The sequence below is a fragment of the Hyla sarda genome, chromosome 7, assembly GCF_029499605.1.
Source record: "Hyla sarda isolate aHylSar1 chromosome 7, aHylSar1.hap1, whole genome shotgun sequence".
NCBI lineage: Eukaryota > Metazoa > Chordata > Amphibia > Anura > Hylidae > Hyla > Hyla sarda.
Genome location: NC_079195.1, coordinates 7,360,502 through 7,432,590, shown reverse-complemented (window position 1 = coordinate 7,432,590; position 72,089 = coordinate 7,360,502). Strand labels below are relative to the sequence as shown.

Sequence of the window (72,089 nt, the reverse complement as noted above, 5' to 3'; positions counted from 1 at the left end):
ATATCAGAGCAAACACCAAGACATGAGGGGACAGAACTGCCTGTGGAGCTCAGACACAGCCCTGTCTATATAAGGTCTCACAGCTGACAATGTATATCAGAGCAAACACCAAGACATGAGGAGGACAGAACTGCCTGTAGAGCTCAGACACAGCCCTGTCTATATAAGGTCTCACAGCTGACAATGTATATCAGAGCAAACACCAAGCCATGAGGGGTAAAGAACTGCCTGTAGAGCTCAGACACAGCCATGTCTATATAAGGTCTCACAGCTGACAATGTATATCAGAGCAAACACCAAGCCATGAGGAGGAAAGAACTGCCTGTAGAGATCAGACACAGCCCTGTCTATATAAGGTCTCACAGCTGACAATGTATATCAGAGCAAACACTAAGACATGAGGGGGAAAGAACTGCCTGTAGAGCTCAGACACAGCCCTGTCTATATAAGGTCTCACAGCTGACAATGTATATCAGAGCAAACACCAAGCCATGAGGGGTAAAGAACTGCCTGTAGAGCTCAGACACAGCCCTGTCTATATAAGGTCTCACAGCTGACAATGTATATCAGAGCAAACACCAAGCCATGAGGGGGGAAAGAACTGCCTGTAGAGCTCATACACAGCCCTGTCTATATAAGGTCTCACAGCTGACAATGTATATCAGAGCAGAACCAAGCCACGAGGGGAAAGAACTGCCTGTAGAGCTCAGACACAGCCCTGTCTATATAAGGTCTCACAGCTGACAATGTATATCAGAGCAAACACTAAGACATGAGGGGGAAAGAACTGCCTGTAGAGCTCAGTCACAGCCCTGTCTATATAAGGTATCACAGCTGACAATGCATATCAGAGCAAACACCAAGACATGAGGGGGAAAGAACTGCCTGTAGAGATCAGACACAGCCCTGTCTATATAAGGTCTCACAGCTGACAATGTATATCAGAGCAAACACTAAGACATGAGGGGGAAAGAACTGCCTGTAGAGCTCAGTCACAGCCCTGTCTATATAAAGGTATCACAGCTGACAATGCATATCAGAGCAAACACCAAGACATGAGGGGGAAAGAACTGCCTGTAGAGATCAGACACAGCCCTGTCTATATAAGGTCTCACAGCTGACAATGTATATCAGAGCAAACACCAAGACATGAGGAGGACAGAACTGCCTGTAGAGCTCAGACACAGCCCTGTGTATATAAGGTCTCACAGCTGACAATGTATATCAGAGCAAACACCAAGCCATGAGGGGGAAAAAGCTGCCTGTAGAGCTCAGACACAGCCCTGTCTATATAAGGTCTCACAGCTGACAATGTATATCAGAGCAAACACCAAGACACGAGGGGGAAAGAACTGCCTGTAGAGCTCATACACAGCCCTGTCTATGTAAGGTCTCACAGCTGACAATGTATATCAGAGCAAACACTAAGACATGAGGGGGAAAGAACTGCCTGTAGAGCTCAGACACAGCCCTGTCTATATAAGGTCTCACAGCTGACAATGTATATCAGAGCAAACACCAAGACATGAGGAGGAAAGAACTGCCTGTAGAGCTCAGACACAGCCCTGTCTATATAAGGTCTCACAGCTGACAATGTATATCAGAGCAAACACCAAGACATGAGGAGGAAAGAACTGCCTGTAGAGCTCAGACACAGCCCTGTCTATATAAGGTCTCACAGCTGACAATGTATATCAGAGCAAACACCAAGACATGAGGGGGAAAGAACTGCCTGTAGAGCTCAGACACAGCCCTGTCTATATAATGTCTCACAGCTGACAATGTATATCAGAGCAAACACCAAGACATGAGGAGGAAAGAACTGCCTGTAGAGCTCAGACACAGCCATGTCTATACAAGGTCTCACAGCTGACAATGTATATCAGAGCAAACACCAAGACACGAGAGGGAAAGAACTGCCTGTAGAGCTCAGACACAGCCCTGTCTATATAAGGTCTCACAGCTGACAATGTATATCAGAGCAAACACCAAGCCATGAGGGGGAAAGAACTGCCTGTAGAGCTCAGACACAGCCCTGTCTATATAAGGTCTCACAGCTGACAATGTATATCAGAGCAAACACCAAGCCATGAGGAGGAAAGAACTGCCTGTAGAGATCAGACATAGCCCTGTCTATATAAGGTCTCACAGCTGACAATGTATATCAGAGCAAACACCAAGGCATGAGGGGGAAAGAACTGCCTGTAGAGCTCAGACACAGCCCTGTCTATATAAGGTCTCACAGCTGACAATGTATATCAGAGCAAACACCAAGACATGAGAGGGAAAGAACTGCCTGTAGAGATCAGACACAGCCCTGTCTATATAAGGTCTCACAGCTGACAATGTATATCAGAGCAAACACCAAGACATGAGAGGGAAAGAACTGCCTGTAGAGATCAGACACAGCCCTGTCTATATAAGATCTCACAGCTGACAATGTATATCAGAGCAAACACCAAGCCATGAGGAGGACAGAACTGCCTGTAGAGCTCAGACACAGCCCTGTCTATATAAGATCTCACAGCTGACAATGTATATCAGAGCAAACACCAAGAGGATGGAAAGAACTGCCTGTAGAGCTCAGACACAGCCCTGTCTATATAAGGTCTCACAGCTGACAATGTATATCAGAGCAAACACCAAGACATGAGGAGAAAAGAACTGCCTGTAGAGATCAACACAGCCCTGTCTATATAAGGTCTCACAGCTGACAATGTATATCAGAGCAAACACCAAGACATGAGGGGTAAAGAACTGCCTGTAGAGCTCAGACACAGCCCTGTCTATATAAGGTCTCACAGTTGACAATGTATATCAGAGCAAACACCAAGACATGAGAGGGAAAGAACTGCCTGTAGAGCTCAGACACAGCCCTGTCTATATAAGGTCTCACAGCTGACAATGTATATCAGAGCAAACACCAAACCATGAGGGGGAAAGAATTGCCTGTAGAGCTCAGACACAGCCCTGTCTATATAAGGTCTCACAGCTGACAGTGTATATCAGAGCAAACACCAAGACATGAGGGGACAGAACTGCCTGTAGAGATCAGACACAGCCCTGTCTATATAAGGTCTCACAGCTGACAATGTATATCAGAGCAAACACCAAGACATGAGGGGACAGAACTGCCTGTAGAGCTCAGACACAGCCCTGTCTATATAAGGTCTCACAGCTGACAGTGTATATCAGAGCAAACACCAAGACATGAGGGGACAGAACTGCCTGTGGAGCTCAGACACAGCCCTGTCTATATAAGGTCTCACAGCTGACAATGTATATCAGAGCAAACACCAAGACATGAGGAGGACAGAACTGCCTGTAGAGCTCAGACACAGCCCTGTCTATATAAGGTCTCACAGCTGACAATGTATATCAGAGCAAACACCAAGCCATGAGGGGTAAAGAACTGCCTGTAGAGCTCAGACACAGCCATGTCTATATAAGGTCTCACAGCTGACAATGTATATCAGAGCAAACACCAAGCCATGAGGAGGAAAGAACTGCCTGTAGAGATCAGACACAGCCCTGTCTATATAAGGTCTCACAGCTGACAATGTATATCAGAGCAAACACTAAGACATGAGGGGGAAAGAACTGCCTGTAGAGCTCAGACACAGCCCTGTCTATATAAGGTCTCACAGCTGACAATGTATATCAGAGCAAACACCAAGCCATGAGGGGTAAAGAACTGCCTGTAGAGCTCAGACACAGCCCTGTCTATATAAGGTCTCACAGCTGACAATGTATATCAGAGCAAACACCAAGCCATGAGGGGGGAAAGAACTGCCTGTAGAGCTCATACACAGCCCTGTCTATATAAGGTCTCACAGCTGACAATGTATATCAGAGCAAACACCAAACCATGAGGGGAAAGAACTGCCTGTAGAGATCAGACACAGCCCTGTCTATATAAGATCTCACAGCTGACAATGTATATCAGAGCAGAACCAAGCCACGAGGGGAAAGAACTGCCTGTAGAGCTCAGACACAGCCCTGTCTATATAAGGTCTCACAGCTGACAATGTATATCAGAGCAAACACTAAGACATGAGGGGGAAAGAACTGCCTGTAGAGCTCAGTCACAGCCCTGTCTATATAAGGTATCACAGCTGACAATGCATATCAGAGCAAACACCAAGACATGAGGGGGAAAGAACTGCCTGTAGAGATCAGACACAGCCCTGTCTATATAAGGTCTCACAGCTGACAATGTATATCAGAGCAAACACTAAGACATGAGGGGGAAAGAACTGCCTGTAGAGCTCAGTCACAGCCCTGTCTATATAAAGGTATCACAGCTGACAATGCATATCAGAGCAAACACCAAGACATGAGGGGGAAAGAACTGCCTGTAGAGATCAGACACAGCCCTGTCTATATAAGGTCTCACAGCTGACAATGTATATCAGAGCAAACACCAAGACATGAGGAGGACAGAACTGCCTGTAGAGCTCAGACACAGCCCTGTGTATATAAGGTCTCACAGCTGACAATGTATATCAGAGCAAACACCAAGCCATGAGGGGGAAAAAGCTGCCTGTAGAGCTCAGACACAGCCCTGTCTATATAAGGTCTCACAGCTGACAATGTATATCAGAGCAAACACCAAGCCATGAGGGGTAAAGAACTGCCTGTAGAGCTCAGACACAGCCCTGTCTATATAAGGTCTCACAGCTGACAATGTATATCAGAGCAAACACCAAGTCATGAGGGGGAAAGAACTGCTTGTGTGGAGGCGCAGATCTGGTGAAGATGACAAAGACATTTCTGCTGCACTGAATGGGTATGAATACTTATGTCACAGCGAGATTATAGTTTTACCTTTTTTTTTTTTTTGATAATTTAGCAAAGATTTATAACATTCGGTTATCACTTAGTTAAAAAAGTATAAGGGTGTAAAAACTTTGTGAATGCATTGTATTTTTGAGGATTTTTGGATGAGCTTTTAGAAAGCCGCGCCCCAGGTGACTATAGATCCGCGGAGCCCTATTAGACTCTAAATAGACTTGGCCTCTCTCACAAACAGATGTTGCCTTTGGCTTTCTGATCTTCTGGACTGAATGGAGTCACTAGAGACGTCTTTTGTGGGGATGGGATCAGGTCTGTTTTTTAAGTATCCAACCCAGATGTCCCAGCACTAATACGTGGATGATCAGTAAATATCTCTGTACAATCACTTAGGATCTGCGGATCGGCACAATCACTGCAACAACCTAGAAGTATTCCTGGAACTGGAAAGCTGTGACCAATGAGATTCTGTGCAGGTATTTTTGATGCTTTATCAGCAGGAGGAATTGCTATAGTGCCCTGGATAGGTAATAGCTTTCCAAACTTTTTTGCACCTTTGGCAGGATATTTAAAAGGGCACTCTGCTGGAAAACAACTATTTATTTATTTATATTTTTTTCCAAATCAACTGGTGCCAGAAAGTTAAAACAGATTTGTAAATTACTTCTATTAAAATATCTTAATCCTTTCAGTACTTATCAGCTGCTGCATGCTCCCCAGGAAGTTGTATTTCTTTCCGGAGTTCTTTTCTGTCTGACCACAGTGCTCTCTGCTGACACCTCTGTCCATGTCAGGAACTGTCCAGAGCAGGAGAGGTTTGCTGTGGGGATTTGTTATGGGGATGTCAGCAGAGGATTAAGAATTTTTTATAGAAGTAATTTGCAAATCTGGAAATAAATACAGTGACACCCCCCACCCCCCCCCCCGGACCTACGATGGCCCCGACATACGATCACTTCAACATAAGATCACTCTCAGAGGCCATCACATGGTGAAGGAATAAAAGGCTTCAGGGGGAACCCGGCTCAATGGCGCTGAACGACCATAACAGGTGAAGGATTAAAAGGATTTATTTGTCCAGAATGCAACGCGTTTCGCTGCGCATGCACAGCTTCATCAGGCAGCATCAACATACAATGCTTTTGTATGTCGGGGCCATCGCATAAACAGCTATCCGGCAGCGCAGACTGCTTCAGCAGTTTACGGATAGCAGTTTACGGTGCCCCGTGTGGTCCGCTGACGACATCCAGGGCAGCGGTGACGGGTCCGGAGCGGCGGGGACAGGTGAGTACAACTTCCTATACCAGTGGTCTTCAACCTGCAGACCTCCAGATGTTGCAAAACTACAACTCCCAGCATGCCCGGACAGCCGTTGGCTGTCCAGGCATGCTGGGTGTTGTAGTTTTGCAACATCTGGAGGTCCGCAGGTTGTAGACCACTGTCCTATACTTTACATTGCACGGATCCCTTAACATTAATATGTTGAGGGATCACTGTATAAAGTAGGGGTGCGCTCTGAGTAAAAATGGATATAGAATTGAAGGTACAAGGTAGCTGGTTAGTAGGTATATAGACCTACCTTGTCCATGCTGTATATTGATGGTTCTGAATGGTATTGATATATGGTTGGTATACTGCAACAATAATAAAATAACTATGAGTAAAAAGGAAACTCATTAAAGCATCCAAAATGAAAAGTAGCAAAAGGATTATTTATATATATATATATATATATATATATATATATATATATATATATATATATAGTGGTAATTTATAGCTATCACATATATAGTACCTGGGAAGTAGGGTGTAAAAAATGATAGAATTTATTTGCTGGTTCACTAAGTGGTAACACGCTGCACGTGCGGTGGATCAGTCCGTCCCTGGTTTAGTGGGCTGATTTTTGGGGTACTCCAGCGCTGCAACTAGCAGTAGAAAGTACTACTGTAAAATCTGTTTAACTTTCTGGCACCAGTTCATTAAAAAAAATAAAAAATAAAAGTTTTCCACCGGAGTACCCCTTTAAGGAAAAGATTAACATACTTGACCCAGATTTATCAAACTGTGTGAGAGAAACTGGAGAGATTTTCCCACAGCGGCCAATCACAGCTGGGGGAAAATCCCTTTATTTTCTCTCCGCTGTCTCCAGAAAGTATTGCATGTAACTTAGTTTTTGAAATGGTGTCACTGCGGCCGCCATACTTGGTAACCAAAATCCTCTGCCCAACTTATGAATATGGGTGAAGCCTATAATTTAGTCACAAGGCAATCAGATTGTCTGGGGATAAAAAATAAAATAAAAATTAGAGATAGAGATATATCTATAATATATATCTCTATATATATATATCTCTATATTATATATATATATATATATCTCTATATATATCTATATTATATATCTATATATATTCTGAAGGTGGTATAAAATACCGATCCCCACAGCTGCTGTCCGGACGACTCTGGTCCCTGCTTCTTCCTGTGATGTCATCCCCTCAGGAATGGCCGCCAAACCAATACATTCCTGAGCTTCTGTAGGGAAGATGCATTATTGGAGGAAGAAGAAGCAGACGTGAAGAGTGGGGACCAGAGCCGTCCGAATGGCAGCGGCGCAGAATTGGAGGTAGGTAGTGACTTTTTTAATTAATTTAATTTTTTTTATTATCTCAAACAAACACACGTAACAGATCCGAAGCATATTTTACGCTGTGGATCCGACGGTGACCTGAACCTATAGTGTGAGCAGCACACAGGGTGGAGGTGGGGAAACAGCTGGAGGCACACTATAGGTGTGTGACCCTTACCTCGAAGGTTTTCTGTCCATAGTTCCTCTGGGTCAGGTTCTGAAATGGCAGGCTCCAGTCTCTTAACATATAGTCGCCTATTCTTTATGTCTCTGCAACCGTGGCGTTCTGAGTCCGTCCTTGACAGCAGGAGCGCTCTACGCAAATTCCCCACTTTTTATCTACACACTCTCCGTGGATTATTCCGTACCCTAAGGGACCCGGATAGGGGAGATAAAGCTGCGTACTGCACCCATTGACCTCCACCCACACCTTCCACACTGTTGCACCCTACCCGCAGGTCAGTACAGCACATAGGTGAGGTGGTAGGTCCCTTCCTTCTACCGCACCTCAGCATACGAGCGAGCGCCCCTCTATTTGTCTTTCTTATGTCTCTAAGGACTCATTTCCGTTTAGAATGTTGCTCCTGTTCTAAATACATTGTTTTGTGAATGGATTAAAAATCCAATTTTTCATTTTAGACCCCCGGACAGTGAATTCTGAGCAGAACTGGGTCCTTTAATGTTCTGAATATCAGAGAGCTGGGATGTAATACTCAATTTCCATAATCAACATTCGCCGTGCCTTCTCCTCTCATGGCTCATCCTTCCTTAAAGGATTCCAGTATCAGAAAATTGTATTTAAACAAATCACCCTAAGATATATATAGTTTACTACATAGTATTATCACAAATTGCACTTGTTTCAGCATGATTTTGCATAATTCACCCGACAGGAAGTTGTGTAGTCCTCATTGTCCATGTGGTGTTATCTCAGCAGCTTCCTGGCTCCTCCCTCTCCTGAAAGGAAGGAGTTATAGTTGTCGTATTGCCTATGTGGTATTGTCTCGACAACTCCTCCTTCTCATAAGACAACATATCATCTTCTGCTTTCACAGGAGGCGTGTCTAAATTTCGTCTCTAAGATCTAGCCCCACCCCCTAACTGATGTCATCACCTCTGATCAGACCCTACAGCTACATCACCATCTCCCTGTCATGTACATCTTTATTGACATTTAGGAAGACTGATGAGTGGTTACAACATCCTGTGTTGTGCTGAGCAATGCCACAGGCAGAGGAGCAGACAGAGAATGAATACAACAGGTCCTGATTTTACCAACTGCAAAGCAACAGGTGGAAAACTGGGAGAAGAGTAGGCATGGTGGGCAAACTGTGATGAAGAGCTAAGGGGGAGCAATGCATTCTGGGAATTGTAGAATTGTGCAGCTGCTCAATGAGGAGGTAGGTAGGGAGAGGATTACATACCCACCAATACAAATGTATTTTTTTTTGATGGTTTCAGAACTGGTGAGATCCACTGTAGAGGCAGTCAGAGGGCACACCTTAGGGTACTTTCACAAGCGCGGATTTTTTTTTAGCAGGTTTTCCGCTGCGTATTTGAAAGTGGGCGGGCTCTTCTCGGCTGTCCGCAGCAGATTTTCCACGGCGGAATGTACACTGCGGAAAATCCGCCGCAAGCCCCATTGAAGTCAGTAGGGACTGTGGCGGATTTTCCGCAGCGTAAATTCCACCACGGGAAATCTGCTGCGGACAGCCGAGAAGAGCCCGCCCACTTTCAAATACGCAGCGGAAAACCCGCTAAAAAAAAATCCGCGCGTGTGAACCTCCATGGCTGTAGATCCTCTGCCATTAATAGAACCTGTCTGGAGCAGACTGAACCAATAGAGCGCAGAGCACATAAATTAATGCAGTTTAATAGTGTTTTTTTAATCACATCATATCCCAGAAAAAAGTAAAAAGCTAAATAAAAAAAATAAAAAAGTCTTATCAATACCAAAGTGGTACCAATAAAAATGACAGATTATGGTGCAAATAAGCCCTCATACAAAAAAACAAAACAAAAAATAAGTTAAAGAGGCAGAAAATGTCAAGTTCTAAAAAAATAAATAAATATATATATATATATATATATATATATATATATATATATATAAAAAGTTTTGACTTTTTATAAATCAGTAAAACATGACGAAAACTGTACAAACTGGACATTGTTGTAATGGAACCAACCAAAACATTAGTTTGACATCACTGTGCAAAGGAGCAACTGTATAGAGCAGTGGTCTCCAATCTGCGGACCTCCAGAAAAATAAAAATAAAATAAATAAATAAATAAAAAAAAAAACAGTTTTCCACCAGAGTACCCCTTTAAGCTGTTCCAAAACTACAACTCCCAGCATGTCCGGACAGCCATTTGCCAAGCATACACTATAATCCGCACCATACTGCAAAAGCCAGCCATGTATAAAAGAAAGTGTTTTCCAACCAGGGTGCCTAAAGCTGTTGCAAAACTACAACTCCCAGCATGCCCGGACAGCCGTTGGCTGTCCGGGCATGCTGGGAGTTGTAGTTTTGCAACATCTGGAGGTCCGCAGGTTGGAGACCACTGCTCTATAGAGTATCACAGAGCAAATCAGAGAAATTCCGTTTATAAGGCATTTATAATCGTTAAAAAAATTTATTATGAAACTTTAATATATTTGGCATCGACTACCCAAAAATTGTTGTACCCCTTTAATACGTCAAACATCAATGGTAATTTATTTTTTTAATTTTCCCAATCTGCAGGCCTCCAAATCCTTAAATTTCTGTTCCAATATGTTTCCCTGTATAAGAGAGCGGATATTATTGAGAACCTTATACATTATTAATAGACACTAGAGATGAGCGAACTTACAAGTAAATTCGATTCGGCACGAACTTCTCGGCTCGGCAGTTGATGACTTATCCTGCATAAATTAGTTCAGCTTTCAGGTGCTCCGGTGGGCTGGAAAAGGTGGATACAGACCTCAGCGACCGCTGAGCCGAGAAGTTCGTGACGAATCGAATTTACTGTAAGTTCGCTCATCTCTAGTAGACACCATTGTGTAGAGCAGGAGGAGCTGAACAAATTGATATATAGTATTTTGGGAAGAGTTCCAGGATAACTTGTCATTTATCAATGTAAATCTCTGTACATTTTGGGCTAAGTAATCATGTGGGCGGTCCTACACAGTGATTGACAGCTTGTATGCATACTCATCAATCACTGGGTAGGACCGCCCTCATGACTACTTAGCCCACAATGAGCAGAGTTGCTCCCCCAGCTCTAACATGTGACACTTTCAGATCAGGCTCTATATTCATGGCGACAGGTTCCCCGTCCTCCTGATTCCCTGATGAAGCATAAACCAGGGAAACGTGTTGAGAACAAAAAGGTAGGGATTTTGGAGGGTAAAGCAATGAAATGGAAATCTCAGCTTATTTTATGCCAAAAAGTAGTATGGGTGGTCCTACTCAGTGATTGACAGAGCTTGCATATAAAGCCAAGTAAGACCACCCACTTGACCACTTAGCCCAGAACGAGCAGAGATTTCCATGAATAAATTACTAGTTATCCTGGAACTTTTCCCATAAAACTATATATCAGTCTGCTCAGCTCCTCCTGCTCTATAGAATCCTGCCTGCAGAGCAGACTGTACATTTATGGCAACAGATTCCCTTTAATATCCTCCCGATTCCCCTGATGAAGCATTATTAACCAGGGAAATGTGTTGGGACAAAAAAGGGATTTTGGAGCATAAAACAGAGAAATGAAAATTGTTGCTCATTTTACTCCAAGTAGTCATGTGTGCAGTCCTACCCATGATGGTGATTGACAGCTATGGGAGTTTGCATATACAGCAAGTAAGACCTCCCACTTGACTGCTTATCCCAGAATTTACAGAACGCAGAATTTCTGCTATGTGACTGGGACGACAGAATTCCATTGAACATAATGTGCAGTAAATTACCGCAGAATTTCCGATGTGTGCACATAGCCTTAGGGTATATGTTCACGCGGCCGAATTTCCGTGCGGAAGAATTGCGAAAGAAATTCCGCAGTAATTTACTGTCTTATGATTTAAATGTCCCATTCAGACAGCAGAGTTTCCGCCACGGACGTTCCACTACGGAAATTCTTCCTTCGACAAACCGGTCTTCTATTTTGCGGAATTCAGATGCGGAATCCCATTAAAATCAAAGGAGCTTGAATTGTTGTTCTTAAAGGGGTACTCCGCTGGAAAACATTTTTTTTTTTTTTTTAAATCAACTGGTTCCAGAGAGTTAAACAGATTTGTAAATTACTTCTACATAAAATCTTAATCCTTCCAGTACTTATCAGCTGCTGTATGCTCCACAGGAAGTTCTTTTCTGTCTGACCACAGTGCTCTCTGCTGACACCTCTGTCCATGTCAGGAACTGTCCAGAGCAGGAGCAAATTACCCATAGCAAACCTCTCCTGCTCTGGACAGTTCCCGACATGGACAGAGGTGTCAGCAGAGAGCACTACACAACTTCCTATGGAGCATACAGCAGCTGATAAGCACTGGAAGGATTAAGATTTTTTTTAAACAGAAGTAAATTACAAGTCTAACTTTCTGGCACCAGTTGATTTAAATAAATAATAATAAATAAATAAATGTTTTGCAGCGGAGTACCCCTTTAAGAACAACAGCTATTGCTCACTGGTGTCATCCATTATACAGACTGCATCCGATGAGGTTTATCTTCTACAACGGACATACAAAATGTCTAAAAATTCACTTTTTGTAGATTTTTTTCCATTCGCCTGCCTCTATGGAGGGAGAACAATCACCCCTATCCTCTACCTGAGCCTGAGATCGGAAGAACATCCACCACAGAGGGTTTCTGTCCGCAGAGTCTTGCCAACACAGTAGACTAGTGTGTTTTAAAACTACAACTCCCAGCATGCCCAGACAGCCGAAGGCTGTCTGGGCATGCTGGGAGTTGTAGTTTTGCAACAGCTGGAGACGCACTGTTTGGAAAACGCTGCAGTAGACTTAGGGTTCACAGAAGCCCCGCACTGCATGTGCCGCTCCTCGCGGTCGTCTGTGATCAGGCATACGCACATGCGGCACCGTCACCCCCATCACATGTAGCCCATGTTACTTTTCGTTTCCCATCTCTTCTTGGCCTCAAATCTGAAAAATAAGAAAAAGCGAAAAACGATCAGAACCTGATAGACGACACAATGAGCCGACTCCGTGGTCAACGGTAGAAGCAGAAGACAAAATTTTTTTTTTTTAAATCACAAATAAAGGGGGGGGGGGGGTCTCCTCCATTAGAGGGGGGGGGGGGGGGGGGACCAGGTCACTTATTTAATTTGGACGCGCTCACCCCCAGGCCGGAGGCTTCCTCTTGCTGGCGGCTTCCTGGGAAGATTGCGGCTCTTCTTTGGCTTTCATGTGTTTGTGATAAGCGGCCGCCTTTGTGATCTTCACTGCAATCTGTAAAGAAAGACACTGGATGTGAGCGCAGCTCCGTGAATAGGGGATTACAGGATTAGAGCGGTTGCTGGGGAGGGGAGCGCGCTATTATCACGGCTGGAGATCTCTTCACGTAATTGTCAGGAGCGACGGATGAGAGCGAAAAAATAATAATAATAATATCCCGAAAGAATTGGGAATCACACGAAAAAGATCCGACGGGGAAGTTTTTTGAAAACTTTTGGTCTCCATCATTTTATATATTTACGGAGAACTAAATGCTTAATTTCTCAGCTTTTGCAAGACTACAACTCCCAGCATGCCTGGACTGACTAGAAACAAAACGGATAACAAGGCACTGAGAAACAAGCACAGGACATGCACTATAATCCGCACCGCACTGCAAAAATCAGCAATCTATAAAGCAAGTGTTTACCAACCAAGGTGCCTCCAGCTGTTGCAAAGCTACAACTCCCAGCATGCCCAGACAGCCAGTAGGCCAAACGGCTGAAGGCATCCAGGTTGGTAGGGAAAAACGGACAAGTTTTTTTTTTTTTTATTTATTTATTTATTTATTTTTTAGGGGTATTTTTCCTCTCCAATAATTTTAAAAACTGCAAAATATTTGAATCAGAATTTGTGCGCAGGCTCCAGATGTTGTTTGAATTTGCTGTTTTTGTTAGTGCTCACCAGAAGAGGCGTGGCTTACTGAAAAGGGGGAGGGGACACCGCTCGCCAGATTTATTGCAGTTTACACTTGCAAACCAGCGTAAAAACTGTTGTTGCGCTCTCCGCTAGCTCAGAGATTTCTGCACAGACTTGCTGGATGTAATGGGCGCTGTCATTAAAACTAATTTTTGCTATTGCTCCTTATAGTAAATGAAAAAAAAAAAATTTCTAATGTACTTTGTTTAAAAAAAAAAAAAAATAAATTAGTTTTCTATGTTTTATTTGGGTTTAAAAAAAGCTGCCACTAGGTGTCTCCCTACTTGTCCTGAGCACATTTCCCCCCATCTCTTGCACAGACTTTGGACTCCTGCTGGCCTGGCAGAAGTCCAAAATCAGGAAATGATGAGGGGGGAATGTTCAGCCTTATCCAATCATAGCTCATCTCACACTGAACTGCTCTGGGCTGTGTGTAGCAGAGTGAGGGAGGAAGTTCTCCCCTGTATGGCTTCATATGATGTCACGCCTGCTGGGGAACGCCCCTTCCCAGTCTGAGTAGAAAATGCAGAGTAATATCAAGGTAGAAAACTAAAAAAAATTATAAAAATAAAAGCCAGGTAGTGGTTTATCATGATAAGGGGGGCGGGGGGTTATAAAAATTAACAAGACCATGAGAGGTATCTTTGATGTACAGGTGCGCGCCTCTACATAAATCCAGTGAGACTGTGGTGGGGCTCATTTCAGTCTTGATAAATGCCCCCCACAATCTGTGGGGGTCTGAGTGTTCATGACGGGCACATGAAGGGAGAGAAGCAGGCAGCAGCATGCTTCTTTCCCGTTCTGTGTCTAGCAGACCTGGACGACCCCATAGGCTTACATGACGGGTCCGTCCAGGTCATGAGACACAGTTGGGTGAAAATGCGGTAAGTGTGTAAAACTTTCAATAAGTCTCTTGAACATATGAAAAGCTTACTTTATTTCCTGACCGTGGCCATTTAAACACACCTCATCCATAAGTTTGTAAACCTCGAGCATCCCCTTCAGCGTCGATGAGGCTTCTTGAATTGCACAAGATATATAAACTCTTGGATACGGTTAGTCGTCGCTGCCGCCTTCTTGGTGTTTTAATCATTGACTTCCATAATAGACGGAAGCGGATATCCCAGAGCCTGTGTGTGAAGACGAGCCCCACTGGAGCCCGGCCAGTCTGGATAGAATCATCGGCCCCGAAACCCACCAGTGTAACCAGGACCTTCCCCCCCTTCCCCGGCGCTCACATTACCTCTTCACCGCGAGAGAGGCGCAGACGCCACTTCTATCTGCTCTCATACAGAGCCACAGATATACGAAAACATAATACAAGCAAAAAAAAAAAGTCTTTTGTAGTAAAAATCCTCGGCATTTTTTTCCCTCTCATACGGAACATCCAGTATTTTGCTGCATTTTAATTAAGGTGTCTAAACATTTATCGCGGCAAACTGGAAATTGGTCCGAGGCTGCAGTCAAGAAAAACTAAGCTCTAAAGGCTTTTTATCACTATATTTCAGGAAGCAGGGGTGTAAAATGTTCTAATTTGGGCGATATTAAAAGCCATAAAAAGGTCTTTCAGGAAGATTAATGGTACTTTGCTTGGATAGAAGATAAGGGCTTTAGCTGGTTTCAGAAAAACGGGTCTGGCTGCTCCCTCGAGGCGATCATCTTTACAGCCACTTAGAAGATTTGTAAAGCCGCGGCGTCACCTCCAGCCAATACACAGACGTGTTGGGGATTTTTTTTCTCTCCTCTCTCTCTCGTCTTTTTATTTATTTTTTTCTAAATTCCTTTCAATTTTTACAGGTTTAAAGTGTGTAAATCATCTTCTCGGCCGGACACAATGACTGCGCCTTGTAATGTATCGCACATCCCCCCCCCCCCATGCACCTGCCCGCTGCGGCCTGGAGAATACACAAACGGGCAGACGGGCACCGTATAATGTTTACAAAGCAAACCGAAATATTGTCGCCATTGTAAATGTTTCTATAGATGCGGCAGGTGAATGGACATGGCTGACGAACTCTCGCGCCCGCTCTTTTACCTGGTGTCGTTAGGGGGAGCACCGCGGCTGCTCTCTATCGTCTTTTTCTTTTTCTTTCTTTATTCCTTTAAAATTTTTACAGATTTAAAGTTTGAAAACCATCTTCTCGGCCGGACATAAAGTATCGCACATCCCTCTCCCCCGTGCGAGTGCCCACTGCGGCCCGGAGAATACACACAGAAGCGCAAAATATAATGTTTACAAAGCAACACTAAATATTGTCGCCATCGTAAACATTTTTATACAGATGCGGCAAGTGAATGGGGACGTATGACGGACTCTCGCGCCCGCGCTTTTACATGGAGTCTTTGGGAGATGGCGATTGCCATGGCTCTGCTCTCTCGTCATTTATTTATTTATTTATTTTTTTTTATTACTTTTCAATTTTTATAGGTTTAAATTGTGTAAACCATCTTCTGGGTCCGACACAATGACTGCGCCTTGTAATATATCCTACGTCCCCACCGCGCATCCGCCCGCCGCAGCGGGGAGAATACACACGAACGAAAAGATGGTCACAAAAAGCAACTGAAATATTGTCGCCATCGCAAATGAATCGCAGATGAATAGGGACGGATAGCGTCCGCACTTTTACCTGGTGTCGTTGGGGGGGGTAATTGCTGCGGCTATTCTCTCTAGTCTTTGTATTTTTTAAATAAGTATTCTAATTTTATTTTTAATTCCTTTATTTACCGTAATTCCTTTTAAAATAAAATAAAAAAATTAATTCCTTTTTTTAATTTAATTTAATTTTTTTAATTCCTTTTACATTTTGACAGGCTAAATTACGGGAACAGACGGCCGTGTGAATGAGCCCTTAAATTGTTTAAACCATCTTCTGGGCCGGACACAATGACTTCGCCTTGTAACGTATCCTACATCCCCACCGCGCATCCGCAGCCGGGAGAATACACACACAAACGAAAAGATGGTCACAAAAGCAACTGAAATATTGTTGCCATCGCAAATTTTTTAATTTTGATATAAATGCGGCAGATGAATAGGGACGGATAGCGTCCGCATTTTTACCTGGTATCGTTGGGGGGGGGGGGGGTGATTGCTGCGGCTATTCTCTCTACTCTTTTTTTTTTTTTTTTTTATTAAAGTATTTTATTTTAATTTAGAATTCCTTTTAAATTCCTTTAATTCCTTTTAAATTTTGTAAAAATGTTATTCCTTTTTTTAAATTAAATTTTATTTTTTTTATTCCTTTTACATTTTTACAGGCTTATTTACGAGAACAGACGGCCGTGTGAACGAGCCCTTAAATTGTTTAAACCATCTTCTGGGCCGGACACAATGACTTCGCCTTGTAATGTATCGTACATCCCCACCGCGCATCCGCAGCCGGGAGAATACACACACACACAAACGAAAAGATGGTCACAAAAGCAACTGAAATATTGTCGCCATCGCAAAAATTTTTTTTTTGATATAAATGCGGCAGATTAATAGGGACGGATAGCGTCCGCACTTTTACCTGGTGTCGTTGGGGGGGGTGATTGCTGCGGCTATTCTCTCTAGTCTTTTTATTTTTTTTATTAAGTATTTTATTTTATTTTTAATCCCTTTTAAATTCCTTTAAAATTTTGTAAACATTTTATTCCTTTTTTAAAAAATTTTTTATTTTTTTATTCCTTTTACATTTTTACAGGCTTATTTACAGGGACAGACGGCCGTGTGAACGAGCCCTTTAATTGTGTAAACCATTTTCTGAGCCGGACAGAATGACTTCGCCTTGTAACGTATCGTACATCCCCACCGCGCACCCGCCCGCCGCCGCGACCTGGAGAATATAATATACACACACATTGACAGACGGGAAACGTATAATGGTTTACAAAGCACGTTATATAGGTTTACGAAATATTGTCGCAATCATAATATAGACGAATGGGGACGGTTGACAGGCTTCTCACTGCCTCTCTTTCACCTGGTGTCGTTGGGGGTGATCGCCGCTACCGCGGCGATCACCCCCAACGACACCAGGTGAAAGAGCCTTCGCAAAAATCCGCCATCCGTCCCCATTCACCTGCAGCATCTTTATAAAAAATATTTATGATGGCGACAATTTCCGATTGTCTTAACTGGAGCTCGACATTAGTGTCAAGCGCGTTACCTTGGAGACGGCAAAGATCAAAGCGACAAAGAAGTTAAAAAAAAAAAAAAAAGCCTCAATTGTCTGATTAATCAAGTCAGCAAACAGCTTATTTCTTTCAGGCGGCATGCACGTATGAAAATGAGATTCCGGGCGCGCGGCTTTGTGCAGATTTGTTCATTCTTATCAGAACAAAGCCAGCGGCAGACTATTTCACGGATCATTGGCGCTGTCAGGCCTGATGCACAGAATGGGTGACAGCCCCTTATTCTGAGGCTTGAGGAAAATTAGCAAAAAAGTCGGCACAAATTACCCCCTCATCTTTATAGTAATGTGACATTATTCAGTTTTTTTTATCCAATTTTCAATTTCGGTCACACTTCCTGCTAAATCCCCCCACACACCGGACCAGCTACGAGCAGCGGGGAAAAAACCGAGGGCACCGAGATGGGGGGAGACGGGAACATCGGAGAAGAGAGGAGCACGAGAACCTACTCCCCCCTCAACACACGGCCATATTACAGTATACACCCCCCACTATACAGACCGGGATGGTGCAGAGTACACCCCCACTATACAGACCAGGAGGGCGCAGTATACACCCACTATACAGACCAGGAGGGCGCAGTGTACACCCCCTACTATACAGACCAGGAGGGCACAGTGTACACCCCCTACTATACAGACCAGGAGGGCGCAGTGTACACCCACTATACAGACCAGGAGGGCGCAGTATACACCCACTATACAGACCAGGAGCACATAGTATACACCCCCTACTATACAGACCAGGAGAGCACAGTGTACACCCCCTACTATACAGACCAGGAGAGCACAGTGTACACCCACTATACAGACCAGGAGGGCACAGTGTACACCCCCTACTATACAGACCAGGAGGGCACAGTGTACACCCCCTACTATACAGACCAGGAGGGCACAGTGTACACCCCCTACTATACAGACCAGGAGGGCACAGTGTACACCCCCTACTATACAGACCAGGAGGGCGCAGTGTACACCCCCTACTATACAGACCAGGAGAGCACAGTGTACACCCACTATACAGACCAGGAGGGCGCAGTATACACCCACTATACAGACCAGGAGGGCGCAGTATACACCCCCTACTATACAGACCAGGAGGGCGCAGTGTACACCCCCATAATACAGACCAGGAGGGCGCAGTATACACCCACTATACAGACCAGGAGGGCACAGTGTACACCCCCTAATACAGACCAGGAGGGCGCAGTATACACCCACTATACAGACCAGGAGGGCGCAGTATACACCCCCTACTATACAGACCAGGAGGGCACAGTGTACACCCCCATAATACAGACCAGGAGGGCACAGTGTACACCCCCATAATACAGACCAGGAGGGCACAGTGTACACCCCCATAATACAGACCAGGAGGGGGCAGTATACACCCACTATACAGACCAGGAGTGCGCAGTGTACACCCACTATACAGACCAGGAGGGCGCAGTTTACACCCACTATACAGACCAGGAGGGCGCAGTGTACACCCACTATACAGACCAGGAGGGCGCAGTATACACCCACTATACAGACCAGGAGGGCGCAGTATACACCCACTATACAGACCAGGAGGGCACAGTGTACACCCACTATACAGACCAGGAGGGCGCAGTATACACCCACTATACAGACCAGGAGGGCGCAGTATACACTCACTATACAGACCAGGAGGGCACAGTGTACACCCACTATACAGACAGGAGGGCACAGTGTACACCCACTATACAGACCAGGAGGGCACAGTGTACACCCACTATACAGACAGGAGGGCACAGTGTACACCCACTATACAGACAGGAGGGCACAGTGTACACCCACTATACAGACCAGGAGGGCACAGTGTACACCCACTAGACAGACCAGGAGGGCACAGTGTACACCCACTATACAGACCAGGAGCACATAGTATACACCCCCCCCCCCCCCCCAACACTATACAGACCAGGAGGGCACAGTGTTTCCCCCCCCCCCCAATATATAGACCAGGTGGGAACAGTATACGCCTCCCACTATACAGACCAGGAGCACATAGTATCCCCCCCCCCAACACTATACAGACCAGGAGGTCACAGTGTTCTACCCCCCCCCCTCCCCAACACTATACAGACCAGGAGGGCACAGTGTTCTACCCCCCCCCAACACTATACAGACCAGGAGGGCACAGTATACTACCACCCCCACTATACAGACCAGGAGGGCGCAGTGTACACCCACTATACAGACCAGGAGGGGGCAGTATACACCCACTATACAGACCAGGAGGGCACAGTGTACACCCACTATACAGACAGGAGGGCGCAGTGTACACCCACTATACAGACCAGGAGGGCACAGTGTACACCCACTATACAGACCAGGAGGGCACAGTGTACACCCACTATACAGACAGGAGGGCACAGTGTACACCCACTATACAGACAGGAGGGCACAGTGTACACCCACTATACAGACAGGAGGGCACAGTGTACACCCACTATACAGACCAGGAGCACATAGTATACACCCCCCCCCCCCCCCCAACACTATACAGACCAGGAGGGCACAGTGTTCCCCCCCCCCCCTCCCCCCCAACTATATAGACCAGGTGGGAACAGTATACGCCTCCCACTATACAGACCAGGAGCACATAGTATACACCCCCCAACGCTATACAGACAAGGAGGGCACAGTATACTACCACCCCCACTATATAGGTCAGGAGGGCTCAGTGAACACCCACTATACAGACCAGGAGGGGACAGTGTACACCCACTATAAAGACCAGGAGGGCACAGTATACTACCACCCCCACTATATAGGTCAGGAGGGCACAGTGAACACCCACTATACAGGTCAGCAGGGCACAGTGTACACCCACTATACAGACCAGGAGGGGGCAGTGTACACTCACTATACAGACCAGGAGGGGGCAGTGTACACCCACTATACAGACCAGGAGGGGGCAGTGTACACCCACTATACCAGGGGTCCTCAAACTTTTTAAACGGGGGGCCAGTTCACGGTCCCTCAGACCGTTGGAGGGCCGGACTATAGATAACAAAACATGAATAAATTCCTATGCACACATATATCTTATTAGTGGACTACCACTTTAAGTACACAGCACAGTTCCCCCCACATTAGGTTGTAGTTCCCCCACATTAGGGTTGGCAATACAGTTCCCCCACATTAGGTGCAGTACAATTCCCCCACATTAGGTTGGCAGTATAGTCCCCCACATTAGGTAGTAGTTCACCCACATTAGGTTGTAGTTCCCCCACATTAGGTGCAATATAGTCCCCTACATTAGGCGTGCAGTATGTTCCCCCACATTAGGTGCAATATAGCCCCCCACATTAGGCTGGATGTATAGTCCCCCAAATTAGGCTGGCAGTACAGTCCCCCCACATTAGGCTGGCAGTACAGTCCCCCACATTAGGCTGGCAGTATAGTTCCCCTACATTAGGTGCAATATAGTGCCCCACATTAGGCTGGCAGTATAGTTCCCCCATATTAGGTGCAATATAGTCCCCCACATTAGGCTGGCAGTATAGTTCCCCTACATTAGGTGCAATATAGTGCCCCACATTAGGTGCAATATAGTCCCCCACATTAGGCTGGCAGTATAGTTCCCCCACATTAGGTGCAGTATAGTCCCCCACATTAGGTACAATATAGTCCCCCACATTAGGTACAATATAGTCCCCCACATTAGGCTGGCAGTACAGTCCCCCCACATTAGGCTGGCAGTACAGTCCCCCACATTAGGCTGGCAGTATAGTTCCCCCACATTAGGTGCAATATAGTCCCCCACATTAGGTGCAATATAGTTCTCCCACATTAGGTGCAATATAGTCCCCCACATTACGTTGGCAGTACAGTCCCCCCACATTAGGTGCAATATAATCCCCCACATTTGGCTGGCAGTATAGTTCCCCCACATTAGGTGCAATATAGCCCCCCACATTAGGCTGGATGTATAGTCCCCCACATTAGGCTGGCAGTATAGTTCCCCCACATTAGGTGCAATATAGTCCCCCACATTAGGTGCAGTATAGTCCCCCCACATTACGTTGGCAGTATGTTCCCCCACATTAGGGTCAGTATAGTTCCTCCACATTAGGTGCAGTATAGTTCCCCCACATTAGGTGCAGTATAGTTCCCCCACATTAGGTGCAGTATAGTTCCCCCACATTAGGTGCAGTATAGTTCCCCCACATTAGGTGCAGTATAGTTCCCCCACATTAGGTGCAGTATAGTTCCCCCACATTAGGTGCAGTATAGTTCCCCCACATTAGGTGCAGTATAGTTCCCCCACATTAGGTGCAGTATAGTTCCCCCACATTAGGTGCAGTATAGTTCCCCCACATTAGGTGCAGTATAGTTCCCCCACATTAGGTGCAGTATAGTTCCCCCACATTAGGTGCAGTATAGTTCCCCCACATTAGGTGCAGTATAGTTCCCCCACATTAGGTGCAGTATAGTTCCCCCACATTAGGTGCAGTATAGTTCCCCCACATTAGGTGCAGTATAGTTCCCCCACATTAGGTGCAGTATAGTCCCCCCACATTACGTTGGCAGTATAGTCCCCCACATTACGTTGGCAGTATAGTCCCCCACATAGGTGCAGTATAGTTCCTCCACATTAGGTGCAATATAGTTCTCCCCACATTAAGTGCAATATAGTCCCCCACATTAGGCTGGATGTATAGTCCCCCAAATTACGTTGGCAGTATGTTCCCCCACAGGCATACAGCCTCCAGCCATAAAGTATGGCTGGAGGCTGTATGCCTGTGTACTGCCCCATTTCAGTGTTCCGACCACCGCTCCGGCCATAGCAGGAACGGAGGATCGGTGGTCAGAACAACGAAGGGACGCGCCGCTGGTAAACACTTACCTACTACCAGCGAGCACGTCCTTGCTTCTACTCCTCTCCGCTGGTCCGCGATCGGTTGCCATGGGCGCACGCATGCGACGTCAGTGACGTTGCTGCGTGCGCCTGCTCCCGGCGGTCCCCGCGTTTTTAAAGTAAACGCGGGCCGCAGGGACTTCACAGAGGCATCCTTGTGTTCCGAAAGCATCTTTCGAAACACAGGGATGTCCTAAGGCAAAAACACCCGGCGGGCCGGGTAAATGCGCTCCGCGGGCCGCATGTGGCCCGCGGGCCGTAGTTTGAGGACCCCTGCACTATACAGACCAGGAGGGCGCAGTGTACACCCACTATACAGACCAGGAGGGCGCAGTGTACACCCACTATACAGGCCAGGAGGGCGCAGTGTACACCCACTATACAGGCCAGGAGGGCGCAGTGTACACCCACTATACAGGCCAGGAGGGCGCAGTGTACACCCACTATACAGGCCAGGAGGGCGCAGTGTACACCCACTATACAGGCCAGGAGGGCGCAGTATACACCCCCTATGCAGACCAGGAGGGCGCAGTATACACCCACTATACAGACCAGGAGGGCACAGTGTACACCCACTATACAGACCAGGAGGGCACAGTGTACACCCACTATACAGACCGGAGGGCGCAGTATACACCCCCTATACAGACCAGGAGGGAGCAGTATACACCCAACTATACAGACCAGGAGGGCACAGTGTACACCCACTATACAGACCAGGAGGGCACAGTGTACACCCCCCACTATACAGACCAGGAGGGGGCAATGTACACACACTATACAGACCAGGAGGGGGCAATGTACACACACTATACAGACCAGGAGGGCACAGTGTACACCCCCCACTATACAGACCAGGAGGGACAGACCAGGAGGGGGCAATGTACACACACTATACAGACCAGGAGGGGGCAATGTACACCCACTATACAGACCAGGAGGGCACAGTGTACACCCCCCACTATACAGACCAGGAGGGGGCAATGTACACACACTATACAGACCAGGAGGGCACAGTGTACACCCACTATACAGACCAGGAGGGGGCAATGTACACCCACTATACAGACCAGGAGGGCACAGTGTACACACACTATACGGACCAGGAGGGCACAGTGTACACACACTATACGGACCAGGAGGGGGCAATGTACACCCACTATACAGACTAGGAGGGCACAGTGTACACACACTATACAGACCAGGAGGGGGCAATGTACACACACTATACAGACCAGGAGGGGGCAATGTACACACACTATACAGACCAGGAGGGCACAGTGTACACACACTATACGGACCAGGAGGGCACAGTGTACACACACTATACGGACCAGGAGGGGGCAATGTACACCCACTATACAGACTAGGAGGGCACAGTGTACACACACTATACAGACCAGGAGGGGGCAATGTACACACACACTATACAGAGCAGGAGCACATAGTATACCCCCCCCCCCCCCAACACTATACAGACCAGGAGGGCACAGTGTTCTACACCCCCACACACACTATATAGACCAGGAGGGAACAGTATACGCCCCCCACTATACAGGCGAGGAGGACACAGTATCTATCACCTCGTCATCTATAAATCCAGAAGAGGAGCATAATGATGGACTGAGGATTTCACAAACTGAAATAATTAGGGTGAGTGGCCTAGTAATTGTGTAGTCCGACTATTTTCACAATTTTCTCAGCCCCTACATGTCCCCTCCGTCCCCCCTTACCCTCCGGTGTTTAAGATGCGGCCACATGCGACATTTACGGCCTCCCGCCAGCACTGAGACCGCTGCCTGGTGTACAGTCCGGAAGCCGGCGCAGACTCTTTGTCCTCGGAACCTCCGGAGACAAGAAGCTTAACCCTTCAGGTGCTGTCCCCCCTCTTTTCCCCCTGTTTACACTTCACAATGTGGTCCCCACTTCCTCTAGTTAACCCTTCCTTGGTCCCCTATTGCCATTTTGGATTTTTAGCCAATTAAAAATCGATCATACCAATAATCGGCTAACTAATCGATTTTAGAAATAATCATTAGTTGCAGCCATACTACTTGGATTCTTACTCACAACCATCTCTAAGGTTTACAGAGAATGGTCTGAAAAACAGAAACTATCCAGTGAGCGGCAGCTGTGTGGACAAAAATGTCTTGCTGCCAGAGGAGAATGGGCAGACTGGTTCAAGACGACAAAGGCAACAGTAACTCAACCACTGTTTGCAACCAAGGTCTGCAGAATAACATCTCTGACTACACAACACATCCAACCCTGAAGCAGATGGGCAACAGCAGCAGACCACACCACTGGGTCCAGTCCTGTCAGCTTAGAACAGGAAACTGAGGCTACAATTCACACAGGTCACCAGAACCGGACAATGGAAGATGGAAGAACATTGTCTGGTCTGACGAGTCTCCATTGCAGCTGTGACATTCAGATGGGTCAGAATTTGGTGTAAACAACATAAAGGCCTCCACAGTCACCAGATCTCATCCTATAGATCATCGCTGAGATGTGGTGAAACCGGATTTTCTCATCATGTCCATATGGAGGAACTGTGTGATGTCATCATGTCCATATGGAGGAACTGTGTGATGTCATCATGTCCATATGGAGGAACTGTGTGATGTCATCATGTCCATATGGAGGAACTGTGTGATGTCATCATGTCCATATGGAGGAACTGTGTGATGTCATCATGTCCATATGGAGAACTGTGTGATGTCATCATGTCTATATGGAGAACTGTGTGATGTCATCATGTCCATATGGAGGAACTGTGTGATGTCATCATGAACATATGGGGGAACTGTGTGATGTCATCATGTCCATATGGAAGAACTGTGTGATGTCATCATGTCCATATGGAGGAACTGTGTGATGTCATCATGTCCATATGGAGGAACTGTGTGATGTCATCATGTCCATATGGAGGAACTGTGTGATATCATGTCCATATGAAGGGACTGTGTGATGTCATCATGTCTATATGGAGGAACTGTGCGATGTCATGTCCATATGGGGGAACTTTGTGATGTCATCATGTGCATATGGATGAACTGTGTGATGTCATCATGTCCATATGTAGGAACTGTGTGATGTCATCATGTCCATACAGAGGAACTGTGTGATGTCATCATGTCCATACAGAGGAACTGTGTGATGTCATCATGTCCATATGGAAGAACTGTGTGATGTCATCATGTCTATATGGAGGAGCTGTGTGATGTCATGTCTATATGGAGGAGCTGTGTGATGTCATCATGTCTATATGGAGGAACTGTGTGATGTCATCATGTCTATATGGAGGAACTGTGTGATGTCATCATGTCTATATGGAGGAACTGTGTGATGTCATCAGGTCTATATGGAGGAACTGTGTGATGTCATCATGTCTATATGGAATAACTGTGTGATATCATGTCCATATGAAGGGACTGTGTGATGTCATCATGTCTATATGGAGGAACTGTGCGATGTCATGTCCATATGGGGGAACTTTGTGATGTCATCATGTGCATATGGATGAACTGTGTGATGTCATCATGTCCATATGTAGGAACTGTGTGATGTCATCATGTCCATACAGAGGAACTGTGTGATGTCATCATGTCCATACAGAGGAACTGTGTGATGTCATCATGTCCATATGGAAGAACTGTGTGATGTCATCATGTCTATATGGAGGAGCTGTGTGAGGTCATGTCTATATGGAGGAGCTGTGTGATGTCATCATGTCTATATGGAGGAACTGTGTGATGTCATCATGTCCATTTGGAGGAACTGTGTGATGTCATCATGTCCATATGAAGGAACTGTGTGATGTCATGTCCATTTGGAGGAACTGTGTGATGTCATCATGTCCATATGAAGGAACTGTGTGATGTCATCATGTCCATTTGGAGGAACTGTGTGATGTCATCATGTCTATATGGAGGAACTGTGTGATGTCATCAGGTCTATATGGAGGAACTGTGTGATGTCATCATGTCTATATGGAGGAACTGTGTGATGTCATCAGGTCTATATGGAGGAACTGTGTGATGTCATCATGTCTATATGGAGGAACTGTGTGATGTCATCAGGTCTATATGGAGGAACTGTGTGATGTCATCATGTCTATATGGAATAACTGTGTGATGTCATGTCCATATGGAGGAACTGTGTGATGTCATGTCCATATGGAGGAACTGTGTGATGTCATGTCTATATGGAGGAACTGTGTGATGTCATGTCCATATGGAAGAACTGTGTGATGTCATCATGTCCATATGAAGTGTTATCTCTGAAATGTGTCCAGCACCTTGTAGAAAGTATAAAGTGGGTCTGACCTGGCACTAGAGAGGTGTACCTAATAAAGTGGTCGGTGATTATACGGAACTGATCTTGTGTTATAGGGAGATTAGATTGTGAGCTCCCGGGATGATGGGAATTATACATTGAAGGATCTGACATAATGATCTCCTGTGGAGCAGGGATGCAGGGAGTTGTGTGTCATTCAGTGCTATGTAAATGTAGATGAAGCCGTTCCCGGCCGTGGACATCAGAATTACGGGGAGTTCCTCCTATTCTTGTCCCTGACACAGTGAGGATTCCACCTGCGGAGACGGCGTCACAGATGAGACCATCTCCGGGGTGCGGCATCCCCAGAATCCTCCCTGAGAGTTGGAAACACAATAACTCGTGTTTTCGGCGGCTGCTTTATCTCTCGTCGTGTAGAAAGCTTATTAACACGCTTTGAACTTAAAATCACATTTACAATAATGTGCCATCAACAGTTTTATAAGCTAATTAGAAAAAAAAAAAAAGATTAATTAATGACGAGCCCGCTAATAAAATGGCAATCATCAAGAAAGAATCCGAGGGAGCTAAGCCGCAACTACCAGCAATTAGCAGCTAATTACAAACAAATTATATATGTGTTTTGCTGTGGGCTTTCATTTACTAAAATGGTTTTAATTAAAAGAGAAAACACGCTGATTAATGTGGCGGGAGCAGAAGCCGCCATTGTCTGCAGCAATCAGCCACGCCGCCGCCTGGCCCCTGCGCCTGACGGTAACCTTCCACCGCCACCGTGTCCCCGTGATGTCACACTCCGTGTCAGCGGCCAGGCCCGCCGCGCACCCCCTGAAGCAGCGGCGTGTAATCGGTGTGTAATTATCCGAGCTTTATGCTGATAAATAAACAAACATTCGGCGTCAATCACTGATCCGGCCGCCGTGGTCAGGGGGGAGAGCGGCTTTGTGTGGCAGATTTACCCTTCAGACTCTTAATCAGAGGAGTCTGAAGGGTCTGCTGCTGCGAGAGCTCTGATAACATGGACGCCAAGTCAGCTCACAAGGTTACAGCCATCATGGAGGAGTCCCCCGGGCCCGCCCCATAGTCCCAGGTACCAGTCAATAAAGAGAAGCTGCATCCAAGTTCCCGGGCACAGCGTTTCACTTCCCAGGCTGTGGCGTCGTGCTGAGCCGGGGTTATTTGTTTCGTTGGCGCCCGGCCACCTCCATCAAAGCTGCAGCTTCCAAGATGCTATTTAAGGGCTTAGAAATGTTATACATCAGAAATTAGTTTCACCTATTAGGACAGGAACGGGATTAACGCTCTGCGGGAAGCGCGCCCCGGAGCACAGGGTTTATCTGCCTCTTCCAGCTCCTGCCTCTTATTACTGGGAGAAATGAGGCGCGTCGGTGTCCAGGAGAGGTAGTCACCAGCAGCATATGCGGACCCCAATATAGAGGTTAGATGGTCTGGTCAGAACCAAGCGGAGACTCTCTGGCGCCACCTTAGGGCAAGATTTCTGAAAACATACGCAGCTAAATGGAGAACAGAAGCTCCATAAGTCCCTCTGTATTTGTGTGTATATATTTATTTATACAGTGACCCCTCGACTTACGATGGCCCCGACATACAATAATTTCAACATGCGATGGCCTCTCAGAGGCAGCATCAGCATAAGATGTTTTTGTATGTCGGGGCCATCGCATAAACCGCCATCCGGCAGCGCAGACTGCTTCATCTACCACCGGATAGCTGTTTACTGTGCCCCGTGTGGTCCGCTGACGATCACTTACCTGTTCGTCGCGTCCTCATCGGGATCCCCTGCATAGTCGGCGCTCTCCATCGTTGTCATCACGTTGCTGCACACGCCGTCCCGTCATCCAATAGGAGCAGCGTGCACAGTGACATGATGGCGGCGACGGAGAGCGCAGATGTCGGGGAAGCAGAGGCCTTGCCGGAGCGTCGGGGACACCCCGGGGACGCAGCGACAGCGATGGAAGGCGACATCCAGGGCAGCGGTGACGAGTGGTGACGGTCCGGAGCGGCAGGGACAGGTGAGTATAACCTCCAATACCAGTGGTCTTCAACCTGCAGACCTCTAGATGTTGCAAAACTACAACACCCAGCATGCCCGGACAGCCGTTGGCTGTCCGGGCATGCTGGGTGTTGTAGTTTTGCAACATCTGGAGGTCCGCAGGTTGAAGACCACTGTCGTATACTTTACATTGCACGGATCGCTCAACATACGATGGTTTCAACAAACGATGGGCCATTTGGAACGGATTACCATCGTATGTTGAGGGACCACTGTATATCATATCATACATGGGACATCGTATGCAGCATCAGAGCCTCACCAGCGCCTCTGTGCCATTCATATACAGTCATGGCCGTAAATGTTGTCATCCCTGAAATTTTCCTATAAAATTAAGTATTTCTTACAGAAAAGGATTGCAGTAACACATGTTTTACTATACACATGTTTATTCCCTTTGTGTGTATTGGAACTAAACCAAAAAAGGGAGGAAAAAAAGCAAATTGGACATAATGTCACCAAACTCCAAAAATGGTCTGGACAAAATTATTGGCACCCTTTCAAAATTGTGGAAACATAAGATTGTTTCAAGCATGTGATGCTCCTTTACACTCACCTGTGGCAAGTAACAGGTGTGGGCAATATAAAAATCACACCAGAAAGCAGATAAAAAGGAGAGAAGTTCACTTAGTCTTTGCATTGTGTGTCTGTGTGTGAACAACAGAAAGAGGAGAAGAGAACTGTCAGAGGACTTGAGAACCAAAATTGTGGAAAAATATCAACAATCTCATTTTGCCAAAATGAACTTTAGGAACCAAAATTCTTCTGGGAAAACGTCTTGTGGACAGATGAGACCAAGATAGATCTTTTTGGTAAAGCAAATCATTCTACTGTTTACCGAAAACGGAATCAGGCCTACAAAGAAAAGAACACAGTACCTACAGTGACATATGGTGGAGGTAAATGATGTTTTGGGTTGTTTTGCTGCCTCTGGCACTGGGGGCCTTGAATGTGTACAAGACATCAGGAAATCTGAGGATTACCAATGGATTTTGGGTCGCACTGTACAGCGCAGTGTCAGAAAGCTGGGTCTGGGATACTGGGTCTACCAGCAGGACAATGACCCCAAACATACGTGAAAAAGCCCCAGAAATGGATGACAACAAAGCGCTGGAGAGTTCTGAAGTGTCAGCAATGAGTCCAGATCTAAATCCCATTGATCACCTGTGGAGAGATCCTAAAATTACTGTTGGGAAAAGGCGCCTTCCAATAAGAGACCTGGAGCAGTTTGTAAAGGAAGAGTGGTCCAACATTCCGGCTGAGAGGTGTAAGAAGCTTATTGATGGTTATAGGAAGAGTGGTCCAACATTCCGGCTGAGAGGTGTAAGAAGCTTATTGATGCTTATAGGAAGACACTGATTTCAGTTATTTTTTTCCAAAGGGTGAGCAACCAAATATTAAGTTACGGGTGCCAATAATTTTGTCCAGACCATTTTTGGAGTTTGGTGACATTATGTCCAATTTGCTTTTTTTCCCTCCTTTTTTGGTTTATTCCAATACACACAAAGGGAATAAACATGTGTATAGCAAAACATGTGTTACTGCAATCCTTTCCTGTGAGAAATACTTCATTATCTAGGAAAATTTCAGGGGTGACAACATTTACGGCCATGACTGTGTGTGCTGTATTATGATAATAGACAGCGCCCTTCTTCCATCACACAATCCATACAACAATAGAGAGGTGTACCTAGTTATATTATACAGGAGGTGACATCACCGCTCCCCAGATATATATTATATTATACAGGAGGTGACATCACCGCTCCCCAGATATATATTATATTATACAGGAGGTGACATCACCGCTCCCCAGATATATATTATATTATACAGGAGGTGACATCACCGCTCTCCAGATATATATTATATTATACAGAAGGTGACATCACCGCTCTCCAGATATATATTATATTATACAGGAGGTGACATCACCGCTCCCCAGATATATATTATATTATACAGGAGGTGACATCACCGCTCTCCAGATATATATTATATTATACAGGGGGTGACATCACCGCTCCCCAGATATATATTATATTATACAGGAGGTGACATCACCGCTCCCCAGATATATATTATATTATACAGGAGGTGACATCACTGCTCCCCAGATATATATTATATTATACAGGAGGTGACATCACTGCTCTCCAGATATATATTATATTATACAGGAGGTGGCATCACCGCTCTCCAGATATATATTATATTATACAGGAAGTGACATCACTGCTCCCCAGATATATATTATATTATACAGGAGGTGACATCACCGCTCTCCAGATATATATTATATTATACAGGAGGTGACATCACTGCTCTCCAGATATATATTATATTATACAGGAGGTGACATCACTGCTCTCCAGATATATATTATATTATACAGGAGGTGGCATCACCGCTCTCCAGATATATATTATATTATACAGGAAGTGACATCACTGCTCTCCAGATATATATTATATTATACAGGAGGTGACATCACTGCTCTCCAGATATATATTATATTATACAGGAGGTGACATCACTGCTCTCCAGATATATATTATATTATACAGGAGGTGGCATCACCGCTCTCCAGATATATATTATATTATACAGGAGGTGACATCACTGCTCTCCAGATATATATTATATTATACAGGAGGTGACATCACCGCTCTCCAGATATATATTATATTATACAGGAGGTGACATCACCGCTCTCCAGATATATATTATATTATACAGGAGGTGACATCACCGCTCTCCAGATATATTATATTATACAGGAGGTGACATCACCGCTCTCCAGATATATTATATTATACAGGAGGTGACATCACTGCTCTCCAGATATATATTATGTTATACAGGAGGTGACATCACTGCTCTCCAGATATATATTATATTATACAGGAGGTGACATCACTGCTCTCCAGATATATATTATGTTATACAGGAGGTGACATCACTGCTCTCCAGATATATATTATATTATACAGGAGGTGACATCACCGCTCTCCAGATATATATTATATTATACAGGAGGTGACATCACTGCTCTCCAGATATATATTATATTATACAGGAGGTGACATCACCGCTCTCCAGATATATATTATATTATACAGGAAGTGACATCACTGCTCCCCAGATATATATTATATTATACATGAGGTGACATCACTGCTCTCCAGATATATATTATATTATACAGGAGGTGACATCACCATTTCAGTGGATTTCTAATCACATGGTGTGTAGTAGGTTCCTGGAATCTGCCCCGCACTTTCCTTCCTTCTATTTTCTGTGGCTGATTCTCTCATTTTATCTTAAGGGACTGTCCATGGATGGTGGGAATTGTAGTCCTGGACACCCCACAGATATGAGAAGGGCTCTGCAGCCTCTGATTATCTCCCCTGCACTATACGGAGCACAGGTATTGGTTACATTATAAAGAGATTGTGATGCGAGAGATATACATTATACCTCCTGTAGAGCGTCACCATAACTCACACAGGGCCCATACACATTGTGCAGTATTCTGGAGGAGTTCACACAGACTCCATTGTAGCACCAGGCAGTGCACGGTTCTTTCCCACTCCGTCTCCTCCTCATATCTTCCCAGCACTCACCTCTCTGGTGGCCAAGTGGTCACTTATCTTCTCCGCTTCTTCAATGTTTCCCTTCTTCACAGCTTCATCCAAGCTCTGCTCCAGCCGTGACTGCAAAGAGAAAATAAGAGACAACAAGGTCAACTGCAACCAGGACACCATTGTGTCGTTATAGGACCTATCATATCATATATCCAGAGACTCCCCCATGCCAGGCTTCTCTACTATAGAGGTATATACTGTAAGTAAGTATCACTGAGCAAAATACAGTGGATATAAAAAAAAAAAAAATCTACACACCCTGTTACAATGCCAGGTTCTTGTGATGTTTAAGAATGAGACAAAGATAAGATACATAACCCGTTATAACCCGGTTGCATAAGTCTGAACACCCTCTTATAACCGGGATGCGGCTGTGTTAAGAATTCACCAATTGCATTCAGACTCTTGTTATATAGAAGTCATTACACTCCGACCATCAGATAAAGAGACTCTGAATAATCACAAAGTTCAGCTGTTCTAGCAGGATTTTCCTGACATTTCCTCAGTTACATCTCAGAGCAGAATCCATGGTCCTCAGAGAGCTGCCAAACCATCAGAGGGATCTCACTGTCTTAAGAGGTCAGTCAGAAGAAGGGAACAAAACCACTTCCAAAGCCTCAGATATACCATGGAACCCAGTGAGGACGCCATCATCCAGTGGAGAAAATAGGGCACAACTGAGACATTATCAACTGTCCCTCAAAAACTTATGAAAAGATGAGATGAAAACTGATCAGTGAGGCTTCCAAGAGACCTACTGCAACATTAAAGGAACTGCAGCAATTGCTGGCAAGTACTGGCTGTGTGCTACAGTCTTATGTATTTTTCATTTCAATGGGCTATATATAGGGAAGGGTGGTAAGATTAAAGCCTTTACTTACAAAGAAAAACATCCAAGCCTGGCTGAAGTTCGCAAAAACATTAGGTCCCCCAAAAGCGAGTGGAAAAGGTGTTCTAGTCTGATAAAACCAAAGTGGAACTTTTTGGCCATAATTCCAAAAGGTACAACACTGCATATCACCCAGAGAACACCATCCACAGTGAAGCATGGTGGGGGCAAAGCTGAAGATCACCCTTCAGACTTCAGGGATGTGGAATTCTTATTGCCCGACATGCGGGATATGCAGTTCCGGATGCCGGGCAGGTGAATTTTTCAGGCCCTTCGCCCTGCTTTGAGCAAGCAGGGCCGGACCTGACAAGCGCGGCGGGGCTCAGTCTGTATGGAGCAGGCTCCTGACCCCTGCCTGCTCCGTACTCTGCAGCCCCCCGGCTGTTCTCAGTAGCCGGGGGGGCGATGCTAATAGCCAGCATGCGGCAATCGCCGTGGCTGGCAATTAACCCTTTAGATCGCTGCTGTCAAAGCCTACAGCGGCGTCTAAAGGGACATGTGAATGCTCCCTGGTGGGCTAGTGGGATGGAGCGCAGAGCACACAGATCAATGGAGTGCAATAGAACTCTATCCATCTGTATGAGTAATCTAAGGATTCCTCCTAAAAGTTTAAGAAACTGTAAAAAAAAATAAAGTGAATAACATTTTAAAGACACACATTAACCCCTTCCATGTTAAAAGTTCAAATCACCCCCTTTTCCTATATAAAAACATGTAAACATGTAAAAATAAACATATTTAGTATTGCTGCGTGGTAACTGTAAGAACTATTAAAATATAACAACATTATTTATCCCTTACGGTAAATGACGTACATTTAAAAAAATACCAAAATTGCAATTTTTATAATGCCGCAGAAAAAAAAAAAAAGTTAAAAAGCGATTCAAATGTCAGATCAATACCAAAATGTTTTTAAATTAGTAAAACATGATGGAAACTACAAATCTGGTATGGCTGTAATCAGGAAACCTAAAAGTATCAAAACAACATGATATCTCAACCACAAGGTAAATGGTGTAGAACAGAAAACCGCCAAATTTGCTAAATTATCTTTATATATATTTATTTTTTTGGTTCGGAGAATATGTTATTGAAAAATTAAAAAGGTACCATTATAGTAGGTAGTTATATAGGCAAGGAGGAAAAAAAAAAAAAAAGGAGTGTAAAAGCAAAAATTGGTCCGGACAAGTGGATCATCATGAGGGACAGACTTTGCTCCGTTTTAGTCCCGTGGACAAGTAGTTTATTTTTTTTAAATTAAATTTCCACACCCCTGGATTCCTGTGTACAGTCCTGAAGAGGACCGTATAGAGTAGAGGTCCTGACAACCTGAAGAGGACCGTACACAGGAGATGTCCTGACATCCTGAAGAGGACCATACACAGGATATGCTCTCACAACCTGAAGAGGACCGTACACAGTAGAGGTCCTGACATCCTGAAGAGGACCGTACACAGGAGAAGATGTCCTGACATCCTGAAGAGGACTGTACACAGGAGAAGATGTCCTGACATCCTGAAGAGGACTGTACACAGGAGAAGATGTCCTGACATCCTGAAGAGGACCGTACACAGGAGATGTCCTGACATCCTGAAGAGGACCGTACACAGGAGATGTCCTGACATCCTGAAGAGGACCATACACAGGATATGTTCTCACAACCTGAAGAGGACCGTACACAGTAGAGGTCCTGACAACCTGAAGAGGACCGTACACAGGAGATGTCCTGACAACCTGAAGAGGACCGTACACAGGAGAAGATGTCCTGACATCCTGAAGAGGACCATACACAGGAGAAGATGTCCTGACATCCTGAAGAGGACTGTACACAGGAGAAGATGTCCTGACATCCTGAAGAGGACTGTACACAGGAGGAGATGTCCTGACATCCTGAAGAGGACTGTACACAGGAGGAGATGTCCTGATATCCTGAAGAGGACTGTACACAGGAGAAGCTGTCCTGACAACCTGAAGAGGACTGTACACAGGAGATGTCCTGACATCCTGAAGAGGACTGTACACAGGAGAAGATGTCCTGACATCCTGAAGAGGACTGTACACAGGAGAAGATGTCCTGACATCCTGAAGAGGACTGTACACAGGAGAAGATGACCTGACAACCTGAAGAGGACTGTACACAGGAGATATCCTGACAACCTGAAGAGGACTGTACACAGGAGATGTCCTGACAACCTGAAGAGAACTGTACACAGGAGAAGATATCCTGACATCCTGAAGAGGACTGTACACAGGAGAAGATGTCCTGACATCCTGAAGAGGACTGTACACAGGAGAAGATGTCCTGACAACCTGAAGAGGACTGTACACAGGAGAAGATGTCCTGACAACCTGAAGAGGACTGTACACAGGAGATATCCTGACAACCTGAAGAGGACTGTACACAGGAGAAGATGTCCTGACATCCTGAAGAGGACTGTACACAGGAGAAGATGTCCTGACATCCTGAAGAGGACTGTACACAGGAGGAGATGTCCTGATATCCTGAAGAGGACTGTACACAGGAGAAGCTGTCCTGACAACCTGAAGAGGACTGTACACAGGAGATATCCTGACAACCTGAAGAGGACTGTACACAGGAGATATCCTGACAACCTGAAGAGGACTGTACACAGGAGATGTCCTGACATCCTGAAGAGGACTGTACACAGGAGAAGATGTCCTGACATCCTGAAGAGGACTGTACACAGGAGAAGATGTCCTGACATCCTGAAGAGGACTGTACACAGGAGAAGATGACCTGACAACCTGAAGAGGACTGTACACAGGAGATATCCTGACAACCTGAAGAGGACTGTACACAGGAGATATCCTGACAACCTGAAGAGGACTGTACACAGGAGAAGATATCCTGACATCCTGAAGATGTCCTGACATCCTGAAGAGGACTGTACACAGGAGAAGATGTCCTGACATCCTGAAGAGGACTGTACACAGGAGAAGATGTCCTGACATCCTGAAGAGGACCGTACACAGGAGATATCCTGACAACCTGAAGAGGACTGTACACAGGAGATATCCTGACAACCTGAAGAGGACTGTACACAGGAGAAGATGTCCTGACATCCTGAAGAGGACTGTACACAGGAGAAGATGTCCTGACAACCTGAAGAGGACTGTACACAGGAGATATCCTGACAACCTGAAGAGGACTGTACACAGGAGAAGATGTCCTGACATCCTGAAGAGGACTGTACACAGGAGAAGATGTCCTGACATCCTGAAGAGGACTGTACACAGGAGAAGATGTCCTGACAACCTGAAGAGGACTGTACACAGGAGATATCCTGACAACCTGAAGAGGACTGTACACAGGAGAAGATGTCCTGACATCCTGAAGAGGACTGTACACAGGAGAAGATATCCTGACAACCTGAAGAGGACTGTACACAGGAGAAGATGTCCTGACAACCTGAAGAGGACTGTACACAGGAGATATCCTGACAACCTGAAGAGGACTGTACACAGGAGATATCCTGACAACCTGAAGAGGACTGTACACAGGAGATATCCTGACAACCTGAAGAGGACTGTACACAGGAGATATCCTGACAACCTGAAGAGGACTGTACACAGGAGATATCCTGACAACCTGAAGAGGACTGTACACAGGAGAAGATGTCCTGACATCCTGAAGAGGACTGTACACAGGAGAAGATGTCCTGACATCCTGAAGAGGACTGTACACAGGAGAAGATGTCCTGACATCCTGAAGAGGACTGTACACAGGAGAAGATGTCCTGACAACCTGAAGAGGACTGTACACAGGAGATATCCTGACAACCTGAAGAGGACTGTACACAGGAGAAGATGTCCTGACATCCTGAAGAGGACTGTACACAGGAGAAGATATCCTGACAACCTGAAGAGGACTGTACACAGGAGAAGATGTCCTGACAACCTGAAGAGGACTGTACACAGGAGATATCCTGACAACCTGAAGAGGACTGTACACAGGAGATATCCTGACAACCTGAAGAGGACTGTACACAGGAGATATCCTGACAACCTGAAGAGGACTGTACACAGGAGATATCCTGACAACCTGAAGAGGACTGTACACAGGAGATATCCTGACAACCTGAAGAGGACTGTACACAGGAGATATCCTGACAACCTGAAGAGGACTGTACACAGGAGATATCCTGACAACCTGACCGATTAGGAGCAGGGAAGAGTGGGCAGATATTATCACGATAATAGATAACTACTAGAGATAAGCGAACTTACAGTAAATTCAATTCGTCACGAACTTCTCGGCTCGGCAGTTGATGACTTTTCCTGCATAAATGAGTTTAGCTTTCAGGTGCTCCGGTGGGCTGGAAAAGGTGGATACAGTCCTATGAAAGACTCTCTTAGGACTGTATCCACCTTTTCCAGCCCCCCGGAGCACCTGAAAGCTGAACACATTTATGCAGGAAAAGTCATCAACTGCCGAGCCGAGAAGTTCGCAACGAATCGAATTTACTGTAAGTTCGCTCATCTCTAATTACTACCCAAAAAGACTGATCGTTGGAATAAAATCACAAGGTGCTTCAACAATTAGTGTAAGGGTGTGCAGACTTATGCAACAAGGTTATAGAGGGTTATTTATTCTTTCTTTCCCCCTTAAAGATCTCAGGTTGTTTAACACTTGAATTGTTCACATTAAAAAGGTGGAAAAAGTTCTAACAGGATTTATCTTTGCCTCATTCTTTACATCACAAGAACCCATCAGTATAACAGGGTGTGTATACTTTTTATATGCACTGTAGTTTAAACAATGCAAAACAACCTACTAACATGCACTAAACAATTGCTGGCCTGTAATATTCTTTACTAACACACGAGAATAAATCTGTTATAACAGGAAAATTAGGCGGATCCACAATACCATAAAAAATACTGGGTATATCAATGGAGAACAACATCACATTTTTGTAACTTATGGCGGTTCCACGGTATATAACGGTATCCCCCCCCCTCCCCCTCAATTATTAGCCCAGCGCTGCGCTGTCCCCATCGGGGTAAATACTCACCTCACCCGCAAGCGCAGCTCACCTCGTCCTCCTGTTTGTTGCGGCCGCTGGCGCTGACACTCTCTATACTGTACGGTATCCCTATGCCCGGGCTGCAAAAGGTAAACAAAATAAAACTAACGCATGTTCCGACGTCGGCCTTACGCTGGGGACGTGAATGTCGGAGAGCTGTCAGCCTATCACCGCAGCGATATTCTGCCTCGGCCGGTGATAGGTTGAGCCCACTGTCATGGAAGAAGCTCTGGCCGGCTTCTTACATGACAGTGGGCTCAGCCTATCAGCGGCCGAGGCGGAATATCGCTGCGGTCGGTGATAGGCTGACGGCTGTCCGAGGTTCCGTTCCCTGGGAAGCTGGTCTGGACCGACGGGGAAGGCGAGTTAAAGTTTATTTTATTTACCTTTTGCAGCCCGGACATAGGGATAAAGCATAGAACATAGGTTTGCAATCTGCGGACCTCCAGATGTTGCAAAACTACAACTCCCAGCATGCCCGGACAGCCAACGGCTGTCCGGGCATGCTGGGAGTTGTAGTTTAGCAACATCTGGGAGGTTGAAGACCACTGGTATAGAGCGTCAGCGTCGGCGGCCGCAACAAACAGGATGACAAGGAGGGCAGCGCTTGCGGGGGACATATGTGAGAAGTAGCGCTGAGCTGATAATGGGGGGGGGGGGGGCAGAACAGCGCTCGCGGGTCACATATCATTAGTTCCCCGATCGGGACAGCGCAGGGCTGATAATTCATTCATTCCCGAGGGGGAGGAGCCAAACAGGTATTGCGGTATGGGTTAAAATTCATATCATGCAGCACAAAAATTTCGGTATTCGGTATGAACCGGTATACCGCCCAGCCCTAACCTCTACCATGGAGGAGGGTGGCTCCACTCACCTTTTTCATGACCTTCATGCACACAGGAGGCTCAAGATGATCATTGACCCCAAAATATTGCTGCAGGGTGTCCAGGGCTGAACTGTGTAAGAAGACATAGTAAGTATTGTTACATTTAGGGGCCCCCTCCCTCAGAGATCAGCCCCTCGCACCTTTTATCATCCTTCTGCTCCTCTGGAGGGCGCTGCTTCCGTTTTCCTGCTTATACAAAAAAATGAAGAACAAGAGATCAGGGTAAGAAGAGATGACGACAGCCACATTATAAACCACGTGTAAGAGCCGCCATCGCCCTCAGCTATTGTGACATCCCGAAAATAAGATATACCCATAAAATAAGCCTTACCAGGAGTTCTATGTATTTGCTCAATATAAGCCAGAGGTGTAGGCGTGGATTATTGAAGGTAATGAAGACGGTCAGCCCTTCTCATCTGCCCCATCATGACAGGTACAGTAGGGATGTCCCGATACCGAGCAGCGGCGGGTCCCGTGTCCCAGCTGATCAGCGCGGGAACGCAACTTCTGTGCGGCGGCTGCTCACAAGTCCCTGCAGATGCCAACACTGGGAGGAAGTTAAAGGAGTACTCCGGCCCTAAGACATCTTATCCCCTATCCCCCCCAGAGGATAGGGGATAAGATTTTATTTTATTTACCTACAGATTCCGCAGCGCTTAAGATGTCTGACCATGGGGGTCCCGCCACTGGGGACCCCCGCAATCTTGCATTCGGCAGCCACCTCTTTGAGCTGCACGCCGCGCTGCCAGCTCACAAACTCCCGGGTGCCGATCACGGGGAGGGAGTATCGTGACGTCACAACTCCGCTCCCGTGTGACGTCACCCCGGCCCCCGCTATGCAAGTCTATGGGAGGGGGCGTGACGGCCGTCACGCCCCCTCCCATAGACTTGCATAGCGGGGAGTGAAGTTACACGGGAGCGGGGGGGGGGTGACATCACACGGGGGCGGAGTCGTGACGTCGCGATACTCCGGCCCCGTGATCAGCACCCGGCAGCGCAGTGTGCAGCTCAAAGAGGTGAATGCAAGATTGCGGGGGTCCCCAGCAGCGGGACCCCCGCGGTCATACATCTTATCCCCTATCCTTTGGATAGGGGATAAGATGTCTTAGGGCCGGAGTACCCCTTTAAAGCAACTTCCTCCCAGTACTCTATGGTGAATCCACATGGGAAGGAGAGTATTGTACAGAAGATCAGGAGGGTATGGTTCATGAAATGGAGGAAAAATATAGATTGTTGTACCTGAAAATAAGCCATAGTCTGTCTTTTTAGGTAAAAATATAAGACAGTGTCTTATTTACGGGGAAACACGGTACAAACAACCTTCTGGGAGGAATTATCGGAATCTGATTTTGTGCTTTTTTTTTTACACAGCAGCCGAAACCTTTACAGTCTGATCCAAGTCCTACAAACAATCTGCTCTAGTAATCGTCATTCCCAAATCTAGTCATGTGACCGTATTCAAGAAGGAAGAGCCTTGAAAACACAGGGAGGCGGGTCTATGACCGTCAGGTGATCAGCATCGCCCTCCTCCTGTGGACACATGGTAATAACACTCTCTGTCCTTTAAGTATACAGCAATTTTCCCTATGAGCAGACGGTCAAAGGATCCAAAATGGCCATCGCGCCAAAGTAGTAAAACACAACATCCTATCTCTGTGAGTGAATAAATGGTAAGTAACATCCTCGTCTCCTCCGATTGGAGATCACTTTAAGTCATGGTGAAGATGTACAGTAAATCGCACCCTTTGTTTGCGCATTACTTTATTTTTTCATGCTGTTTAAGTGTTTTTTTTTTTTTTTTATTCTATTACATTTTTTTTGCACTATTTTAGGACGTATAAAGCTTAACTGGGAGCAGGAAAAAAATAAATAAAAAAAAGCAATGTAACAAAAAAAATTACAAAATAATAATAATAATTTAAAAATTTTTTTTTTTTAAATGTAATACATGAATTACATAATTAGTTATTAATTTTATTATTATTTTTTATATAACAAATTAAATAGATTTTTATACTACAGCCATAATAGTTGGGGTTATACTACTACTACTACTACTACGGATTTTTAAAAATGGTCGACATTTTAATTATGAAACACTTTTTTGGGCTCTATTTTTTTATTTTTGTATATTATTTTTTTTGTAAATTAATAATTAAAATGATTAGTATTTAAAAAACAAAATAAAAAAAGCCCAAAACTTATTTTTATAATTAAAATGTTCACCAATTTTAAAAATCACACAGTAGTAGTAGTATCACCCCAACTATTATGGCTGTAGTATAAAAATCTATTTCAGAGGATTTGTACATACAACTAATTAATTACAAAATCAATCTAATTAGCAATAGCTGCTATTACACAAAGCGATTATCCGCCAGACAGGACAATATTGATCAGTGATCAAATGTTTTTAACAAACAGAAAAGCCACGCCCCCCTGGAGACCATGTGACTAATGATGTATTGACTTTAGCTGCATGGAATGCAGCAGTGGATTATGGGAATAGCTACAGGACAAAGCGGCGCGCAGAGATAATAAAAGCAAATATCACTGTCATATAATGGTCATCATGTGATCAAAGGCTGAAGAAGAAAAGAAATCCTGGAATACACCCTTAAAGCTAAAATGCGTAATGTTACTAAGGGGTTACTAAAGGGTGCCGAACCCTCTGAAAATACCGGAACCTATACCAGCTGCAGAAAATATCAGGAGCAGCACGCGTACGCCCCCACCTGCGGCCAATGTGCGATCGGACGACAAGATCAGCTACAAAAACATATCTCATCCTCTGCGATCTGCCCAGCGGCCACATAGACAAATACACAACTCTCCAGGATATAGGAGACAATGAGAAGTCACCTGACCTGAAGGAGGAGTTACCTTTTCTGTGTCTCCGCCTTTTCACCCTAGGCTCCACCTCAAGCTCAGAACGTCTCTTCTGAAGTTCCAAAAATTTCTATGAATTGTAAAAGATACAAAACATAAGAGAAAAGAGGAGATAAATACCGGGGTACAGGACACTACTGAGGAGAGATAAATACCGGGGTACATGACACTACTGAGGAGAGATATAAATACCGGGGTACAGGACACTACTGAGGAGAGAGATAAATACCGGGGTACAGGACACTACTGAGGAGAGAGATAAATACCGGGGTACAGGACACTACTGAGGAGGGATAAATACCGGGGTACAGGACACTACTGAGGAGATATAAATACCGGGGTACAGGACACTACTGAGGAGAGAGATAAATACCGGGGTACAGGACACTACTGAGGAGAGATAAATACCGGGGTACAGGACACTACTGAGGAGATATAAATACCGGGGTACAGGACACTACCGAGGAGAGATAAATACCGGGGTACAGGACACTACTGAGGAGAGATAAATACCGGGGTACAGGACACTACTGAGGAGAGAGATAAATACCGGGGTACAGGAAACTACTGAGGAGAGATATAAATACCGGGGTACATGACACTACTGAGGAGAGATATAAATACCGGGGTACAGGAAACTACTGAGGAGGGATAAATACTGGGGTACAGGACACTACTGAGGAGAGATAAATACCGGGGTACAGGACACTACTGAGGAGAGATAAATACCGGGGTACAGGACACTACTGAGGAGAGATAAATACCGGGGTACAGGACACTACTGAGGAGAGATAAATACCGGGGTACAGGACACCACTGAGGAGAGATATAAATACCGGGGTACAGGACACCACTGAGGAGAGATATAAATACCGGGGTACAGGACACTACTGAGGAGAGATATAAATACCGGGGTACAGGACACTACTGAGGAGAGATATAAATACCGGGGTACAGGACACTACTGAGGAGAGATATAAATACCGGGGTACAGGACACTACTGAGGAGAGATATAAATACCGGGGTACAGGACACTACTGAGGAGAGATATAAATACCGGGGTACAGGACACTACTGAGGAGAGATAAATACCGGGGTACAGGACACTACTGAGGAGATATAAATACCGGGGTACAGGACACTACTGAGGAGAGATAAATACCAGGGTACAGGACACTACTGAGGAGAGATATAAATACCGGGGTACAGGACACTACTGAGGAGAGATATAAATACCGGGGTACAGGACACTACTGAGGAGATATAAATACCGGGGTACAGGACACTACTGAGGAGAGATAAATACCGGGGTACAGGACACTACTGAGGAGATATAAATACCGGGGTACAGGACACTACTGAGGAGAGATAAATACCGGGGTACAGGACACTACTGAGGAGAGATATAAATACCGGGGTACAGGACACTACTGAGGAGAGATATAAATACCGGGGTACAGGACACTACTGAGGAGAGATATAAATACCGGGGTACAGGACACTACTGAGGAGATATAAATACCGGGGTACAGGACACTACTGAGGAGAGATAAATACCGGGGTACAGGACACTACTGAGGAGAGATAAATACCGGGGTACAGGACACTACTGAGGAGAGATAAATACCGGGGTACAGGACACTACTGAGGAGAGATATAAATACCGGGGTACAGGACACTACTGAGGAGAGATATAAATACCAGGGTACAGGACACTACTGAGGAGAGATATAAATACCGGGGTACAGGACACTACTGAGGAGAGATATAAATACCGGGGTACAGGACACTACTGAGGAGAGATATAAATACCGGGGTACAGGACACTACTGAGGAGGGATAAATACCGGGGTACAGGACACTACTGAGGAGAGATAAATACCGGGGTACAGGACACTACTGAGGAGAGATATAAATACCGGGGTACAGGACACTACTGAGGAGAGATATAAATACCGGGGTACAGGACACTACTGAGGAGAGATATAAATACCGGGGTACAGGACACTACTGAGGAGAGATATAAATACCGGGGTACAGGACACTACTGAGGAGAGATATAAATACCGGGGTACAGGACACTACTGAGGAGAGATATAAATACCGGGGTACAGGACACTACTGAGGAGAGATATAAATACCGGGGTACAGGACACTACTGAGGAGAGATATAAATACCGGGGTACAGGACACTACTGAGGAGAGATATAAATACCGGGGTACAGGACACTACTGAGGAGAGATATAAATACCGGGGTACAGGACACTACTGAGGAGAGATATAAATACCGGGGTACAGGACACTACTGAGGAGATAAATACCGGGGTACAGGACACTACTGAGGAGATAAATACCGGGGTACAGGACACTACTGAGGAGAGATATAAATACCGGGGTACAGGACACTACTGAGGAGAGATATAAATACCGGGGTACAGGACACTACTGAGGAGAGATAAATACCGGGGTACAGGACACTACTGAGGAGAGATATAAATACCGGGGTACAGGACACTACTGAGGAGATAAATACCGGGGTACAGGACACTACTGAGGAGAGATAAATACCGGGGTACAGGACACTACTGAGGAGAGATATAAATACCGGGGTACAGGACACTACTGAGGAGATAAATACCGGGGTACAGGACACTACTGAGGAGAGATAAATACCGGGGTACAGGACACTACTGAGGAGAGATAAATACCGGGGTACAGGACACTACTGAGGAGAGATATAAATACCGGGGTACAGGACACTACTGAGGAGATAAATACCGGGGTACAGGACACTACTGAGGAGAGAGATAAATACCGGGGTACAGGACACTACTGAGGAGAGATAAATACCGGGGTACAGGACACCACTGAGGAGATATAAATACCGGGGTACAGGACACTACTGAGGAGAGAGATAAATACCGGGGTACAGGACACTACTGAGGAGAGATATAAATACCGGTGTACAGGACACTACTGAGGAGAGATAAATACCGGGGTACAGGACACTACTGAGGAGAGATATAAATACCGGGGTACAGGACACTACTGAGGAGAGATATAAATACCGGGGTACAGGACACTACTGAGGAGAGATATAAATACCGGGGTACAGGACACTACTGAGGAGAGATATAAATACCGGTGTACAGGACACTACTGAGGAGAGATAAATACCGGGGTACAGGACACTACTGAGGAGAGATATAAATACCGGGGTACAGGACACTACTGAGGAGAGATATAAATACCGGTGTACAGGACAATACTGAGGAGATATAAATACCGGGGTACAGGACACTACTGAGGAGAGATAAATACCGGGGTACAGGACACTACTGAGGAGAGATATAAATACCGGGGTACAGGACACTACTGAGGAGAGATATAAATACCGGGGTACAGGACACTACTGAGGAGAGATATAAATACCGGGGTACAGGACACTACTGAGGAGAGATAAATACCGGGGTACAGGACACTACTGAGGAGAGATATAAATACCGGGGTACAGGACACTACTGAGGAGATAAATACCGGGGTACAGGACACTACTGAGGAGAGATAAATACCGGGGTACAGGACACTACTGAGGAGAGATATAAATACCGGGGTACAGGACACTACTGAGGAGATAAATACCGGGGTACAGGACACTACTGAGGAGAGATAAATACCGGGGTACAGGACACTACTGAGGAGAGATAAATACCGGGGTACAGGACACTACTGAGGAGAGATATAAATACCGGGGTACAGGACACTACTGAGGAGATAAATACCGGGGTACAGGACACTACTGAGGAGAGAGATAAATACCGGGGTACAGGACACTACTGAGGAGAGATAAATACCGGGGTACAGGACACCACTGAGGAGATATAAATACCGGGGTACAGGACACTACTGAGGAGAGAGATAAATACCGGGGTACAGGACACTACTGAGGAGAGATATAAATACCGGTGTACAGGACACTACTGAGGAGAGATAAATACCGGGGTACAGGACACTACTGAGGAGAGATATAAATACCGGGGTACAGGACACTACTGAGGAGAGATATAAATACCGGGGTACAGGACACTACTGAGGAGAGATATAAATACCGGGGTACAGGACACTACTGAGGAGAGATATAAATACCGGGGTACAGGACACTACTGAGGAGAGATATAAATACCGGGGTACAGGACACTACTGAGGAGAGATAAATACCGGGGTACAGGACACTACTGAGGAGAGATATAAATACCGGGGTACAGGACACTACTGAGGAGAGATATAAATACCGGTGTACAGGACAATACTGAGGAGATATAAATACCGGGGTACAGATATAACACATTGGGGTGTAGTGATTTCGGGGGGGGGGGGCGTATTACGCACAGTGACGCAGCTCTCGGGCACCGCGGATGTTTCGGGTGTACTCCGTACCGGGGCGCCCCCCTCCTCCTCGCCGGTAGATGACAGGTCGCTCTCGGTCACCCCCGGGGGCAGTAAACCGCTCCACATCCTGCTCACCGTGCAGACATCAGGTAAAACAAGGGACATCCAATAGGAAGAGGGTGATGGAAACCAGAACGAGGCTTGAACAGCACAGTGGAAGACGCGTCGGTTGCTATGGATACGAGATCAGGCCGCCAATCAGGGACGAGCACGCATTGGCGCGCTCTCGGCTCTCGTTCGGAGATGTTCGGGAGCTGAGGGGAGGAGCGGACGCGAGGTTTAGAGGGGCGGATGGATCCATAAATCACCGGCGGAAGTTTATAGTGCATCCCTGGTTTCTGTCCTCTCCCGGCTGTTTCTGTCATGAAGGATTCTTTTTCATCGCAGCCTGGTCGTGTGTTATTTATTGTTACTGTAGGGGTTGAGTTCTTCTCCTGGTTCTGCTGGTACTTGTAGTGTCCATCTCATTGACACAGCCTTACCAGCTTTGTATTATTTATTTCCTTTATAATGATCAGTGATTCAGCGCAACTTGTCCATAATTATGTGGAAAAATGACAAATAAAACAGTGAGAAGTGAATCAGAAGATGATAGGAGGGCGACCGCGATTACACCCGTCCTGCCACGAACTACTGAGGGTCACCGCTCGGAGCGCCCCAATATACACCAAGGAGCGTCTCCCACTCTTACATTTCCTAACAGGACCTTCCCTCCCTTTTATATCCCCCAATAGGACCAGTCCCTCCTCTTATATCCCCCGAAAGGACCAGCCCCTCTTATATACCCAGCCAGGACCACCCCCTCCTCTTATATATCCCCCGATAGGACCAGCCCCTCTTATATACCCAGCCAGGACCGCCCCCTCCTCTTATATCCCCCGATAGGACCAGCCCCTCTGATATACCCAGCCAGGACCGCCCCCTCCTCTTATATCCCCCGAAAGGACCAGCCCCTCTTATATACCCATCTAAGACCGCCCCCTCCTGTTATATCCCCCAATAGGACCAGCCCCTCCTCTTATATCCCCCGAAAGGACCAGCCCCTCTTATATACCCAGCCAGGACTGCCCCCTCCCTTTTATATCCCCCCAATAAGACCAGCCCCTCCTCTTATATCCCCCGAAAGGACCAGCCCCTCTTATATACCCATCCAGTACTGCCCCCTCCTCTTATATCCCCCAATAGGACCAGCCCCTCCTCTTATATCCCCCAAAAGGACCAGCCCCTCTTATATACCCATCCAGTACTGCCCCCTCCTCTTATATCCCCCAATAGTACCAGCCCCTCCTCTTATATCCCCCGAAAGGACCAGCCCGTCTTATATACCCAGACAGGACCGTCCCCTCCTCTTATATCCCCCGATAGGACCAGCCCCTCTTATATACCCAGCCAGGACCGCCCCCTCCTCTTATATCCCCCGATAGGACCAGCCCCTCTTATATACCCAGCCAGGACCGCCCCCTCCTCTTATATCCCCCGATAGGACCAGCCCCTCTCATATACCCAGCCAGGACCGCCCCCTCCTCTTATATCCCCCGAAAGGACCAGCCCCTCTTATATACCCATCTAAGACCGCCCCCTCCTGTTATATCCCCCAATAGGACCAGCCCCTCCTCTTATATCCCCCGAAAGGACCAGCCCCTCTTATATACCCAGCCAGGACTGCCCCCTCCCTTTTATATCCCCCCAATAAGACCAGCCCCTCCTCTTATATCCCCCGAAAGGACCAGCCCCTCTTATATACCCATCCAGTACTGCCCCCTCCTCTTATATCCCCCAATAGGACCAGCCCCTCCTCTTATATCCCCCGAAAGGACCAGCCCCTCTTATATACCCATCCAGTACTGCCCCCTCCTCTTATATCCCCCAATAGGACCAGCCCCTCCTCTTATATCCCCCGAAAGGACCAGCCCGTCTTATATACCCAGACAGGACCGTCCCCTCCTCTTATATCCCCTGATAGGACCAGCCCCTCTTATATACCCAGCCAGGACCTTCCCTCCTCTTTTATCCCCCGATAGGACCAGCCCCTCCTATATACCCAGCCAGGACCTTCCCTCCTCTTAAATCCTCCGATAGGACCAGCCCCTCTTATATACCCAGCCAGGACCTTCCCTCCTCTTATATCCTCCGATAGGACCAGCCCCTCTTATACACCCAGACAGGACCGTCCCCTCCTCTTATATCCCCCGATAGGACCTTCCCCTCTTATATCCCCCGATAGGACCTTCCCCTCCTCTTATATCCCCCGATAGGACCTTCCACTCCTCTTATATACCCAGACAGGACCTTCCCTCTTCTTATATCCCCCGATAGGACCTTCCCCTCTTCTTATATCCTCCGATAGGACCAGCCCCTCTTATATACTCAGGCAGGACCTTCCCTCCTCTTATATCCCCCGAAAGGACCAGCCCCTCTTATATACATACCCAGCCAGGACCGCCCCCTCCTCTTATATCCCCCAATAGGACCAGCCCCTCCTCTTATATCTCCCGAAAGGACCAGCCCCTCTTATATACCCATCCAGGACCGCCCCCTCCTCTTATATCCCCCAATAGGACCAGCCCCTCCTCTTATATCCCCCGAAAGGACCAGCCCCTCTTATATACCCAGCCAGGACCACCCCTCCTCTTATATCCCCCAATAGGACCAGCCCCTCCTCTTATATCCCCCAATAGGACCAGCCCCTCCTCTTATATCCCCCGAAAGGACCAGCCCCTCTTATATACCCAGACAGGACCGTCCCCTCCTCTTATATCCCCTGATAGGACCAGCCCCTCTTATATACCCAGCCAGGACCTTCCCTCCTCTTATATCCCCCGATAGGACCAGCCCCTCCTATATACCTAGCCAGGACCTTCCCTCCTCTTATATCCTCTGATAGGACCAGCCCCTCTTATACACCCAGACAGGACCGTCCCCTCCTCTTATATCCCCCGATAGGACCCTTCCCTCTTATATCCCCCGATAAGACCTTCCCCTCCTCTTATATCCCCCGATAGGACCTTCCACTCCTCTTATATACCCAGACAGGACCTTCCCTCTTCTTATATCCCCCGATAGGACCTTCCCCTCTTCTTATATCCTCCGATAGGACCAGCCCCTCTTATATATTCAGGCAGGACCTTCCCTCCCTCTTATATTCCCCGATAGGACCAGCCCCTCTTATATACCCAGACAGGACCTTCCCTCCCTGTTATATCCCCCAACAGGAACCTCCCCTCCTCTTATATCCCCCGATAGGACCTTCCCCTCCTCTTATATCCCCCAATAGGACCTTCCCCTCCTCTTATATCCCCCGATAGAACCGCCCCCCCTCTTATATCCTCCGATAGGACCGCCCTCTCCTCTTATATCCCCGATAGGACCATCCCCTCCTCTTATGTCCCCCGATAGGACCGTCCCCTCCTCTTATATCATCCGATAAGACCATGCTATCCCTTATATTTTCCGATAGGACCACCCTCTCTTATATCCCCTGATAGGACCTTCCCCTCCTCTTATATCCTCCAAAGGACCATGCTCTCCCTTATATTCTCCGATAGGACCACCCCCTCTTATATCCTCTAATAGGATCATCCCCCTCTTCTTATATTCTCTGAATGGACTGCCCTCTTCTCTTATATTTTCCGATAGGACCGTCTTCTCCACTTATTTCTTCCTTCAGGACCGTCCCATCCTCTTAAATCCTCCAATAGGACCGTCCTCTCCACTTATATCCTCCAATTGGACCGTCCTCTGCTCCTATATTCTCCAATAGGACTGTCCTCTCCACTTATATCCTCCATTAGGACCCAACCCTCCACTTATATCACCTGTTAGGACTGTCCTCTCCTCTTGTATCCTCCAAAAGGACCGTTCCCTACTCTTATATCCTCCGATAAAACCATCCCCTCCTCTCATAACCACTAATAGGACCGCTCCCTCTTTTGTATTATAGCCTCCAATAAGACTCTCCCCTCCCCTTTATCCTAAGATAATACCATCCTTTCCTCTTATTTCCTCTGGGACCACAGGCATAGCTGGAGGTTTATGGGCCCTGGAACAAATGCTTACCTTTCTCCCCAATCTATTGTCATATATATATATATATATATATATATATATATATATGCTATCTCCAATATATGTAAATATACTTTTTTCTCTTGCTTGTCTGGCAGAAGCTTTTTCCCCTTTTCTCTTTCCAAACACATGAACTCTTGGTTTAGTCTGGCGATACCTAACTCCCCACTCCAGCTGGCTGAGGCAGAATCAATAGGGAGTGGAGTACAGGCTCCTGCAGCACCGATTCCTTCTCTTATATCTTCCTCCAAGACCATCTCCTCTTCTCATATCCCCTGTGCGGCTTTCAACTCCTCCTGCATGACCGTTTCCTCTCATTTTATCCTCCTGTAGGACCTTCTCCTAATCTTGTAAGTGCCAGGACCGTCTGATGCTCGTATATACTGCCACAGATCATCTCTTTCTCTTATATCCTCTCCAGGACTGTCTCATCCTCCTTATTTTATATCCTCCTGTAAGACCATCTACTACTCTTATATACTTCCACAGGGCCAACTATGTCTCTTGTGTCCTTCTGTTGGACCCATCTCCTCTTATATCCTCCTGTGGGACCGCCTCATTATTTTACACACTGCTGTAGGAACATCCCCTTCTCTTATATCCTCCACATTACCATCTCCTCCTTCTATATCCTTTTGCGGGGCCATTTCTTTTGCTTATAGTCTCCTTTGGGATCACCTCTTTTTCTTATATCCTCTTGCAGGACCATCTCCTCCCTTTTACATCTCTTACTTTCGTATGCCGATGGGATAGTTTCTTTCTCTTTTAAATTCAGACAGGACAATCTCTTCCATCTTTACCACTCGATGGGTCCATTCATCTCTCTTATATCCATCTGCTGGGCGGTCTTATCTTCTCTTCAACCCCAGGACTGTCTCTTCCTAATACATCCTCCCGTGGGACCATCTTCTCTTTTATCCTCATGGGACCGCCTCCTCCTCTTCTATACACCTCTGGGACTGTCATGGGACAACCTTCTCCTCTTGTGGACCATCTCTTATACACTCCCCTGGGACTGTCTCTTCTCTTATATCCTTTCACAGACCCATCTGCTCCTCTTATATTCTCCTATAGGACATTCCTGCTGTACTGGCCCCTACTTTTATACCCTCCGTAGGACCAACTCCTCCACTTATATCCTCTCGTGAGACCTTCTCCTCCTCTTATATCCTTCTGCAGGACCATCTCCTTCTCTTATATTCTTTCACGTGACCTTCACATCTTATATCTACTCTCGGGGCCTTCTCCTTCTCTTATATCCTCCTGTAGGACCAACTCCTCCTCTTATATCCTCTCAGGGAACCTTCTCTTCCTCTTATATCCTCTCCCGGGACCTTCTCCTCCTCTTACATCTTTATGTAGACCCAACTCCCCCTGTTATATCTTCTTTTGGGACTCTCCAATTATATCTTCTTGTTGGACCATCTTCTCCTTTTATATGCTCCTGTGGGACCATCTTCTCCCCTCTACATCTCTTTCTTTGGTATGCTGGTGGGACCGTCTTCTTGTCTTATATCCTCTCGGTAGGACCAGCTCCTCCTGTTATACCCTCTCGTGGGATCTTCTGCTCTTATATCCTGTTGTGGTACCATCTCCTCCTCTTATATGCTCTCCCGAGACCTTCTCCTCCTTTTATATTCTCTGCAGGACCAACTCCTCCTCTTATATTCTCTTGTGTGACCTCTTTCTCTTATATCCTTCTTCAGGACCTTCATCTCCTCTTAAATCCTCTCGTAGGACCTTTTCCTCCTATTATATCCTAACCTGGGACCTTCTTCTCCTCTTATATCCTTCTGCAGAGCCAACTCCTCTTATATCCTCCTTAGGGAATGAGACATTCCTATACACTTGTGTGGGACCTTCTCCTCCTGCTATATCTTCTCACAACACATTCTCTAACTTGTATATCCTTCTGCATGACCAACTTCTTTTTTTATATCCATTCACAGGGCCATCTCCTCTTATATGCTCCTTAGGAACTGTCTCCTCCTCTTATATCCTTCTGCAGAACCTTCTCCTTCTCTTATATCCTTCTGCAGGACCAACTTCTTCTCTTATATCCTCTCGCAGGACCTTCTCCTCCTCAAATATCTTCTGTAGGACCAACTCCTTTTTATATCGTCTCACAGGACCATCTAATTTTATATCTTCCTTGGGGACTCTCTCCTCCTCTTATATACTCTTGCAGGACTGTCTCCACCTCTTATGTCCTTGTGTTGGACTCCTTCCCTTGTATCCTCCTGTATGACTGTTCCTCCTCATATCCTGCACCAGTAATATTAATACTACCCAGGATGAGTATGTTATGGCTAATAACAGAGAGCAGGACATAGTTGACTGCACACCACATTATAAGGTTTATAATAAGACCCCCTCCCTCCTTCAGTGCGGATCTGCCGACAACAAGGAATCCACCTCAGATGGTGCTGACTGTCTTGATGTTTGGAAGGCATCCAAGCCTCGCCCCCCCCCCCCCTCCCTGGCGCTGCCCGCTCCTCTCCAGTACAGACCAGTAATTACACTGGACGCTAAACTGCTGTTTGAAGCTTTTGTTTAGGGAAATTAATCTGCAGCGTGGGAAACATGAGAGCCGGCTCCATTTCTCGCTACCTGTAAACTGCGACATGAAACGCGGGATTAGAGCGTCTCCCGTGACTCTTGCTGATAAAACCCTCATCATCCATGTCTCTTCATGTGCACCGCATAACACTTCACCAGCACAGAGGCCTAGCTCTATAATGTCTGCTGTAGTCTACAGAACAAATGAAAATACACATTGCGGCTTCACGTTCCACCCACTATCCATACTGCTGTATCACCTGTATTCCCATCATACTTACAATGACTGGGAGGTTGTCACATTCCCTTCCCCTCATTGACATCACTGATATAATAATAATATCATCACACTGTTCCATTATTTGCCTCCCCTTAATAGGCCTTTACCTGGATGTTGATCTCTGGATATCGATGGCCGGGTATGAAGGTTTGTTGGGGTCAGTCAGTCTACTTTTCAGCACCCTTACCAACCATCCCAGCGGTCTTCACATAATTGGTGCCACTGCTCTGAGGTGTGACAGGGTAGACCTGTGGATGTGGGAGGAGAGGTAGCGCTGGGTGATAAGCGGCTGATAATTGTGGGGGTATCTGTGTGTGTCAGGCTGTTTATAACCACCATTTGAATTGAACTTTAAATGAAAAAGCCTATCTCCATAAGTGGTAATAATTGGAGTCATCTCTCGGCGGCGGCGGCGTCTTGTGGAATTCATTAGTACAGATTAACATATAAAGTGGCTGCGATATCTGGTAGCAAATGCCGAGGTTTCAGGGGCCCTAATTCAGCGCGGAATGAGCAGCGCCTCCGATATTAGGAACTATGACATTTTTAATTTACACAAAGCTTCCAAAATAGGAGCAGCTCCCCCGCAGATAATGAAGCGCTGCCACCGCTGCCGCACCTTCCCCACTTGTATCACTGTTACTACTTCCCGCTCTTTCTTCTTGCTTTTTTTTTTTTCTTAAGCTCAGCAAAGAAAGCTAATTATCCCGAGCACAAGGAGACGGCTAAAAATAATACGATTATAGAGAATCATTTGCCAATATAATTACAAGCAAATTGGGTACACACAATCGTCAGATACATGGATTGCTTGACCTGGGTGAGCACGTGAAATAAAGCCCGCGTCTATAGCCACCGTAAATGCGTTTTTATCATCTCTAAGTGGTGTTTGCGCAGCCAGCTCAATTTGCATGTGTAATGTGGCTATACAAATTGACAACAAGTGAATTATGCAGGGAGATGGGCCGGGGCTCCGGGCTCGGCCATCACACACAGCTCTGTTCATTTTGAAAACCCAGTGAGACGTGAAGCTCATACGGCAGCCGCTCGCTGACAATCCTCAGACTTATTGTCTCCTAAAATGTCATTACTGCTATTATTTGTGCAGCTAATTCAGTTATTAATAGATAATTCATCCACCTATGAAAGACTGCAGCCAGGCTGGCTCCTGGATTGGGTGTTGCACACCTAGGGGGTCTGATGAGGGTGGAGTGCTGCATGATCAGGAGGTCAGATGACATCGGAGATTAGAGAGCTATAGGTTCAGAAGGTCTGATGAGGGTGGAGTTGTGCTGCGTGATCAGGAGATCAAATAACATACAAGATGGGAGAGCTGTAGATTCAGAAGGTCTGATGAGGTAGAGTTGAGTGCTGCATGATTAGGAGGCCCTATGATGGTGGAGTTGAGAGCTGTGTGCTTGGGAGGTCTAATGATGTGAGAAATGGGTGCTTCACGTTCTGAAGTTCTTATGACATGAATTCGTTCCTGGAGACTTGGGGTCCAATGATGCTGAAGCTGGTCGTTGTATGTTCAAGAGGTCAGATTATTGTGGAGTTAGATGATGTATACTGAGGAAGTCTAATGTTGGTGGAGTTTTGTGCTGTACGCATCTGATGATTGTGGAGGTAGAAACTTTACTTAGGGGGTCTGATGATGGAGGGGTTAAGTGCTGAAAGCTAAGAGGTCTGGTGATGGTGGAGTTAGGTGCTGGATGCTTAGAAGGTCCAATAATGGAGGAGTTAGAAGCTGTGCACTTGGTGGGTCTGATTATGGTGGAGTTAGAAGCTTTAAATTCAGGGACTTATGATGGTTCTGTATGCTCAAGAGGTCTGATTATGGTGGAGCAAGGTGCTGATAATGGGTTTGGTTGGTAGAAGTATGCTCAGAGGTTGGATGCGGATGTTTACAGGGACTGATGTAGATGTCAATTGATAGTGGAGATGAGAGATGTATGTTCAGAGAGTCTGATGATGGTAGTAGAGAAAGGAGCTGTATGTTCAGGAGGTTGATGGGTCTGATGGTGATTGAGTTGGGTGCTTGATGGTAAGGAGGTCATACATGAAGCCATAAAATTACTTTGAGAGTAACATGAAGACACATCTCTCCCTCTCCAGATAGCAGCCTTCAGGCCTCACGGGATATTGTCCTATGAACTAAGGGGATAGGAGTATGGAAAACCAGGGACCTTTGTTTAAGGCAGATACAACATTCCTCAATAAGAACTCCAGCATTTTGGTGGTCATAGTTACATAGTGCGGGGCCTCTACTGCTTCAGGGTCTGAATGACCTTATCAACAAGAATCCTTTAGGAGAACGATCAGCAAGATTAAGAGTTAAGAGCAATTCCACCTTCTTAGGAAGCATGATGTAGGCGCCGCAATGGCCTTATCAGGGTCCCAGATGCTGCATTTATGGGCTAAATTTTAGGTGACAAATGAAGAAATTGGGGAAAAATGAAAAAAAAAATTTTCTGTACTATTTCTGCCAAGAGATATGAATATATCCAAGGCTTAGGTATATTAGGACCACAGTGAGGCCACTGCCTTCTAACATATACTTGGAAAGTGGTAACTTGAACTAATCGCATGGGGCAGGTCCATGAAGAGCGCGTATAAAACTTTTTCCCATGTCCATCTTCTCTCCAGGACACCATAGACTGTAAATTATTATCTCCACAAAACTGGCAACATTATAATGGACCACCATGATTATAACGCAACGGGTATGGACCCACTGTGCTACTGAACCAGTTTGGCTTTAGGCCACTGGGTGGAGTCTAGGTACCCTATAGATCTTCTTGCTTACTCAGTTTGTTTAGACACCACCCCCATACCAGTGATTGCCACAGTGCCTTCATACCAATGACAGCAGCTCTCCAAGAGGGATCCCGCTTCACTGTGACCCAAGAATTCAGTTCATTTCAAAGTTCAACTTATTGAAAAATCATAGATGTGCATAAAATGCAATGTTTCGACAATTGGATAAACTACCAGGTCTTTGTCAAAAATGCCCCATAACAGCGACCCCTATAGTGCCCCCATAAGTGACAGCCATCCTCAGTGCTCTCATAACTGATCACCACAGCACGTCTATAACCTGCTTCCTTCTTATGACCTACAGGAGCATCTTAGTTGGGACTGGGGACATTAGAGTAGTTGGGATGCATTTAAACCCTTATCCCTCTCCCTTTCTGTGCCTCTCAGGATCTATTTGTTATGTGGTTTTGCTTTGTGTGGACGGGGGGTGGCGTATTCTTCTTGCCTACGCTGTGCGTGTATTTCTCCAATCTTTCATGTGCCGTTTGAGCTATGAGAGGAGATAAGGGAAACGAGCAGCGAGCGCTGGGATTATTCATGATGATATCAGCTTGTTTCTGGAGCCTTTGTGTCGGGGAAGCACGCGTTGCCTCTGAACGTAATTAAGCTATTAGTGGTGTCATTAATCCGACCGTTCTACAGCCACCGCCCCATGTGATCCCGCTTGTTGTTACTTCGGCCGAAGGTCTACCTAATATTAGGAATAGGACCCAGCAATGGTAAACACAAAGCAGATTTAGGCCATTACACCCCACCACCCTGGGACAGTGACACCTGAGACTTGTTGACCAATCATCCCTTTTCCGCCTCTTGTAAGGTATCTAAGCCCTGTGTATGCCCCTATCTCCAAAAACAAAGATACACTGGACAAGCCTGACCCCTCTTTTCACAGCTGAAAACATTTTTGGGCACTTTGCCTGGATTTCCCAGATCTTTACTTGGATATCTCAGTTGTTACTGCTTTTTATTTTTGCCAGGATCTCCTGGATGAGGCCTCTCTAAACCTAGATCTTTAAAATGTTACTGATCTGTCCCTCACAGGCAAATATTTCAGGGCAGACTGAGGTTTCAAGATGTGCTATTTAAGAAGAAGAAGGAGCACAAAGAAATGGCCAACATGCAGGACCAAAGGCACAGTGTTCTTCCAGAGAAAGTTGCTGCAGATGAAAGACACATCATCCTTCCCTTTGAAATCGTAAGATGTCCAGCATTGATATCAGCTCAGAACTCAAACGAACTTAGAAAATAACCTGGACCAGGTGCTACTGCACAGGATCTTTGGAGCTCAGCCATTGGGTTCTTGGTCACCTATCTTACCAAGACCCTATCCCTGATTACTTATTTTGGTGGGGCGACAGCTCTAGGAAGAGTCCTGGTAATTCTTCCATGTAAGAATTATGGAGGTCATTGTCATCTTAAAGGAAAACTGTCAGATATTTTCTTCCGCACTATCCACACTACTGGTGGATAGTCGTGGAGACAGTGATTAAAGCAATCCCTACCTCGCCCGGATCCGCCCGGCCGTTCGCCCGCAATTATAGTTTTAATCTATGTGTATATCTTGCTGTAACTGGCACGGGCGGGGCTTTTGCAGGTTTACTGGCACTGATGTCAGCACCGCCTATGAATATTCATCCCCCCTCCCTCCAGTTCTCCCTCTCTTCACCGCTCCTAACTGAAAGGAGGGGGATGAATATTCATAAGCGGCGCTGACGTCAGTGCCAGTTAACCTGCAGAAGCCCCGCCTGTGCCAGTTATAGCAAGATATACACATAGATTAAAACTACAGTTGCGGGCGAACAGCCGGGCGGATCCACACTATCCACCAGTAGTGTGTCTCTGAGCTCTACAGGCAGCTCTCTCTACCTCATGGCTTGGTTTTTGCTCTGATATACATTATCAGCTGTGAGACCTTATAGAAACATCTCCAAGATGATCAAGAGAAATAGGAGGAGCCAGAGCTAAATGTTATGTGTCATAACAAAGGGTCTGAATACTTAGGTCCAAGTGAATTTTGGGTTTTTCATTTTTAATAAATTTGCAAAAAATAATCTAAAATTCTATTTTAAAAATGTATTGTGGGACATTGAGTGCAAAATAATTGGGAAAATAGTTTTTTGAGCTTTTTAAGCACAAGGCTGAAATATAAAATGTAAAAAAAAAAAAAAGGGAGAGGTTAAAAACACAGGATCAATAGACATTCTTCATGATATGCTAATGTAAAACAATGTGGCCGGATCCTGTGGCTGCCCTGTTAAAAAAAAAAAAAAAAAAAAAAGCTCATTGGACACTTCCGGGAAATGGCTCCACCACTGGTTCCTTGACTAAATCAGTGTAACAGCTGTTAATGTACCTGGAGTGGGATCAATGTGACTTTTCCTTGTGAAGGCGTTGCCTATGTGGTCTGGCTATCATTGCGCCCAAGACAAAAGTGGGACTTTTTGCCGAAGAGGACGGACCTATATTCCAGCCTTCTTTGCCATCTTGCTCTGCCCCATGATAGCCTTTGAGATTTGTGACATCAGGTCATTTGGGACATCTGCAGATGGACGTCTGGCTCACATTCCAATGTTGTATAAGCTTCTTCTGATGGTTCGTGTAGACAACGTTGGATGCCCTAGGCTTGATATGTGACGTTTAATTTCACTTACAGTACAAAATGGCTCACTACGTTCCATTATGTGATGATGTGCCCATTCAGAGGTTCTTCTCTGTGCACCTTTTGCTGTCATTCCAGTTCATTGAGCCCTGATCTGAATATTATTGATCATCTGTGGAAGGAGGTGAACCCTGCATTCTGTAGAAGACACCTTCACACCTGAGACAGCTGGAGTGGGATCTTATAAGGAGTGGGCCAAGATACCTGCAGTCTGGAGAAGACACCTTTACCCCTGAGATAGCTGGAGCAGGATCTTATGAGGAGTGGGCCAAGATACCTGAAGACAAAAGTAGACTTGTCATTGTGCTACTATATATATATATATATATATATATATATTATTATTATTATTATATTATTTTTTTATTTTTTATTTTTTTTAAATAACTGCTTAGTTGTATTTTTTCCAGAAAGGTTTCAAGACATTTTATACATAACATATAAAATAGGAAAAATAAAAATTAGGAAATATAGACATGCCTCCAATATAAAGTAAAACGGAGCAAATAAAGTCATATACAGTGGTCCCCCAACATACGATGGTAATCTGTTCCAAATGAACCATCGTTTGTTGAAACCATCGTATGTTGTGGGATCTGTGCAATGGAAAGAATAGGAAGTTATACTCACATGTCCCCGCCGCTCTGGACCTGTCACGGCTGCCCTGGATGTCGCCCTCCATCGCTGTCGCCTCGTCCCCGGGGTGTCCCCGACGCTCCGGACGTCTCTGCTTCCCCGGGATCTTCGCTCTCCATCGCCGCCATCACGTCACTATGCACGCCGCTCCTATTGGATGACGGGACGGCGTGCGTGATGACGACGAAGGAGAGCGCCGGCGATGCAGGGGATCCCGAAGAGGACACTCTGGAGCCCGAGGACGTGTAAGTGATCGTCACCGCAGCACGCGGGGCACCGTAAACGGCTATCCGGCGGCAGCTGAAGCAGTCTGCTGCTTTATGCGATGGCCCTAACATACAAAAGCATTGTATGTTGATGCTGCCTTCAACATGCGATGGCCTCTGAGAGGCCATCGCATGTTGAAATTATGGTATGTCGGGGTCTTCGTAGGTCGAGGGGTCACTGTAATTGTCATGTTATCGTTCTCACAATTATTTAAACATAAATTATCTTATGCAAAGATGTTTATCTAAAGTCCAAAGGAAGTAGATATATAAAAGTAGCATAAGCTAATATTAACAAAACAGCCGGTGCTACTAAATATTAAGTTCAGAGACTATCATTTCTGTCCAGGACAGGTTCATTATTTAGTTTTTTTAAATGAGTCTGTTGAACCACAATTCCAAAGTAATGTTTGATTTTCATCATGTAATTTTCAGTAATTTTTTTTTATTAATTATCACTTTTGTCAGTTTCAGGTTATTTCAGGGAGTATTTTGGTTTTTATGTCTTTAACGAAAGGTACCACGTCTGTACCTGTTATAAAGGGGTTAATCCCACAATGATAAAAAGAAAAGTATGGTGTTCTGTTTTACCCTGTCACCCCTGTGCCTTTTGCCCCCCATTCCACTCATACAGCCCTGGAGAGCTGCAAGCACCATGTTCACTTCCTGTATGGGTTTCTGAGGCACTCTCCTCCGAAAACTACATTTCGCATGAATACTCGCCAGGGACGGGTCAAGGGGCATCAGGCATATTTACCGAAGTAACCAAATGTTTTATTGGATTTTGTAGGAGGGATACAAAATTATAATTTTAAGTTTCTGTCTCTGTTGCTGATCTTTGTTTAAATATCACAGTGGTTATTTCTCTTTGCCTGGATCATCCTGATGTTGATCCTCTTAGTATAAATTACCCAGATGTTGTTGTTCTTTGCCTAGATCTCCTGAAAATTGCTGCTATTTGCCTGGATTTTCCAGATGTTGTCCCTCTTTTGCCTGGATCTCCCAGATATTGTCACTCTGCCTAAATCTCCCGGATGTTGTCACACTCTGCCTGGATCTCCCGGATGTTGTCACACTCTGCCTGGATCTTCTGGATGTTGTCACACTCTGCCTGGATCTCCCGGATGTTGTCACACTCTGCCTGGATCTCCCGGATGTTGTCACACTCTGCCTGGATCTCCCGGATGTTGTCACACTCTGCCTGGATCTCCCGGATGTTGTCACACTCTGCCTGGATCTTCTGGATGTTGTCACACTCTGCCTGGATCTCCCGGATGTTGTCACACTCTGCCTGGATCTTCTGGATGTTGTCACACTCTGCCTGGATCTCCCGGATGTTGTCACACTCTGCCTGGATCTCCCGGATGTTGTCACACTCTGCCTGGATCTCCCGGGAGTTGTCACACTCTGCCTGGATCTCCCAGATGTTGTCACACTCTGCCTGGATCTCCTGGGAGTTGTCACACTCTGCATGGATCTCCCAGATGTTGCCCCTCTTTGCCTGGATCACCCGGATGTTGTCACTCTTTTGCCTGGATCTCCCGGATGTTGTCACTCTGCCATAATCTCCCGGATGTTGTCACACACTGCCTGGATCTCCCGGGAGTTGCCACACTCTGCCCTGATTTCCCGGATGTTGTCACACTCTGCCTGGATCTCCCGGGAGTTGCCACACTCTGCCTGTATCTCCCAGATGTTGCCCCTCTTTGCCTGGATCTCCCAGATGTTGTCACACTCTGCCTGGATCTCCCGGATGTTGTCACACTCTGCCTGGATCTCCCAGATGTTTTCACTCTTTGCTGGGATCTACCAGATATTGTAACTTTTTGCCTGAATCTCCCAGATATTGTCAATCTTTGCCTGGATATCCCAGATGTCGCTCTCTGTCTGGATATCCTTGATGTTGTCACTCTTTGCTTGAATCTCCCGGATGTTGTCACTCTTTGCCTGGATTTCCCTGATGCTGTCACTCTCCTCCTGAATCTCCCTGATGTTGTCACTAGTGTTGAGCGGCATAGGCCATATTCGAATTCGCGAATATTCGCGAATATATGGACGAATATTCGTCATATATTCGCGAATATTCGCATATTCGTAACATTCTCGTTTTATATTCGCGTATGCGAAAATAACATACGCGAAAATTTGCATATACAAAATTAACATAAGCACAAATTTGCATATGCGAAAATTCGCACACCAGTCTCACACAGTAGTATTAGAGCCTTCTTTACACCACACAAGCTGGAAGCAGAGAGGGATGATCACTGTGATGTGTACTGGGAAAAAAAAAAAGCGAATATTCGTAATTACGAATATATAGCGCTATATTCGCGAATATTCGCGAATTCGCGAATATGCGATATTCGCGAATAAAATTCGTATTGCGAATATTCGTGAGCAACACTAGTTGTCACCCTTTGTCTGGATCTCCTGGATGTTGTCCCTCTTTTGCCTAGATCTCCCGGATGTTGTCACTCTGCCTAAATCTCCCGGATGTTGTCACACTCTGCCTGGATCTCCCGGATGTTGTCACACTCTGCTTGAATCTTCTGGATGTTGTCACACTCTGCCTGGATCTCCCAGATGTTGTCACACTCTGCCTGGATCTCCCGGATGTTGTCACACTCTGCCTGGATCTCCTGGGAGTTGTCACACTCTGCATGGATCTCCCAGATGTTGCCCCTCTTTGCCTGGATCTCCCAGATGTTGCCCCTCTTTGCCTGGATCTCCCGGATGTTGTCATTCTTTTGCCTGGATTTCCTGGATGTTGTCACTCTGCCATAATCTCCTGGATGTTGTCACACTCTGCCTGGATCTCCCGGATGTTGTCAAACTCTGCCTGGATCTCCCGGATGTTGTCACACTCTGCTTGGATCTCCCGGGAGTTGTCACACTCTGCCTGGATCTCCCAGATGTTGCCCCTCTTTGCCATGGATCTCCCAGATGTTGTCACACTCTGCCTGGATCTCCCGGATGTTGTCACACTCTGCCTGGATCTCCTGGGAGTTGTCACACTCTGCATGGATCTCCCAGATGTTGCCCCTCTTTGCCTGGATCTCCCGGATGTTGTCATTCTTTTGCCTGGATTTCCTGGATGTTGTCACTCTGCCATAATCTCCTGGATGTTGTCACACTCTGCCTGGATCTCCCGGATGTTGTCACACTCTGCCTGGATATCCCGGATGTTGTCACACTCTGCTTGGATCTCCCGGGAGTTGTCACACTCTGCCTGGATCTCCCAGATGTTGCCCCTCTTTGCCATGGATCTCCCAGATGTTGTCACACTCTGCCTGGATCTCCCGGATGTTGTCACACTCTGCATGGATCTCCCGGATGTTGTCACACTCTGCTTGGATCTCCCGGGAGTTGTCACACTCTGCCTGGATCTCCCGGATGTTGTCACACTCTGCCTGGATCTTCCAGGTGTTGTCATACTCTGCCTGGATCTCCCAGGTGTTGCCCCTCTTTGCCATGGATCTCCCAGATGTTGTCACACTCTGCCTGGATCTCCCAGATGTTTTCACTCTTTGCTGGGATCTACCAGATATTGTAACTTTTTGCCTGAATCTCCCAGATTGTCAATCTTTGCCTGGATATCCCAGATGCCACTCTCTGTCTGGATATCCTTGATGTTGTCACTCTTTGCCTGGATATCCCAGATGTTGTCACTCTTTGCTTGAATCTCCCGGATGTTGTCACTCTTTGCCTGGATTTCCCTGATGCTGTCACTCTCCTTCTGAATCTCCCTGATGTTGTCACCCTTTGTCTGGATCTCCCCGATGATGTCACTCTTTGCCCGGATCTCCCGGATGTTGCTACTCCTTGCCTGGATCTCCCAGATCCGGCCATTTTTTACATGGGTCTTCCGGGTGTTTCTGTTCTTTGTCTGGATCTCCCAGATGTTGCTACTCTTTGCCTGAATCTCTTGGGTGCTACCGCTCTGTGCATTAATCTCCCATATGTTGCTGCTCTTGGGCCGAACCTCCTGGAAGATGGCACTCTGAGCCTTGATAAATAGGTGTCCAGCCAGATCCAGATGGACTGAATGGCTATAAAGGAAATCTGCACATTACAGGGGGTGTATGACAGCATCATCCGTCCCTTTTAACCCTTCCATATAAAGTCATGACAAACATGAGAAACACACTCAAAGAAAGTTTATTGCAGTTTAGAGGTTACTAAAATCACCACAAGCGGATACAGCAATGTTTTTTCTTCAGGCCAACTTGGTGTGCTAAAGGGTGATGGTGAGTGGCTGGAACTGGTTGTACACCTAGTTATCCAGGCTTAGAGTGCCATCTTCCAGGAGATTCTGCCAAAGAGCAGAGATCAATGCAAAGAGCAGTAGCATCTATGAGATTATGGCTAAGAGTAGCAACATCCGGGAGATACAGTCAAAGAGCAGAAACACCTTAAAGACCCACGTAAAAAGTGAGACAACATTCAGGAGATCCAGGCAAAGAGTAACAACATCTGGGAGATCCAGGCAAAAAGTGACATCATCCGGGAGAGCCAGGCAAACGGTAACAACATCTGGAAAATCCAGGCAAAGAGTGACAATATCTGGGAGATCCAGGCAATAAGTGACAATATCGGGTAAATCCAGGCAAAAGAGTGAGAACATCCTGGAAATCCAGGCAAAGAGTGACAACATCTGGGAGATTCATGTAAGGAATGACAACATCTGGGAGATCCAGGCAAAGAGTGATAACATCTGGGAAATCCAGGCCTAAAATAACAAAATCCAGGAGATTCAGGCAAAGAGTGACAACATCTGGGAGATCCAAGCAAAAGAGTGACAACATCTGGGAGATCCAGACAAAGAGTGACAACATCCGGAAGATCCAGACAAAAGAGTGACAACATCTGGAAAATCCAGGCAAAGAGTGACAACATCTGGAAGATCCAGACAAAAGAGTGACAACATCTGGGAGATCCAAGCAAAAGAGCGACATCTGGGAGATCCAAGCAAAGAGTGACAACATCTGGAAAATCCAGGCAAAGAGTGACAACATCTGGAAAATCCAGGCAAAGAGTGACAACATCTGGAAAATCCAGGCAAAGAGTGACAACATCTGGAAGATCCAGACAAAAGAGTGACAATATCTGGAAAATCAAGCAAAGAGCAACAACATGTGGGAGATCCAGGAAAAGAGTGACAACATCCGGGAAATCCAGGAAAAGAGTAACAACATCTGGGAAATCTAGGCAAAGAGTGACAACATCCTGAAAGTCCAGGAAGAGTGACAGCATCCAGAAGATCCAGACAAAAGAGTGACAACATCCTGGAAATCCAGGCAGAGTGACAGCATCCAGAAGTTCCATACAAAAGAGTGACAACATCCGGGACATCCAGGCAGAGAGTGACAATATTAGGGAGATCCTGGCAGAGAGTGACAAAATCTGGGAGATCCAGGCAAAGAGTGACAACATCTGGGAGATCCAGGCAAAGAGTCCCAGATCGTATCTGCTCTGTACACATATCTCCTAAATATTGCGACTTTGTGCCTGGACCCATGGTCTCCAAATTGTGGACCTTCTGCAGCGTTTCCCAACCAGGGTGCATCCAGCTATGGAAAAATGTCAACTCCCGGCTTGCCTGGACAGCCGAAGACTGTCCGGGCATGCCGGGAGTTGTCGTTTTGCCACACCTGGAGGTTCACAGTTTGGAGACCTAGGCCCTATATACTCGAGATAGACTATGTGACCAGTGACTGTCAGGCCTCTCCAAGGTAGTGTGACTCCTATTCAGAAACTTTCATAGTCTGCAGACACTTGGGGCTCCTCCAGCCGCCCGCGGCCGCACTCTCCTTCTCATTACACGCTCACAACACACAATTTCATGTCGTTTTTTTTTTATCTAGAAGAAACCTGCTTCTCAATAAAGTCTTCTGACAGACTTGGCCGCTGCTTTCAGGCTGGATAAGGAGAGGGAATAATTGAAACACACTCATCCTTCCTTTGATGTGCTCGTTTTATTCCTCGCGCTGCAGCCTTCAAGCTTTGCCGCTATAAAGGGGAAACACTTTTTTTTCTCTCTCTTTTTTTTTTTTTGCTTCTATTCATTTTTCTGCTACAATATGATAAAAAAGCAGCAATGTAGCGAGGTGAAAAGAAAGCTTTCTCCCCAGCGTTACCGCATCACCCCGATTTACTCTTCTTTTCTCCCTTTTATTTTGCTGCATGAAAGAGGGATTCTGCTTTGGGATTTTTTCGAGCTTGTGTTATTTAATAACAGTGGCGGCTGCTAAACAGACGGTAAAGGCATGCGAGTTGCAGTGTCACATGACACAACAAGGCACAAAGTTGCTGTTTTCGCGGCTCAGAATCAGAGCTGGGCTTGTAATTTGCTTGTTCCGTTGCTTATCTGCGTATACATTGTGAAGAATGACAACGTCACCGCTGTCATTGGGTGGAGGAGCGGGAAATATAGGATTGTCCATGGGCTCTAATAACTTCTTTAGGCCCATTGTACCCCTGAGAGCCAGGCTATCCTCTACTCTCCACAGTAGGTGCTCCAAGAAGGCATGTAGATATTATGGTCATATTTATGGTCATCTTTTAGTTCAATCTCCACTTGTTGTTATCACAAAAAGATATTCAACTAATCATGCGGCAGTAACTCAGTGCATTTAGGCATGTAGACATGATCAAGAAAACTTACCGAAGTTCAAACCGAGCATCCGAATGGGGAAGAAAAGGGGTTTTATTGACTGTGACATGGTTGTTGGTGCCAGACGGGCCAGTCTGAGTATTTCACAAACTGCTGAGCTACTTGGATTTTGATACACAACTTTCTCTAGGGTTTACAGAGAACGGTCCAAAAAAGCTTGTTGATGTCAGAGGAGAATTAGCAGACTGGTTTGAGATGACAGAAAGACAACAGTAACTCAAATAGCCACTGGTTAGAACCAAGGTCCACAGAATACCATCTCTGACCCCACAACACATCAAACCTTGAAACACACTGTCAGCAACAACAGGAAACTTAGGCTGCAATTCACACAGGCACCAAAACTGGACAATGGGAGACTGAAAGAACATTGTCTGGTCTGAAGAGTATCCATTCCAGCTGTGACATTCAGATGGCGTGGTCAGAATTTCGTGAAAGCCACATGAAAGCATGGATCCATCTTGCCTTGTATCAGCGGTTCAGGCTGGTGCTGTATTGACTTGGGGGACATTTTCTGGGCACATTTACGGGCCCTTAGTACCAATTGATCAGGGACGTAGCTATAGAGCAGTATATGTAGCAGTCACACCGAGGCCCTAGTGCCTAAGAGGGCCCCAAAACACACATCCCCCATAAGAGACCAGTATTTTAATTGGCATATGGGGCCCTGTTGCAGATCTTGCATTGGGGCCCAGAAGCTACAAGATATGCCTCTGCAATAGATCATAGTATAAATACAACAGCAGACCTGAGTGTTGTTAATATACCACTATATATCACTATAGGAGGATTTTAGTGCTTAGAAGCAACACATTACTCTGGCAATGCAGTAAAAATGCAGAGGTACCTTATTTCTATAACATAGTCATTTTGTGCTCTCCACAATGTGTCAGCGGGATCATCCTCTGATAAGGAATCTGACTCTGAAGAAGGAACTGACTCAGCACAAGTGACTGCAGAAAAGAGACTATAACACCAGGCCCCGCATCGGTCAGCTCTGTGTACAATGTTGTGAACCAGCCTGTGGGGACATTTTTGCACTTTATAGAGGTGAATCAGTGAAAAACTTGCACTGACTACCCATGTTAAGTTCTGCTCATGCTGAGTCCTCTACATCCCATGTTGAGCGCTGTCTGTCCCATGATGAGACCTCTGTTTCCTATGTTGCCTCTTGTGCTTCCAATGTTTAAATTCATGTTAAGTCCAGTCCTTTCCAATTGGATTCCTGTCATTTCTATATTAAATCATGCTCATGTTGAGTCCTATGTTTCCCGTGTTGTGTACTGTCCGTTCCATGTTGTGTACTGTCCGTTTCATGTTGTGTACTGTCCGTTCCATGTTGTGTACTGTCCGTTCCATGTTGTGTACTGTCCTTCCCTTGTTGTGTATTGTCCTTCCCATGTTGTGTTTTTTCTTTTCCAATCTGATTTATGGTGGGACCAGTCAATTGTATGTGGATTCCTGTCTTTCGCATGTTGAGCATTGTTCATGTTAAGGTCTCTCCTTCCGATGTTGATATCTATTCATCCTATGTTGTTTCAAGTCCTTTCCAATGTCAGTCCTGTTCTTCCCATGTGGAGGCATTTTTATGTTATCAATTTATCCCTTTTGTTTATTTTATTTAAAATGTTATCCATCCTATTTTGAGTCGAATTCATTCTCATGTTAAGTCCTGTGCATCTCATGTGTTTTGTCCTTCTCTTGCTAGGTCCTTTCAATCCAAAGCTAAGTCCTGCCCTTCCAGTGTTGAATCCTGTTCATGTTGAGTACTTTCCATCCCATGTTGAATCCTGTTTTGAGCCTTTGTCTATCCCTTTTTGAGTCCTATACTTCCATGTTGAGTCCTGTCCATCCAGTGTAAAGGGATGTCTGTCCATTAAGCTCTGTCCTTTCATGTTGCCTCCTGATGTTATCGTTACAGGGAAGGGGTAGAATTGATTTTCCTCTGTGCCTGACCTCATGTATATCCTTCTGTTGACCTCATGTATATCCTTCTGTTGACCTCATGAATATCCTTCTGTTGATCTCATGTATATCCTTCTGTTGACCTCATGAATATCCTTCTGTTGATCTCATGTATATCCTTCTGTTGACCTCATGAATATCCTTCTGTTGACCACATAAGAGCTTATTAATGTTGTCAGTGAATGAATACCCTGCAAGCAATTTGTACATTGGGATTTATTTTGCCCCGACCGCTAGAGTGCATCCACTATACCCTGACCATGAAATGCGGTCTGCTCGGGGAAGACATGAGATGCAGTCGTCAGTCTGGCTAATTAATCCCAAGCTTCTATTGACAATCTCCGGGATGGCGGGACGTGTGGCTAATTACCTTTTCAACTGGCAAATTGCGCCTCCGAATAATGAGGAAAAAAACGTTACCTGATGAATCCTTTTATTTTACGATGTTATCACCAAAGGCAGCGAAATTGGAGATAAGGAGCATGAATGCCATCACAAATTACATCTCGGAGCCATTTCACATGACTTAATATTGCATAAAACATATCTGCTTGATGAAATGTTAACCCTGTAGTGTCCTGGAGTAGCACTGCATGCCTGAGAAGTGGAGCCAAAGCAGAGGGGATCGGAGTACAGAGATGTCAGTAGCCCAAGTTTCCCTCATCCATGCAGCTAAAGTTAGGAGTCTAAGAAGGTGCTGAGGTTCTATGGCTGCAGGATGTCCTGCACATATCGCTGGGCTGTTAGTGTCCTAGTATCAATACTAAGGGTAACCGACAGTTGTATGCGATGACTCCCCATATCATCACACCAGCAGGGGGCAGTGTATCACTCCATAGCAAAGGTAGGACTGAAGCGCTCAACACAAGGCCTCCATCCTTCAACCCGACCGTCATCGGATCCCAAACAGAACCTGGATTCATCACTAAAGACGATACGGTTCATAGAAGTCCAGGTTTCTCATTCACGACACCACTGCAAACAAAGCTAAGGGTTGCTGCTGTCAATATCAAGACACATAATGGGCACCGTGACACCAAATTATGTTCTGCTAAGTGCCTGGAAATGGTCCTGGCAAAGACAGGGTGATGAAGAGACAGGGTGTAATAAAGAGACAGGGGAGTGTAATGAAAAGATGAGAGTGTAATGAAGAGATGGGGTGTAATGAAGAGACAGGGGGTGTAATGAGATGAGAGTGTAATGAAGAGATTGGGTGTAATGAAGAGACAGGGGGGGTGTAATGAAGAGACAGGGGGTGTAATGAAGACATGAGAGTGTAATGAAGAGATGGGGTGTAATGAAGAGACAGGGGGGTGTAATGAAGAGACAGGGGGTGTAATGAAGAGACAGGGGGTGTAATGAAGAGATAGGAAGTGTAATAAAGACACGAGTGTGCAATAAAGACACAGGTGTAATGGAGAGACTGAGAGTGTAATGAAGAGACAGGGGGTGTAATGAAGACATGAGAGTGTAATGAAGAGATGGGGTGTAATGAAGAGACAGGGGGGTGTAATGAAGAGACAGGGGGTGTAATGAAGACATGAGAGTGTAATGAAGAGATGGGGTGTAATGAAGAGACAGGGGGTGTAATGAAGAGATAGGAAGTGTAATAAAGACACGGGTGTGCAATAAAGACACAGGTGTAATGGAGAGACTGAGAGTGTAATGAAGAGCTGGGACTGTAATAAAGACACAGGGGGTGTAATGAAGAGGCAGGGAGTGTAATGAAAAGACGGGGTGTAATAAAGATACAAGGAAGTGTAATGAAGAGACAGGGAAGTGTAATGAAGAGATGGGGTGTAATGAAGACCCTGGGGTGTGTAATGATGAGACAATGGGTGTAATGAAGAGACAGGGGTTGTAATTAAGAGACAGGTGGTTATATAAAGAGACAGGGGTGTAATGTAGAGACAGCAGCTTAATTATACCCCCTGTCTCTTCATACAGACACAGGGGAGTGTAATGAGGAGACGGGTGTAATGAAGAGAGGGGGTGCAATGAAGAGACAGAGGGTAACAGAAGGAAAATATGTCTCTTCACTACACTCCGTGTCCTTATTACACCCCCTGTCTCTTCATTTTATTTCCTGTCTCTTCATTACACCTTCCCTGTCTTTATTACACCCCCCCAACCCTTCATTACACCCCCTCAACCCTTCATTACACCCCGTCTCTTCATTATACTCCCTGTCTCTTCATTACACCCCCTGTTTTCATTACACACCTCATCCCTTCATTACACCCCCGTCTCTTCATTACAACCCCCCCCCCCCGTCTCTTCATTACACCCCCGTCTCTTCATTACACCCCCGTCTCTTCATTACAACCCCCCCCCCCGTCTCTTCATTACACCCCCATCTCTTCATTACACCCCCATCTCTTCATTACATCCCCTGTCTCTTCATTACACCCCATCTCAGGGTAGAGGGAAGAGACAGGGGAGTGTAATGTAGAGACCAGGGTGTAATAAAGAGACAGGGTTTGAAATGAAAAGTGGGGTAAATATTAGTAATATGTATCTTTTCCTTTGGCATTGCAATTTTTCGGCCCAATGGCAGTTTTCAAAAATTGCAGCGTACTGTGAATCTTGGTTAATTTTTTCTTCCACGGCATTTTATAGGAGGAAAAAAAACTTCAAGAAAACATTGAATTTTACCTAAAAAACTAAAAACGCTACCAAAGAACCACCCCTTATTGTGCACTCCAGAGGTGCAGTTTTTATGTATTTTTGTTTGTTCAAAAATAACGTGTTTCAAGTCTTGGTGGGTTTTTTCCTGTGCTTTTTTCTTTTTTATATATTTCCAAGTCGTGTGAGTGGATTCTGCTGTTTGGAACGACCTATCGCTACATTTTATTTTCACCAGAATTTGAAGAGGAAACACAGCATAAAAGCAAAATCAAGAAAGCACATGGTCCTCCATCGCCCCCCTGTCGGCCACTCTCATATTCATCTGTTAAAGTCTGTCCGGGGAGTTGTAGTTTTGCAACAGCTGGAGGCAGGTTGGGATTGGCCCTATTGACACTTTTGCCTGAATTTGGTGTATTTTTTTTTTTTTTGAGGAAACACAGCATAAAAGCGACATGAAGAAAACACGTGGTCCTCCATCGCCCCCCTGTCGGCTGCTCTCATATCCCCACAAAGCTAAGCCCTCCTTAAAAATATTTACGTGTATTTAGTTGACAATGGCGCGGTGGGGTTGAATTGCAGCCTGAGAAGGGTTCAGGTAAAGCTGCGGCACATAATCTGTCAGACAATTGAGGCGAGCGCCTGTGCTTGATGGGAGAAGCCCCCTCATTACACCGCCGTCATTTACTCTAAATCTCCCGGCCTCTTTAGCTGCATTAAGATGGGGATGTAAATT

At 45.8% G+C, this 72,089-nt stretch overlaps 1 protein-coding gene across 4 annotated transcripts; it reads right to left on the bottom strand.

The window, feature by feature from the left end:
- Nucleotides 1-11,931: 11,931 nt before the first annotated feature.
- On the bottom strand, nucleotides 11,932-47,072 carry FAM204A (family with sequence similarity 204 member A). Of its 4 annotated transcripts, none has more exons than XM_056529631.1 (7): nucleotides 46,881-47,072; nucleotides 42,349-42,424; nucleotides 39,606-39,654; nucleotides 39,454-39,535; nucleotides 32,622-32,711; nucleotides 12,763-12,872; nucleotides 11,932-12,566 (listed from the first exon to the last, which is right to left on the bottom strand). In XM_056529631.1, exons 1-7 carry the CDS (start codon nucleotides 46,908-46,910, stop codon nucleotides 12,515-12,517), a joined length of 489 nt encoding a protein of 162 aa, XP_056385606.1. In that variant the 5' UTR covers nucleotides 46,911-47,072; the 3' UTR covers nucleotides 11,932-12,514. The 4 variants fall into 4 exon arrangements, with proteins under 4 accessions (XP_056385606.1, XP_056385602.1, XP_056385607.1 ...); XM_056529627.1 differs by having other exon boundaries at nucleotides 11,934-12,566; nucleotides 46,746-47,066; XM_056529632.1 differs by having other exon boundaries at nucleotides 11,934-12,566; nucleotides 39,606-39,651; nucleotides 46,881-47,063.
- Between the last annotated feature and the right edge of the window lie 25,017 nt (nucleotides 47,073-72,089).

What these genes read in the sequence shown, in the direction of transcription:
- FAM204A (XM_056529627.1), bottom strand. Translation starts at nt 46,910, where the DNA reads ATGTCCCTTGTTTTACCTGATGTCTGCACGGTGAGCAGGATGTGGAGC. An exon ending in TGCCCGAGAGCTGCGTCACT is followed by an intron (nt 42,425 to 46,745) that starts GTGCGTAATACG and finishes TACAATTCATAG; the next exon opens with AAATTTTTGGAACTTCAGAA. An exon ending in GAGCAGAAGGATGATAAAAG is followed by an intron (nt 39,536 to 39,605) that starts GTGCGAGGGGCT and finishes CTTCTTACACAG; the next exon opens with TTCAGCCCTGGACACCCTGC.